The following is a 57,607-nucleotide window of genomic DNA, read 5'->3' on the forward strand; positions in this document are numbered from 1 at the left end:
TTTTTTTTTTTTTTTGAGTCGTAATCCAATGTCTTTCAGGCTACAAATGTTTTGACATCCACATTTGTTTAGGAATGAGCAGATAGTTCCAATAATCAATCATGATATCAAGAACAAGTAATTGCCATAATCCCTTATCTGCACTACCTATCAGGCTAGGGTAGTGAGAGTTATAGTTCAGCACACATTTAGGAATTCCCAATCAAACTTCTACCCATCTCAAATACATCTGTTCCTTAGATCAGGCTGAGATGACAGAGACAACTATCACTAGAAGTAACATATAGATTGTATTCACAATGTTTGCCTTTAGCAGGGATGAAAATTTAAGGGCAAAATAAAGTTTTAGAAAACCTTGACCTTACTGTACTTTCCTGAAAATAGCACCTTTCTGAGCAAATAGGGTACGTGGTATATCTTTTAGAAAGTAAACAAGCAAAAAATACCTTCAAAATAAAAGTGGAAAGATGTTTCTTTAACTTAATTAACCAATATGTAATTTGATTCTTAATTGTCATATTGAAAAGGTAAGTTGCTCCAGCCCAGAATTCATTTTTATTAAAATTCCAATTGATACTAATTTAGATAAATGCAAACTACTTTTGATATGATGCAGAGATTGGAGACATCAGATTTTTTATCAATTCAATAAGAAGAAGAAATCATACATACAAACTGTCCAATCAGAATGAAAAAGTCTGACAGTGCTATTTTGAGACTTATTTCTATGGTAAATCACTAAAATGCATTGGTTGATTAAAAAATGGGAGCACTGCAATTGTGGTTTCATTTCAATCATTTCAAGTCCATAACAAAGAATCTGTATTCTAAATCTATTTATTTATTTATTCTATCCATCTATCTATCATCTATCTATCTATCCATCCATCCATCCATCCATCCATCCATCCATCCACCCACCCACCCACCTGCCCATCGAGTTTTTTCCAAATCCTATTTAGAAATAGAAAAACACACAATGGAAAAGTTGAAGAAATGTGTAAAAATGTAACAACTTGAAAAATTTATTAATAAACTATCAAAGAAAAATACAAACTTTCCAAAAACATTTTAAATAAGTATTATTTCATAATGTACAAAAAAAGACATGTAAGCATACATAGTGTAGCCTATTACAAAGTAGCATGTATTTAAAATAATATTCAAGATGTTTGTTCTGCTGAAAATGGAAGGTTAAAAGTGTATGTCTTTGGCAGAAAGCCCTATCAAACTCATGTTTTCACAAAAATTAGTTCTTAATCCTAGCAACTAGGCAATCACGTGTAGTATGGAAAGGAAGGCTCCCAGGAAGATATTCCATACTTATATAATTGCTGTTATATAATCGACCAGTTCAGAATGTGGTATTTTTCAGAAGCCATACGTTGTGCCCTTCACACAGGAAAAAAATCATCCCAACACAAAAGATTTATTGGGACAAAGAAGTTTTCTCTTTGCTGGAAGTTTCTGATATGGCAGAGGATCAAATATTTGATTTCCCTCATCCACATCTGAAATAATATAATCCCAAACCAACTGAACTGAATGACTTTACATCTGTCCTGGGTGCACCAATTTTCATGGAATTTGTTTCCATGAAAATATATGTAGTAGTAATAACTTCACCGTAAAAGAAGTGATTCACACTGATCTCTTGTATAAAAGTGCGTAGTAATTTTGTCATTAATTACTAAACTATGTCAGTATTACAGTTTTTAATCTAAGACCTGTGATTTACCAGACTGAATTTAAACAATGTTTATAAGCAACTGGGATTCAATAAATTTCATCATTTAAATTTGATGGCTGGCTGAAGACTGGTGAACCGGACTTTAGTAGATTGTCAAACAACTGGCAATACAGTATACTGTAGCATTTACTACAAGCTTCATATCAGTTATCATTGTCAAAAACATTCAGGTTGTTTTTTTTTTACACTGATAAAGGGACTTCATAAAATCACCTTTTCTGTTTCTTTTACACCATAGTGCCATAAACAATGGCTCAAAAACTAAAGAAATGTGACCAGCAAGTAATGTACTATTTTAATATATTTAGTTTCAATCCCTGAAATTTTTCTAACTCACTCCTTCCAGAGAGCCTCAATAATCAAAATTATGTTGCATCCTTACAATAGGCAGAAACAGCAGAAAACTGTACAATGTTTTTCAAACAGCAGGTTTCCAAAACCTTTTCTGCTTCTGGGGCTTCCAGACGTTTGATGCAAACTTTTGTTTTAAAATTAGAAAAATGAAGAAGCTCTCTGGTCTGTCTTGCTAGGTCAGGGCAATCAGCCTCATACTTCAGTGCCTTCCCGGGCATAAATGAGGCTGTTTACTGTGAAGTTGTATAAATGATTGTACTGTCCTGACTGGCCTCCACTGCTAGGATGGAAATGGCTATAGTAGGTGCCAGCCGGACCCGAGACTCGTTGCAGCTGCTCTGTCGAAGGAGGATCCTGGTTGAAACTGCTGCCCCTAATTGGGCCGGCAGGGTGGCTTCGATGCTGCAGTTCAGGAAGACGAGGCCCACTGCTGAGGGAGTTCATGCCACTAAAAAAGGTGCTGAGGCAGCTTGGGGTTGGTGGAGCAACCACAGGTGGAGAGCTGCTCTTTGTGGTGTCCCTCAGAGAAGCTGTTGGCTCCAGAACTGAGGACTGAGGGCTGTCACTGCAGGGCTTTGCAGGGTCTAAAGCGATGGGGATCCCTTCCTGAGTCTTCAGGGTCCCCAAGGTCGAAACACTAGGTGCCACTCCAGAGGCACTGGGATCAGAACGTCTCTTGCGCTTGCGGCGGAAATTCCCATTGTCAAACATTTTCTCACAGTTTGGGTCTAAGGTCCAGTAATTTCCCTTTCCTGAAGAATAAGAGAAAAAGTTTGAAAAGAAGAATCCATTCCCAACCCAAGCACAATCCCATACTCCCCAGCTTTAAACATCAATGCTCCTTTTGTATGGCTGGATCAAAATACTGTACCCAAAAGGAGAGAAACCATAAAAAAGGAAAGAAATCCCAAATTCTAGAAAAAGAGGAGACCAATGAAGAGTAGGGCTTCTTCATTCAGTCTATGTACTAAGCAGAATCTCTAAAATATATTAAATCTTAAAAACAGATTCTTTGCGTAACAAAGGGAAAGTGGGGAAAATATAGAAAACGATAATTACAACTCAAACCATATTACATTGGCTGCAATTTTTAAAAGTGAAAAAGTAAATATATATCTTTTACAATTGGTTCCAAACTGTATACCTACAATGCACAAAGCTACAGTCTCCCCTATGTGAACCATCGGTTAAAACCAGAAGGAATAATTTTTTAAACAAATTTCCATTGTGGCTACTCTAAAGATTGACAAAGGATAGCGGGTGCTTTCTTTAATGAACAATAGCTGGCTCATTTGCTGCTCTGCATACTGGTTCCCAAGAAATTAAAGACTATAGAAATCATTACACAGCCTGTATGGCCACACCCTGAATGATTTGATTATGTTACCTCCAGATATGGATTTGTGACCTCTTTATATGGGAAGATTCATGAGTTGGTGGCAATGAATAATTGCCAACTGTGCATTGCAAATTTCAGAGTTGTGGATATTCTTGGTGAATGCCAGGGAGTTCAACCTAGAACATTGGTGAAGCTCCCAAGGCATGCACACAGCCATGCAGGAGTGGATCAGATAACTGTGGAAAAGTTTAGGGTGGGAAGTGCAGCTGGCTGGTGTATTAGGATTTGTAGCCCAGCACAGGTGGAACATTACCACACTAAGGAAAGAAGTATATTGTATGTGTTGAAAAACATGAATTGTGAAGAATAGGTTGCTAAAGTTTTGCAAGAGAAAAGTGTCATATAACTTTGCATGTGAAATAATCCTTTGGAAATTTCCATGTATAATCAAACTGTACAATTATTATCATTACTTACATGTACTAACTTAATCCATAGATTTATTGCGGGTTACACTCCTTGTTGATTGTCTCTGAGTTTCAAATGCTAAACTTGGGATAAACAGGGATATAGGTCTGACCAGGAAATAGTATGGAATGGAGGCTGATGTGAAGATATCTCTCTCTGTGTGTGTTTTATTTCCTATATTATACATTCTAGATCTAGTTACAAAAGAGAGTTTCAGGAAGAACAGATGACAGGGAGGCTAGCATTTAATTTCAGGACATAATGTTACTGAGGATATCTGAAATCCTGTCAGTTAGGGCACACCATTTATTGAAAGTGATCTGAATATTTTCTCCCTTCACCATCAAATGTATATTTCTCCTAAAATCATATCCAATTCAATAAGAACTTTGTTTATATTAAATAAGATCAAAATGTTACCATATAACAAATACTATGATGTGAATCACAGCAGTTGTTTTCTTAATGCTATATTCAATTTTAGAGGAAAAAGCTAAATAATTTTATGCTTATAATACTAATCAATTATAATTACCTTCCTTCTGTTTTCAATACTATGGGCTATAAATAATAAAATGCCAATCTTTAGTTATATTATATAAACATCCCTTTATTGAAATAATACAATTATTAACTTTTATAATAATACAATAAAAAGGATGGAATGGGGAGAAAATGCTTCATAATCTAGGCCTGTGATGGCGAACCTATGGCACGGGTGCCACAGGTGGCACGCGGAGCCATATCTGAGGCACACGAGCATTACCCTAGCGCAGCTTCAGTACACATGTGCCCGCTGGCCAGCTGATTTTCGGGCCTTCCAGGCGCACCGGAAGTCGGGAAATGGGCTGTTTCCGGCCTCCAGAGGGCCTCCAGGGTGGTTGAGGAAGGCCGTTTTTGCCCTCCTCAGGCTCCTAGAAAGCCTCTGGAGCCTGGGGAGAGTGAAAAACAGGCCCACTGTGTCATCATGTGCCAAAAGCGGGGGGGAAGCGGGGGGAGCATGCACACGTGCATGGGAGGGCGGGGCACGGGTGGCCATTGAATTATGGGTGTGGGCACGCACATGCACGATCCCCCCACTTTCCCCCCGCTTTTGGCACACAACAGCAAAAAGGTTAGCCATCACTGATCTAGGCACACCTCAACATTTAGCTATAAATTAATCCAAGTTATAGCCAGAATAATTCATCGCATCTGTATTCATATTATTCAAAAACCCTTCGTATGAATATGCATGTACACACCCACATATCCTCATGCTAATTTTTAATTGCCATTTTAACACCATGAATGCAACACTAGTTTTCAGAATGTTTTCAGAAGTGTTTTCTTTTTCCTGGCCAAAATTTTGCTCCATATGCACAACTTAAGTAGAAACCAAATTAAGTAGTGCATTTGCCTTGGAATTCTGGAATTCATGTATTGCAGCATATAATTTCTGAACTCAAATGCTGCCCCTGAAGTTGCACAAGATCAAGAACAAGCAAAGCTACAGATGACACCAGTCTTGTTGCTTTCAAATATCCATGGGTTCATACCACAGGTCAGTGTTTCTGGTTTCAAAAAAACCTTACATGACTTGCCCACTGCTACTAATGCCCATAAAAACTGGGGGCGGGGAGACAACATTAAAAAAAATTCTGCTGTGATGTGATTACATCTTCCTCTCACCCTCCAATCCATCTAAAATAAGAGGGAGAAGTATAGTCCCTGGCTATTAAAAAATCTGCCTGCCCCTTGGCAACAGCAACTTTGCCCTCAATATGCGAAGTGTTGAAGAAGTAGTAATCAATTGCTTAACTCTTTCCTCGTTTCCCACTTTTTTTCTGGTTAAACCTGAGGTAATTCCTGTGGGGAATTATTTAGAGAAGACAAAAATTCAATGCCACCATTAAACAACAGCATCTTTAACATTCTCACATGTGGAAGTTTATATGTTTTTTGTTTTCATTAGTTTGTGGCCTGGCAGGAAAAACTACATTGCAGAACTCCTTTGCATTACAAATGCTTCTGCTCAGCTTTCTCTCCTGTTTTAACAATGGCTTGACATTTACAGAAGGATCCAAGTAATCTGAGCCTGACATATAAAAGGTTTCATTTTCTCTACCAGTAACCACTGGATTTTGTTGAACCGATTGTTTGTTAATTATGAGTTATTCATCTTTATGTGTGGCATTTTATGAGAAGATTAAACAGCATCATTAATGTGTTTCTGACTCCTTTCTTTTCTTGCAGATACAAAATTCAAAAAGCAAAAAAGAAGAGTCATATCACTTACAACAGACAACACCCCTAAACATCTATATACTAAATGAAGCTGGGAGCAAGATGCTTTAATTTTGAAAACAAACCCCAATGATAAATTCAGTATTAATTCAGATGATAGCTTTGATTATGCAAGAATTCAAATATCCCCATAATTCAGTGTAATGCTGTGGAATTAGCAAATTTTCCTTTGTTTGTAACTACTCTTTCTAATAATCACCTAATCAAAAGATCCACTTTGGGGCTGGAAACTAAATTCATAAGTAAATTTCAAAGCATCTGCTACTTAGGGAGAGAAACATAACTTTCAACATACTTTATCCCTCAAAGAAACATATGGTAAATATGCTTTGTTTTTCAAAAATAAATGAAATATTTTAACAATTACTGCAGCCCTCTGGGAATGCAAGTCTATTTTCCCACAAAACTGCCTCATTCACACACACACACACACACACACACACACACACACACACACACACCAGAAAGAAAGGGTTATAGAATTTCTTTGTATAATATTTCAATGTATAATGCTTGTTAAGCTATCTGGATGAGTTGTAACAAACACATACTTTGTTTCAGAAACAGGGAGAAAGCTTTTTTTTAATCATAGAAGACAATATTAAAATTGGGATTCAAGTCCTAGGTTTTGGAGATGTCACCTATGGATGGTACAGGGTCTTTCAGTTCTTTGGCTTTCCTCTTCTTATGAGCTATGGGATGTGTAGAGGTTGAATTTTGACTTAGTATATGGCAGGAATCTTTCCCCATTGTAATAGCCATATCTATTCCAAATACTCTTTTGAATTCTGTCAATCTGTGCTGCCTCTATTTTACACCCCTTTACCAAATGGGATACAGGAACTTTAATGATCTAACAATTTCTGAAAGAAGCTTCCAGTTTTACTGCAGACAAATGTGAACATAATTTCAAGCAAAATAACGGGATTAGTTTTCAAATTAGTTTTATGTAAGACATATAGGCAGAAGTCATAATTTTTCCTTTCCATCATTCAGATCAGTTCTCGGCTGAATATGCCAGAGTCACATCTTTCAGCACAAGTCCCCACATATTATAGGTTCTTAAAAGTTTTATAGGCATATATGTCCTTGCTTTATAGGCATTTGATTCTTTTTGCTCTGTCAGCAGCACTAGATGAATTGTAGAATATAGGTTTCTATCCCGACTTCATGGCCAGAAACCCCTGAAAAATATATGCTGGTGTTTTCTGCCTAGGATCCAAAATTCACACCTAGTGTACCAGACTGATCTGTTAGGCCTCAATATAACTCAAGATTATGATGGTTTATTATTTTACTATTAACAAAATAATTAAAAGAATATAACAGAGGGTCAAACCTAAGCACAGAGGAGAAGCTAACTATCTTTCTGATCCATAACAAAAAGAATATTTCTGTTTTATTTTTGATGAAAAGGAGCACATAGATAACTCTCTCCCCCATTTTCTAAGGTTCCAATTATCTGTCAGCCTGGTACATTTCTCCTAGTTTTGTTCCAACAAACACACACAGAGATAATTTCTGTACTTGATGCAGAAAACACTCAGAAGTGCAGTTGTTCTGATTACATATACCGGTAATTTGGCTGTGAGACTATGAAGTGGAATGGACATAGCAACTCTTTCCACTTTACTTTATTTTACTTTATAGCTCTTTCCAGACATGTATCACAAGGGAATATTGGTCATGGAAAGCAACATCTTCCAAAGAAACTTACATACCACTGCTGAATTTCTGAAGAAGCTCCAATAAGCTTCTGGAGATCCTCAGAAAAATCCAAGGATTCAGGGCTAAATAAGAAAGCAATTGCACAGGTATCTTTTGTAAATAAGAATAGTGGAATGTATGGACAAGAGCAAAAGATGAAAACATTCTCCCTACTCTCTACCGTTTGTAATTGACTCTACAAACCCATCTAAATGCAAGAATAGTGTCATATCTAATTTGGTTCAAACTGATTCTCACTAATAATTTAGAAGCAACAGGTTAATGTGTAGAAACCTGGGGTTGAGGAAATGCAATGAGAGAGTGACTGTACAACATAAAATAGCTGTACATACAGCTTACAGCTGTAATAGAACAAAGTGGCTCTTTGAGACTCATCTTCTGTGGATGTAGCCTCAGTGAAGGAAACTGAATAACAACTTTTCAGAGTCAACAGGCAAAAGTAGGCACCTGCATATCAGAACTAAAGAAGCTTCTTGGATGAGAAGAAAAACATTTTCAAACAAAAACATTTTCAGACAAAAACATTTTCAAAGAAAAAAAAAACCAAGAAAGTCCAGTTGTCTTTTGGAAAAGCACCTTTGGGACAACCTGTGGGGTTTTTTTTAGGGGACATCGATGGAAAAACCTGGGGGAGGAATCCACTTTTATGCTTTTGCATAAATGGTTGGGAGTGTTAAGAAGGTTCCTAATTTATATCTAATTGCAAGCTTCTTATTTTATAGTAAAAGAACAATCAGAGAATGAATGATTATCTAGGACACAATCTTTATCCCAGTATCTTCCCTAGAAGCTTGTGACATGGGTACAGTAAAACTCATGTTTTTTTAATCAATGCCAATTAACAATTAATTCCTGCATGTCCATGTGCCAATTATATTTTAAAATAGGCATTTTCTTCTGCTGTGAATCTAAAAATTTAAAACTGAAAACAGGCAAAAAGTATAAATAGCCTCTTACATTCCCATAGGGCTCGAGATGCAAAGATAGTTCATAGCAGACATTTCAGTACTTAGAAAGAAAATGTTCAAGTTTGCATTTGATTCTACATTCTTATATCTGAGTCTACATATCTAGTGTTATTTTGCAAAGATTGCACATACACCTGCACTGGATCCAAATACATCCAGTGCAGGTGTATGTGAATGGCAGAAATAATTCATGTTTTTCAGTAACATGCAGAAGAATGAGAGTGATTTTAACAACAACGATTTATTATTACAGTCTTAGACCAGAGTGATGTTAAATATCTGGAACCAGTTCATTTGAACTGAAAAAAAGTCCCTTCCAAGACTGAAGTGACCTCAATTTCAGTAAATTAGAACTAGCTCTAAGACATGTACAGTGGGAGTGCTGAATACATACCACACACAAATCTTGATTTCCTATGTTTTTAATTAATCCAAAATAATGATGGATCACTGCAACAGGTTGGAAGTCTTACTAAACGGCTCTATATTTCAATTTGGCAATCTCATACAAAGTATGCTAGGGCAATTAGGAATGTTTTAAAGGTGGTGATGCTGGCACTATTTAGCATGGATCATCTGAGAAAAAAATCCAAGTAGCTCAGTCCTAGGCACATCTATTCAGAAACGATGGCCGCTGAGTTCAATTGATTTTATAGCAGAACTTACCTCCGAAGAAAAGTGATTTGATGATCGTGAGCTAATTTAATTGGGAGAAACACCTGCTTGATCTAAGGGGGCTGGACTGGTAAAAAAACAGATAGCAGCGTAGCCTGAGCTGGAAGCTGATAAGCTTGAACGATATTTAATTATCGCTACCTGCATCCAAGTTCATCTGTCTAGCATTGGGAGCGGCTGCAACGGGTCAGATACTGCTGGGGAGTGTGGAGGACCAGCCCAGATGGCATCGCGGCGGCTAAAAAGAAAGCGGAATAATTCCGCATCCCCTCTGGGGGATCAGGAATCTGCTTTACGCCCGCCGTCTGCACGCACACATACTACCCCGGCCCAAGAGAGAGGAGACACGCACCGGGATCGTCCTCGTCTCGCGGCACTTTGCGGAAGCAGTCGTTGAGGCTGAGATTGTGGCGGATGGAGTTCTGCCAGCCGGCCTTGCTGCGCTTGTAGAAGGGGAAGTTCTCGGCCACGTACTGGTAGATGTGGCTGAGCGTCAGTTTGCGCTCCGGAGCGCTCTGGATGGCCATGGCGATGAGTGCCGAGTAAGAGTACGGCGGTCGCACCAGGCGTAGCAGTTCCTCTTGGCTAGCCAGGCTAAGCCAGCCCAGCTCGGTTGTTGAGCCTGAGCCAGACGCAGACCCTGGCGAAGCCAAGATCTGCGGCCCCCCGACGGCCCTCGGAGGGCAGCCGTAGGGCAAAAAGGACGCGCCCGAGCTCCCGCTACTGCCGCCGCCGCCGCCGGTACTTTGCACGTACGGCCCAGCGCTACTCACGCCCCATAGGTACCCTGCTGCTCCCGGCGGTGCCCCATAGTCGCCAAGCGCATAGGTCGCGGCGGAAGGCCTCTGCCCCGAGGGGCCCGCAGTGGCGGTGGCTGTCTGCGGGTAGACGCTAAAGGCTTCGCTGCAGTAGACGGCCATTGCAGGCTCCTCGCGGCCGCTGCGAGACCACGGAGCCAAAGGGCTACCGGCAGCCGTCTGGGACGAACGGGAAACTGACTGCGCTGGTGGCGGAGAATCGCTGGCGCTCATCGCCCAGTCGACGAGGAATCTGAGGAATAGAAAGGTGCGCTCAGGTGTCCAATCCCCGCCCAGAATTTTGCTTTCCCGGGGAGCCCCTCTCCCGCCCTCTTCCCCCTTCTTGCGCCGAGTAGCACTGCCCGGCTTCCCTGCCTTGGCTCTCGGCTGGCTCAACCTAGAAGGGGGAAGAGGAGTGGCTCTTCAAATAGCCGATCGGGGGTCGACCGCAAGGTTTGGCAACGTCCGACCGAAGTAACCCCCCCCCCCCGCCCACCACCCGAAGAGCCGTCGTCCGCCCCTCCTTTTTGTCTCATTGCCTGGAAGTTGAGGGGACCAAGTCCAAAAAAGCGCACGCAAGATACAACCCCGCCCTTTCTTTCTGTGAGTTTACCTTCTGAAGTGGGGATTGGGAGAATCCCATCTCAGGGACACCTTTGAAATGTTAGGCTGTGCTTTTCATCGAGAATGAGTCTTGACTGATTTAAAGAGGACTTCCAAGAAACACCCAGGATTACACCTATAGTTTAGGCATCTGCTGATAAATTGCAAAACTTCTGGAGGAGGAGAAAAAAAATTACTCTTTATTTATTTTTATTTATTTAGGAGAAAAAATCCTGGTCTCTCTTGCTTAAATCAACAAAAGAGTGAATAAAGGGGCACTGGTGAGCCATTCAGTTTGGTCAACATTGTTTATGGAATGTATATATTCAGTCTTGTGATGAAAGACTGTAGTGATTGAAAACTGTATATTTTAGAAGAACAGGCTCAGAATATAATGTGAAATGAGAATTATTTTGGCAAAAGATAAAGCAAACTCATCTTTCCCTCCCTCTGTTATTCTTCATCTTATTTCAAAAGAGCATTCCTATTTCCCCCTTTTAAAAAAATGAGAAAGTTCAAAATCAACTACAAGTTTTTGAGAGGGATTTTACAGTTTGAAGTTCATACTGTGATTGAAAACAATTCCTTTAACAAGCAGAACTGCTACTATTATGTCACTGTACTTATTTGTTGCCCTTGATTGCCAGGATTCACCCTCCAGTAATGAACTTCCTTCAAGGTCCTGCCGTTAACATATGAAATAAATTACATATAATGGTGATATCTAGACAAATATATACAAAAGGAAACAACTCTACTGACTGCAGTAACATTTCTTCTAAAGTAATAAAATATTTCACTTTTCACTAAGTAGAAAATTATACAATGAAATCTTATAATGGATCAAACACAAAAAATACTTTTATATCATAATAATATTCCCTTGGCTGAATCATGAGGATACACATATGCATCTATATTCAATTAGTTCTCCTTATTTTCAGTTATTCTGGGTGATAGATTGTAGTCAAAAGATGTGCTGAAAATAAAAAAAACCTATTGATTGTATTGTGCTGAATCAATAAACAAAAATGCTTAGATTAATTTAGAATATAGGCAATCAGTTTAGTGTTCCTTACTTGCTAAATGTTTAAGGAACATTAAGGACATAGTTCATTCTGGAATTTCTGCTAAAGTATTTACTGAATAAAAATATCTTAGTTTCAGCATTTCAATATCATTTTGTTATTTTTGCTGTACAGATTAGCATTGCTACTGGGCATTATTAGAAGCCTTTTCATACCTCATTACTTGTCAATAAATTATAGCGGAACTTATTTGCAAGAAATGATAATGACCAGTTTATGCATTGATTTGGAAACACATTTTATGGCTAGAGTGAAATTTCTACTTCTATCATTTTTGGCATTGATATAAACATATAATCCAGACAAAAATTATACCATTATATTGGTTAAAAATGGAAAGTCTTGAAAGTCTTTCAAATAAAGAAATTTTAGCTATGCCACTGTTTCCCCTGAGGGTTGAAGAACCAGTCACTTTGGGGGAAAGTTAGATTGTCAAATGGCTTTTCTTTCAGATCCACCCTCTATTTCTGTGAGAATGTTCCAGTGCTGAAATGTTAAAAAAATTGACAGAATACTTTTTTTTCCCCAAAGCCACCTGAAAATTTTTAAGAATATCTAATTGAAAGGTATTTCTTTACAGATCCGAAAAGAGAGAGACCATATCTTAAGGGAACAGTATGCATACTTCATTGCGGTATTAGGAAACATATAATATTGCTCCGACCTAAAATTACCTTCCTTTGAACAGCTGACTTTAAAGTCTACAATCTAGTTCTGTGAACAATGTCTTTACTGTATAAATATGGATAGCTACAAGAAAAAATAATTTCTATTTAAACAATCGACTGATTTCCAGTTAAAGACGGGAAATCTGTGCGTGTTAAAAATGATAAATGGAATTGTGAATATTTCCCGAGCAGAAGGAAAGCGCGGACGCGGGCCAGGATAAACACAACACGTGCGGGAGGGATCCACGTGCCGTACTCCCTCGCCGCTTTTATTGACAAGGTTTACAACTTCCAAATCGCCACTATCCTTGTTTGAATATTTTCCTTTGATCTCCTCTTTGGGTCGGTAAATTAAAAAAAAAATTGTCACATATACAAAATACCTGCCCTGAAAAGGATAGGACGGGGGATCCGAAGTAAACAAAGGACGTTTTAGAGCGCTGCTCTAAAGTAAGGAGCCGCTTTCTCTGCAGTGGCAGCCTCCGAGAACGTCGCTGGCGGGCATTGCCCGAGGCCGCCGGTGCTCTGATACAGGACTTTTGCTAGGTGAGCAAAACGGGGACAGAAAGCCCCTGGCCGCGCTCATTTCCGTCGCTCTGTTCCGGCAAACGGGCTCAGCGCCGGTTCCCGTTTCGTCATTCACCCTGAGCCGCCTGGAGGTATTTTTCGGGCGTTGCAAGAAGGGCAAGGAGGAGACTGGAGTAGAAATTAGCGGCGCCTTTCAAAGTTCGAAATCAGAGCATCTGCAGAGTAAACGAGGATATTATATGTGGTGTGTTAAACCATAGTCTGCTCACATATGACATACTTGCCACCCAAAACTGCTCAGGGAATAATAGCTTCCAGGTGCACTCTAGCCTTATGCTGCCTTCTATAAATCTATCTGATCGCTCAACCTTGAATTTATTGGTCGTGATGGACTTCTAATGGCCTATTCCTAAACATTTTCAGTAACAAAATTGGATAAGAACTGGAATGTTCTTATTCCTGGAATAAATAGGAATAAATAGACTCTTATTGATATTGATAACATTTGTAAATCCAAGTTTTCCTTGCAGTGGTTTATGTTTTATACTTAGTATATTTTAAAAACATCTTAATTGTATGTATTATAAAATAAAACAGATGTTTATCCTACACAACATATGTGCAGGCTGATCCAAATTTATTGAAATTGGTTGCTTTTGTTTATTGATAAGAACTACTAAGGACTAGACAGACAATTTTATTTCTAACTTAATTTTAATCCAGTATTGTTAATATCAGTTTAATAATAGATATCAAATGAGTTAAATATATACAATCTTCACATTATAGTGGAGTCAACTGGATTCTCCTTACTATATTTGCCAATCCCTTGGCAATAACAATATAAGTGATACATAAGTTTCAGTTTTTAAAAAAAAGTTAAGGGTCCAACATTGACAATTGTAATATTTACTATTTATATAGTATATTGTTTAATAAATGGTCACAATTGTATTATCTTAGTAATTTTAGAGTACCTGATCAATCTCATTCACATTTGAATGGAGTGGCCATAGTTTCCAAGAAACCATGTTCCTAAGTGGCCATGGCTTCAAGAAATCTTGTTCCTATCTGGCCATAGTTTCCAACAAGCCTCTAGTCACTAATGGAGATAACACAGAGCAGAGGAGTTATATTTCAAATGCTAAAGGTTGGAAGTGATTCTTTTAATATTGAAGGCTGAAAGCAAATGAAAAGTCTCATTGATGGTTGAAAAAAGAACATGAGATAAAACAATATATTTAAAAACACCCTCCATATGAATTTCCCAGAAGTGAAATCCTTGTTAAGAATTTTTTGGGGGGGAAGGTTCAATACTATCTCTTTCTCTCTGTGTATATATGCACACACATACATAGTCCTCAACTTATAATCATTCATTTAGCAGCAGTTACAACTTAACAATGATACTGAAAAAATTGACTCACAACCAGGCCTTTCAATTGTCCCAACATCCCCTTGGTCACATGACCCAAATTCATGTACTTGGCAACCATCGTGTATTTATGATGATTGCAGTATCTTGGAGTCATGAGACCCCGATTTGCAACCTTCCCATTTGGCTACTGATAAGCAAAGTCAACGGGAGAAGCCAGATTCGTTTAATGCCTGCACAATTTACTTAACAACTGCAGTGATTAGTTTTAACAACCATAGCAAAAATATTGTTAAATCAGGTGCTACTCCCTTATAAACCACTTATCTTAGCCATGGAAATTATGTTCCTTGTAAGATGTTATTTGATGGCTGTGAGGGTTATTCATAAAAAGGCACCCACAGATCCTTATCTTTCTGCTATCATTTCAACCATATCAATCTGTCAGCCAGTGTGTCCAGTTCTTCTCCTAAATGTTTCAGCAACTGTCCCACCAAAACTAAAGAAACCAATGAGATTAGGTTTCCTTTTTTACCTAAACCTTTCAGCTGTAATAACTTTGTATCTATTACCTGATGCATAACTCCATATTTGGCCTGTTCTTTTCCTCACCTGTTGACAGTTTTTTTGGGGTTTTTTTTTTTTTGCAAGTTACCTTTGATTTAGCTGTAACAACATCGCAGTACTTAGAAAGGTTCTTGACTTATAATCCTTTCAGAAACCCGTATCACTGTGTAGGGTAACTAGAGAAGGGTTTCTTACTTCCCCCATGATATCTTTTCTTGCTCACACAACAAATAAAACTCAGCAATCACAACATTTCTCTCTGAAAACATGATAATTTCTTTGAACATTTTTTTTGCAAGAATAGCACAGCATACCACTTCTTTATCTGACCTTATTTGAAAAGGTGATGCAAAATTTGCTATTCTGAAATTAATTTATAGTTGCTTTACACACTATTAACTAGTTTAAAAAGTGACAGATTTCTAGAAATTAAACTCTAAAATTGACATAATGTAAGAAATGCCAGCACTTGAAATGCCATTTGTGTAAGAAATCCTAGCAAATTTGTTCAAACATTTGAAGCTAACTTGTGTTGTTTTTACCTTAATATCAAGGCTACTAGTCTTGCCACTCAATCAATTTAATCAAAAGACCTTCTGGTCTTATTTGAGAAGATGAAGCTCATTTACTGAAGTCCAAAGAATCAAAGAATATTGCAAAGTTGATCACATGACTCCTGGACAGTGCAACTGTCATAAATATGAGTCAGTTGCCAAATGTCTGAATTTTGATCACATGACTACGGAGTGTTAAAAATGGTCATAAGTCATTTTTCTCAGTGCCATTGTAGCTTCAAATGGTCACTAAATGAACATTTGTAGGTCAAGGACTATCTGTATTTTTGTGTCTAATGTACCATATGTGATGACAACATGGGAGGGAAAAATGATATAGATCACTTGGAGCTGTTAAAGAAAACATAGGATATAAATGAAATAAATAAAATTGGCCTTGGTTCAGAAAGACAACTCTGTGATTTGGTGCTTTTGATGCTATCTGGAAACTGGCATTGAAGGAGTTCTGTTTAAGAGCTGTCATTTATGCTACAGTATATACAGTGCATTCAGAAAATATTCAGAGCTCCTTCACTTTTGACAATTTTGTTATGCTGCAGCTTGATTCTATAGTTGTTGAAATTAATGACGAAGTAAAAACAGAATTTTAGGAATGTCTTTAAATTTATTAAAAAGAAAAAACAGAAATATCACATTGGCATAAATATTCAGACCTTTTGCAACAACACTTGAAATTTAGCTCATTTGCCTACCAGTTCTCTTGATCATTGCTGACATGTTTTTACACCTTGATTAGAAGCTGTGGTAAATTAAATTGATTGGACAAAATTTGGAAAGGATTTGGATATCTCTCTATAGAAGGCCTCACAGCTGACCATGCATACTGTAGTAGAGCAAAAGCAGTGAGGTCAGAGGAACTGCCTGCAGAGCTCAGAGACAGGATTATTGCAAGGCACAGATCTGGGGAAGGTTACAATAACATTTCTGCTGCACTGAAGATTCCTAAAAGCACAGTGGCCTCCATAATTATCTAATTAATTAATTAATTAATTAATTAATTAATTTGTTCGATTTATATGCCGCCCTTCTCCGGAGACTCACTGCCTGCAGAGCTCAGAGACAGGATTATTGCAAGGCACAGATCTGGGGAAGGTTACAATAACATTTCTGCTGCACTGAAGATTCCTAAAAGCACAGTGGCCTCCATAATTATCTAATTAATTAATTAATTAATTTGTTCGATTTATATGCCGCCCTTCTCCGGAGACTCAGGGCGGTTTACAATGCGTTAAGCAATAGCCTTCATACTTTGTATATACCTGCTTAGTAGGGCTTTCGGCCCCCCCTAACCAGTGTTCTTTTTTATACAAAATCAGCTTATTGCCCCCACAATCTGGGTCCTCATTTTACCTACTTCGAAAGGATGGAAGGCTGAGTCAACCTTGAGCCTGGTGAGATTTGAACTTGCTGTAATTGCAGGCAGCTGGTGCTACTTAAACAGCACTTTAGTCTGCTGCACCACCAAGGCTCTTAGTGGCATAACCAGGATTCTTCCAAGAACTGGTCACCTGGTCAAACTGAGCAATTGGAAGAAAGGCCTTACTAAGAGAGGTAATCAAAACTCTAATTGAGCTCCAGAGATCCTGTATGCAGGTGGGACAGAGTTCCAGAAGGACAACCATCACTGCAGCCCTCCACCAGTCTGAACTTTATGGCAGAGTGGCTAGATGGAAAACTCTCCTTACTGCAAAACACATGAAAACCCGCTTGGAGTATGCAAAAAAAAACCTGATGGACTCTCAGATTCCACCTAACTTATGTGGCAGTATCGGAAAGTAGAGACCCCTTGGTAGGTACACTTTAACTTTAGCAAATCCAAAGTACTGTTTTATATCCCCAAAGTTTTGGTATATTATTTCCGGATGTCCTTGTTCTTGTTCACAAAGGGAACAAAAAAATAGCTTGTAAAATCATAATATAAAATTTGTTTCCCCTGCTTTGGTTTATAGTACAGACATGTAGCATTTGTTCGACCCCCCAAAAATGCATCTCTGGAACTCAAAGGGATTGGAAGATTACTATCTGCTAGAAAATGTTTCAAACCATCATTGTTATTCAACATATCATTCCACTCATGTTCCCAGATGAAGCATACTACATACCCTACACTCTTCAGGTATTTTCTTGTCCTAGTGCATGAGTACAACAGGCCATAGATTGAATCAAGCAGACTGTTGAAGTCTTGGGCCTTGTGGCATATAGGGCATCCATGAAAAAATCAACCATAAAATTCAAAAGTGGTGGGGACACTGTTTATGATAGCAAACCCATCCAAAAAGTAAGTACCTACTTGCTTTTCACCGCCTTGCAGAGCATGTTGGATGTTGATCTTCTCAGTATGTGCTATATACAGCATTGTACAGAGCAAGCAGAATAGCTCCCTAAATCTATTACAGGCCTCCCTCAGTACCTTGCAGTAGCAAGCAAGGTCCTTTTTGAGGTTAAATGCTGTACCTTCATTAGCAGCATGCCATTTCTCAAATTCCTCTCTCTCACCGGGCATCATGGTTTCAGGACTATAATACTTGGCATCCGGCAACGGGCCCACATAATCTTGATACTCTGCAGTATTGAACAAATGTGGAAAATACCCCTTGCATCCTTGAAAGCCCATCTCTTTAGGCATTTTACTCAGTTTCCTGGGTAAAAAAGAAAGTCTGTCAATTAAACGTATATGAAAGATTGGTAGGGTTATGCATAACAGTTTACCCCCCTGAGTTAACAATTCCACCTTCACCTTTTGATGAATCAGCTGCTTGAGGATTAGGTATCCATCATAACTCTTGGAGTTGTGACCGATGAATGTAGATCCTTTAAACTTAGGCTGTTCAAACGTTTTCACAAATTCCTCCAGACACTTATCACCATACCATTCCCATTTCCTAACATCGTCATCATCCAACATGCCCGGGGCAGTTGGCTATTATTAAAGAAGATCTAGGTCCGAGGGAGACCACTGTGCCACAGATTGCCGGGTGTGAGTCTCTCTTTGTGAGATGGGGTCATGGGGTTCAGATGGGCTTGTTGCTAGCGTACCTGGCTCCCTGCCGCATGGCAATGGCCCTGCCTGAGCTACTCGATGTGATAGCCACGGTGGCAGTTGATACACCCAGGCTTATGGTCATGGGTGATTTCAACTTGCCGTCCATTGGTGAAACGTCGGAGGTGGCTCGGGAGTTCATGGCTTCCATGACGGCCATGGACCTGACCCAGTTAGTTCATGGCCCCACTCATAGAGGGGGGACACACACTGGACTTGATTTTTGTCTCTGGCCAGTGGTTGAGTGGTCTTGTTATAGGGGATATAGACATGAAACCCTTGTCATGGTCAGATCACTCACTCCTTCATCTGGACCTTCGAACCGCGACACCCCGCCGCAGGGAGGCGGAGCCAATTAGGTGGGTCTGCCCCAGGCGCCTGATGGATTCTGATAGGTTCCAGATGGAGCTTGGGCCATTTCCTGAGGATCTAGCACTTGACTCGGCCGAGGACCTGGTAGCCGCCTGGGATCAGGCGGCTAGTGGGGTCTTGGACCGAGTCGTGCCTTTGCAGCCTCTGACCCGGTGCCAATCCCGGGTGGCTTCTTGGTTTACTGAGGAGCTGAGGGAAATGAAGCGCCGGAAAAGACGCCTGGAGAGCGGTTGGAGGGCCAGTCTCGCTGAATCTGATCGAACACTGGTAAGGTCGCATATTAAGGCCTACCTAGTGGCGATAAAGACGGCAAAGTTTAATTACTTTTCTGCCTCTATTGCATCATCAGAGAATCGTCCGGCCGCCCTGTTTAGGGTGACCTGCTCCCTGCTCCATCCGGGAGTGCGGGAGGATCCCTTGGAAGGCAGGGCGGAGGATTTCGGACAATACCTGTATGACAAAATTGCTCAGATCCGGGGGGATTTGGACTCTGACTGGGTAGATCAGGGCAGGGTGACGAGGAATAGTCTTGAGAATGTCACCTGGGAGGAGTTTGATGCTGTGACTCCCGATGATGTGGACAGGATTTTGGAGAGACTTAGTGCGGCCACATGTTTACTGGACCCGTGTCCCTCCTGGTTGGTACTGGCTTCCTGGGAGGTTACACGAGACTGCTCCAGGGTGTTATCAACGCTTCGTTGAGTGAGGGTCACTTCCCCGCTGCCTTGAAAGAGGCGGTGGTGAGGCCTCTCCTCAAGAAACCGTCCCTGGATCCGGCAATATTGGCCAACTACCGTCCTGTCTCCAACCTTCACTTCATGGTGAAGGTTGTTGAGAGTGTGGTCGTGCGACAGTTTCCACAATTCCTGGAGGAAACATCTTATCTAGATCCGTTCCAGTCGGGTTTCAAGTCTGGGCACAGCACGGAAACGGCATTGGTCGCATTGGTTGATGATCTCTGGAGGGCTCGGGACAGGGGTTGTTCCTCTGTTCTGGTCCTGTTAGATCTCTCAGCAGCTTTTGATACCATTGACCATGGTATCATGCTGCACCGGCTGGAAGAGTTGGGGGTGGGAGGCACCGTGTTGCGGTGGTTCTCCTCCTTTCTCTCCGACCGGTCGCAGTTTGTGTTGGCAGGGGGGCAGAGGTCGACCTCGAGGCCTCTCATCTGTGGAGTGCCACAGGGATCGGTCCTCTCGCCCCTTCTGTTCAACATTTATGTGAAGCCGCTGGGCGAGATCATACGTGGCTTCGGGGTGAGATACCATCAGTACGCTGATGACACCCAGCTGTACATCTCCACCCCAGGCCACCCCAACGATGCCCTTGAAGTGACGTCCCAGTGCCTGGAGGCTGTGCGGATCTGGATGGGGAGGAACAGGCTCAAGCTCAACCCTTCCAAGACTGAGTGACTGTGGCTCCCGGCATCCCGATATAGTCAGTTGACTCCATCATTGACTATTGGGGGCGAGTCTTTGGCCCCCACAGAAAGGGCTCGCAATCTGGGAGTCCTCCTGGATATGCAGCTGTCCTTGGAGGAACATCTGACGGCTGTAACCAGGGGGACCTTTTGTCAGGTTCGCCTGATTCGCCAGTTGCGGCCCTTTCTTGATTGGGATTCCCTGTGCACAGTCACTCATGCCCTCGTCACCTCTCGCCTTGACTACTGCAACGCTCTCTACATGGGGCTCCCCTTGAAGAGCACCCGGAGGCTCCAACTGGTCCAGAACGCAGCAGCGCGGGTAGTGAGGGGAGCAGCATGGTGCTTCCATGTAATACCACTCCTGTGCGAGCTGCACTGGCTCCCGGTGGTCTTCCGGGTGCGCTTCAAGGTGTTGGTTATCACCTTTAAAGCGCTCCATGGCATAGGGCCTAGCTATCTTCGAGACCGCCTGCTGCTACCGACGACCTCCCATCGACCCGTGCGCTCCCACAGAGAGGGCCTCCTCAGGGTGCCATCAGCCAAACAATGTAGGCTGGTGACCCCCAGGGGGAGGGCCTTCTCTGTGGGGGCACCTACCCTCTGGAATCAGTTGCCTCCAGAGATAAGGAGAATCCAAGGCCTCAGTGCCTTCCGCCGTGCCCTTAAAACCCACTTTTTCCAGCAAGCCGGGCTGGCTTAAGAAGAAATTTTTAAATGTTTTAATTGGTTTGTGATTTTTAATTTTTGGGCCAAATTTATATATATTTTAACTGTTTTTTAAATATTTGTATTTCATGTTCTTAATTCTGGCTGTACACTGCCCTGAGTCCTCAGGGAGAAGGGCGGTATATAAATTGGAAATAAAATAAAATAAATAAAAATAAATGTGTGTCCCTGTTTCTTGACAGCATTCAAAATCATACACAATGTACCGGTAGCTGACATTTGGCTTAAAAATCTTTTTCAGAAAATATAAATGGCCTGTCAGGCTATCTACTTTGGTATCACACTGTCCACACGTTGGCTTCTTACATTCAACATGTGGTGCAGATACATCGATACCACACCTGGAACAAAATACATAATTTTTCCTTCTGCTGCCAACCGTTCATGTCTTTCAAGACAAGCCTTAGAGCGACAAAACAACTAGCACTTAGGGCATCTTATCCTCCCCCCAATGTTCTGCCCCAGCTACAGACCCCAAAGAACGCAGCACACAGAAAGCCTGTACAAACCTTAGTTTGTACAGTTTTTTTTTTTTCAAACAAAGGCTGTTAATTAATTAATCCCAAGAGTGTTATGGAGGTTTGTGGTTCTGGTAATAATTTCTTGTTCAGTAGACAAGCCGTTATTTAACGACGACAGCAGGCTGCATGCAAAACACAGAAATAGGGCCTCCACATTGAAATCAACCAGGTGTTGCCTTTTCTTCTCCAAAATCTTACTGAATAGAACTGTTCCTAACTTCCTAAGGCCTCCCCGCTCCTGGATTTTAACAATAGTGACTGTTAATTCCAAAGAGTTCCTCCATAAGATTTCTGCCTTGCTTTGTAATTAACTCTCTACATAACTATGGTACTCATTATCATCTAACTACTCGAGTGGCCTTCTAATACTAAAGAGTGGCCTCCCTAATTCCTCAGCATCCAGCCGCAATTGTACAAAGTCGTTCGGCCGTATATCCCTGGAAATATAGTTCAAAAGATTCTATATCTCATTATAAATAACATCTATAGCCTGCGTGAATGATCAAACATGTTCCATATTTACAAATCTATAGTGTTCATAGTACTCTATTGCTCTGTAATGCTGCAGGGCCCCTGCCATACTTGAACTTTCTCCAGGTACACAGCCAGTGCTCCTGGTGTATTTAGTGAGTCGGAATCTTCCAAGGGATCCCATTCCTCTGCTGATTGTGTTTCTGACATATCACACTCTTCACTGGTGCTGTCACTGTACGTGGGTGTAGGATGCTGTTCCTCAGCCCCCCTTTTTAACTTTTTACAAGCAAGTTCTAAATAAATAAAAATAAAAATAAAAAACATATCTAAGAGCTGCCACTGTTTAATGAATACAAACAATCATATTTAGAAATTATTGTACATTTTAATTAACCTTGTATGTCATGGGATGTGGACAGCTGGTTGCACGACTTCCTGTCCTTGTATATCCCATGCACGGCATGATGGGATCTGCTGCGATTCAATACTCATCCGAACGCTTTGTGATCCAGTAGGACTTGGTACTTCTGCAGCCCCCTGTTCGCTGCTTCTATCTGTAGGCACACGAATAATTAGCGATTAGTATTCTTACTTATTATAGTACAAATAACATATTGACCGCCGCCTGGAAATTCATACTAACCCGGTTTTCTAAAAACTTGTATGTAATATCAGTTCATACCTTGCATTTCCATTTCTTCAGATCCATGAGTTATGGCTATCTGCTGCTCCGTTTCTGACATCTGTTCCTCCACAGGCGCATGTGATGTGCTTGCTTGTGGGTTCCCCCCACCTTGAACAACTTGTGAAGCATTGTTCCTTGGGAATTTGTCATGCATCTGTCCATTCTACCATTCTGAAAGGCATGTACTGCTATGAGACACAGGGGTTCTCAGGTTTATTACAATAACTACTACTGTCTATAATATGAAATGGAGGGCCTCCTTACAAATTGTTTGGTGATGACACTTCATTACAGACCCTAACCCCTTGCATCTTTTATACAATAGATATGTCTGCAAAATAAATACCACGCCTTTTAATTCGCTTTCTTGTGTCTCTCGTACTGTGGCATCCCCATGACTTCTGTTATATGCGGCCCATTAAGAGTCCGTGGGCATTGTACATGCAGCAAACATTTCATCATCATCATCATCCCCATCTGAAAGAAACACCAAATCACATAGGTATCCTTCTTGCTACAGAAAAGATAGAGAATCCCTTAACATACTAAATACCTATAGTTTGAATCCTGACATACCTTCTAAAATCCTAGAACAAATACAGGATGTTGCTCAAACTCCTTGCATTGCAAAAGGGCCCTGGCTCAGGAATTGAGCCATAGCATCCTTACATTTACATTGATAAATCCTTTCCACCATGCTGTGTGTGTAAACAGGCTTTTTAAATTAATTTTTTGGACCGCCTGTTGTTCAAACTGGCAGCCATCCTGATCAGAAAAGCCTCTATTTGTTTAGTATTATGCCTCCACATGCTCTAAATGGACTTTTTGGTTCGACCAATGGGAAGTCCTTCTGAGGCAAAACTGCAACGTCATAGGCAGTTGCAACCAATCGCTGCCTCTATAAACAAGGGCCAATGAGAAAACTCTCTGTCGAATAATTACTACAGTACAGTAGGTGCTAGAATCACTACTCCGTGTAAAAGGGACTGAGGGTTTATGATATCACAGTCCTCTGAGGGAGTGATGGGGCCCCCAGAAGTGATGTTGTGCTACTTCCTGTAAAAGGGGTTGAGGGACAGACAGGGGAAGGCGAGGGGTTATGATGTCACAGTCCTTCAAGGGTGAAGGGCCCCAGAAATGATGTCACAAAATGGGGTGGATCTAACTAGTCCTAAAAACAACAGTCCTCTAAAGGGGGGGAAGTAACGTCACAAAAGGGGCGGGGCTACCAGCTCCTCAAAATGGCAGTTCTCCAAGGGAGGGGGGCTGAAGTGATGTCATAAAAGGGTGGGGCAAACCCTCACTAAAAACAGTATGTACTCTTACTACTCCTCTGTTTAATGCAGCCTAGAACTGTGTTGGCTTTTTTGGCAGCTACTACACACTGCTGGCTCATATTTAAATGGTTGTCCACTAGGACTCCAAGATCCCGCTCACAGTTACTACAGTGTACAGGGATATCCTCAATGAAAACCTTTTCCACAATGCTCAGGACCTCAGACTGGGCTGAAGGTTCACCTTCCAATATGACAACGATCCTAAGCACACAGCCAAGACAACACAGCAGTGGCTTAGGGACAACTTTGTAAATGGCCCAGACGGAGTCCTGACTTGAACCCTATCGAACATCTCTGGAGGGGCCTGAAAATAGTTGTCCACCAAAGGTTGCCATCCAACCTGACTGAGCTTGAGAGGATTTGCAAGGAAGAATGGCAGAAAATCCCACAATCCAGGTGTGCAAAGCTTGTCGTGTCATACCCCAAAAGACTTGAGGCTATAATTGCTGCCAAAGGTGCTTCAACAAAGTACTGAGTAAAGGGGCTGAATACTTTTCCCAATGTGATATTTCAGGTTTTTTTCTTTTACATAAATTTAGAGACATTTCTAAAATTCTGTTTTTACTTTATCATTATGAGGTACTGAGTGTAGATTAATGAGGAAAAAAAATGAATTTCACCAACTGCAGGATCAGGCTGCAGCAGAACAAAATTGACAAAAGTGAAGGAGGTCTGAATACTTTCTGAATGCACTATAGTTCCACTATCCCATTGATGTAAATTTTTACATGAACTACTTAGTAAGGTAATCCAGGGGTTTCACATCTGTTTGCATGTTTATAATTTAGAAAGATTCCGAAATTGCTGGCATGGCTGGTTGAGAAATTCTGGGAGCTGAAATCCACACATTTTAAATGTGCCAAGGCTGGGAAACACTGGTCCAGATCAAGCTATCACAGATTATTTTTTCAGTTTCTAGTGGAAGGTTTTTGTTTCTATTCAGTCAAAGCTAGTACAGTCAAACCAGATGAGGGGTGAAGTAGCCACCTTTTGGCTCTCAATGTGGTAATTCTTAAAAAGTATATTACTACTGTATGTCATTCTTACATGGTGCAGAACTGCAGAATTGGGATCTAAGAAACTATTTCTCTTAAGTAAAGTCTTGGCTCTTCAGAATCAAGATCTTGCAGGTATATATCTAGTTCTTGCTTCTCCTCTACTACTTAGATGAAGACCTGTTTAGGGAGCCATGAAACCACTAGACCCTTTACCAAGGCCTTTTAGCCCAGGGGTGAAATGTTCCCAGTTCGGACCGGATCACCTGATCCAGTATCGATGGCGGCAGGTGGTTCGGAGAACTGGTAGCAAAAATCCCTGCACCCCCCCCCATGCCCAGATGAGCCGTGCAATCATCAGAGGCTGTTTTTTTTTAATTTTAAAAGCATTTTTTTTCTACAACCTCTTCTGCCAAAAAAATGCTTTTAAAAGTAAAAAAAAAAAAGCCTCTGATGATCACGCAGCTCAGCTGGCTTTTAAAAGCAGAAGAGGTTGTAGGAAAAAAAATGCCTTTAAAAGCCTCTGATGATCCCAGCTGAATTGCCTGATCATCAGAGGCTTTTAAAAGCATTTTTTTCTGCAACCCCTTTGGCTGAAGAGGTTGTAGAAAAAATGCTTTTAAAAGTAAAAAAAAAAAAAAGTTGGCCACGCCCACCCAGTCACATTACCCCCCCACACACACGAAGCCATGCCCACAGAACCGGTAGTAGCAAATTTTAGATTTCACCCCTATTTTAGCCTAATATTGTGATGTAATATTTTCTAATGCACATAACATTAGCAGATTCCAGAAGTACCATGAAGAATTAATTCAAGGACTCATGTTTGTTAGACTCACTGTTGAATTTATTCTTGAGCGTACGTATACAAATGGGCATGTACAAAATTGTCTTGCGGTTATATTTGATCGCAAATTAATTTTGAGTCATCAGTGTAATATGACTATTAATAGGCAAATGCAATTTTGGGCTGCATCAATACAGCTGCTATATCCAAATCATAGTAAGTCATACTTTGATTTATATTAGTAATATTCTGTACCATACCTTAAGAACGTATTAGAGAAACTGGAATATGATCAGTGAATGGCTATGATAATAAACAATATGCTAGAAATTAGCCTTCTGAGAACAGATTAGAATAAATTCAGTCTTGAAAAACAAAAGATGAACAAAGGGATATTTGATAATGCTCTTTAACTAACTGAAGAGATGTCACACAAAAGAAGATGGTAACTTGTTTTGCTTCATCTCAGAGCACAGGACAGGGAATAATGACCTTCCATTATAGGAAGAGAAGAGTTCAGCTGAGTGTTAGTAAAAAGGTTTCTAAGCACAGTTTCTGAGGAGATTCTGGATTCCTATCCTCATTCATCACTTGTTCATTGATGGTGTACAAGCAGGGGCTGGGAAGCCATCAGTTGGAAATGCTTCACAAGTCTCAAAAATTGGAGTTAGTCAAGTTAGGACATTACTTTTTGAAAACTTGAGCCAATGTCTTTTTCCTGGTCAACTTGGGAAAGCAAAATTATATGGCTAGATTAGCTGAGCAACAGAGGAACAAAACACAGAAACTCAGAGTAATTGATTACAAAAAACTGTATGTGTTTTTTTTCACTTGGAACTGAATTGAGGATATATAAAAGCAGAAAATAGAGAGTCTACCAAAATATGTGGAGAGTTTTAAAATAAAACACGAAGAGTCTCTGCTCCTTCCTTCCTTCCTTCCTTCCTTCCTTCCTTCCTTCCTTCCTTCCTTCCTTCCTTCCTTCCTTCCTTCTTCCTTCCTTCCGTGTATAGCGTATCATACATGGATTAGCAATATATATTAACATTTCAACTAGATTAGCAGAATCCAATAACATATAAATGTTAAAAAGACCTATGTTCAAATACCAATGTCTAGGCCAGTGTTGGTGAACCTTTTCAGCACTGAATGCCAAAACGGGAGTGAACGTGTGTGTGCGGAGGAGCACCACAAACTGGAAGAGCAGCTCCCCGGCGTGCATGCGCGGGAGCACCAGAAACCAGAGGAGCAGCTGAGCTTTCAGTGTGCATGCGTGCAGGTCACCTGGTCTTCTGGTTTCCAGCACTCTGACACGTGTGAAGACCAGCTGGCCAGTGCGCATGTGCACGCCGGAACCTGGAAAAGCAACGGGCGACGCCTGGCATGCCCAGAGAGATGGCTTTGCATGCCACTTCTGGTAAACATGCCATAGGATTGCCATCATGGGTCTAGGCCATCTAACCATTGAAGCGCAGCATCATTTATATTTAAAAAAATCAGATACTGGATTGGTATATGCCCTCAGTTTATAGCTCGTCATGATGTGTTCTACAGTTTGATGTGGGACCCCCACAGACACACTGAAGGAAGGATACTATTCCCCATTTATACAGAGAGTCCTGGCAAATGCTGTGTGACATGTCAATCCTATTCAGGATTGTCCATTGCTGACATGGTCATTCAAAGCCTGGCACCTTTTTTGTGGGATCATTTATATGTCTTCCTATGTCTTGGCGTTCACCAACCCATTTGGCTTTCCATTGGGAATCAATGTTAAAGTTATTGGGCAGATGTTGTCCAAGTGCCAGTGGGGGCTTCCTGGATTTGAGTCTATAAAGTCTCTACTGTCTCATTCTTTTGGTATTTCATTTGAGACGTTGCAAATGCCTCTGTTTTGTTTTCTTTGTACTGGTTGATGAAAGCACTTAAGCCTCCAGCCACATAACACTAACATCCATTTCTCCTCTCCATCTATCCTTTTGGTCCCCCTTTGTGTTTTTTTATATTAAGCTTTTCTAGAAATGACGGCCCAATATACAGGGGATGTTTTTTGCCTTAGAATTTTGGAATTTTCAGAATTTTTAAAAACTGATCTCTCTTAATGTTTTTGCTCACATTTGTTAGCCAAAGTAGCTAACAAAATTAAAAACAAACATTTCAAGGTGCTCGGGGGATAAAAAAAGGGGAGAAAAACAAAGGGAATTAAAGACCATAATTTAAAAGACAGTCTGACTTTTGTGTTTTATTTGAAAAACTTTTTAGGGTTGTCAGGAGATCACATCTCTAAACTTTTCTCGATCCAAAAGTTAACCATGCTAGAATAGGTGTGTCAAGTCTTCCGAAAATTCAAGCCATGGACACTTGATACAAAGAAGCATTACTTCACAGAGCTATGTTTACTTTAGGCTGAGTGACAGGAAACCTTTTAAAATGACTATCTTCCTCCTGTGACAGAATGATGAGAAAAGAGATTCTAATAATGGCAGTTCTGCACATTATACTTCATAAGGCATTTATGTTTGATTTAAGCATAAAGTTATATTAGATCTGCAAGCACTCATAAGTAGTACATTTAATGAAAGCCACAAATGAAAGCATGATATACATGGTTATGCCTCTGATTAATATATTGGGCCACCTAATGAAGTGATTTGACATTTATTGACATTTGATGAAAGAATCTGTTCTGTTTTGTATGCATGTTTGTTATTCAGCATGAATCCTCATGATGAAATGGAGATAAATAAATGTATAATTTCCACATATTAGTATGAAATGAAAAGCTGCAAACATAATTCACTTTAATTCATTAAAAAAGCAGTATGTTTTCCTACATTGTTCTTTCCATGACATCATTGTTTGCATGCCTTGTTGATCAACAATTCCTTTCCATTCCCAATTTGTACATGGGGAATGTGATTTTGCTTGGGCCAGTGGCCATTGGCCATTAGTATCTCATTACAAAGTACAGCTTAGCAATTGATACCATCAATAAAATACTAAGTTACAGAATGGCTTGGAGCCAAATGTGGTATCTTATAGCTTGGAATACTATATCTATATGATCCAGGAGTGAGGAAAGGAGGGGGATGGATGGATGGATGGATGGATGGATGGATGGATGGATGGATGGACAGACTGACAATTCTTCCAGAGTTTCATTAGGATCAGAGTATAGGAGGAAGGAATAAATAAACCTAATTAAGGAACCTAATTTACATCCTATTGGCCTCAAATCAGTATAAGGGGCATTCTATCTCTGAAATCCTGTTTCCTGTCATAAGCAATCTAAGAGTAGAGACATTAACTTGAATATCCTTACCAGATGCCAAATCTGTCCTCCGTTCAAACATTTTTACAGCACACTACAGTAAGTGCTCAGAGTCGCTTATACAGTAAAATAAATGATATAAAAATTTGATCAATAAATCAATATAATTTCTTTCCTATTATGACAATTAGCATTAGGAAAACACAATAATTCCTCATGTTATGTTGATTTTTATCAAGAATGTGACTAAGAAAAGGTACACTTCCTATGGATAGAAATTAGAATAATAACTCAGGAACTGCACACAGACTTTCTAAAAACTGAGATATGACTGCTAATGTCAGGCTCAAGCCCAGAGACAAGACATGTATCTTTCCAATGCTGCAATATCAGTTTTTTTCCCCCCCATAATAAAGGCATGGAAAATCCATTGATATTGTTCAGATCAAATTTTACTAGATATGTAGTTCAAAAGAACATTGTTATCTGAAAACTTTAGCTTTAACTTTAGAATATGGTAAACACTCTCATCATATATCACTTGATCTAAGGTAAATATCCCTGCTTCCATCCAGTATGTCCATATCATCATCTTTTTCCCAATTTTAAAAGTTGGGCTTCCCTATAAAGTAAATTTAGCCTGGGAAAAGGATCACATCTTTTGTTATTAGACATTATATCCCTTGATTTTCTAACTGATATAATTATTTCCAGAGATTTGACAATATGCAAACATGGTGTTACAGCTCCAGATTTGGTAAAGCAAATCCTTCCTCGTTAATTGGTAATTGCATTTTCTATAAAGATATTCTCAGTATAGAAGGACCCCATAGGAATTTTCTAAACAAACAATTCATTTTCTGAAACTATTTTTTAGATATATAAACTGGAATTCCTCTCAGAATATAAGTTTTTGAATAATATTCATTTTGAGATCATTCCTCTTTTCCCAAAGGGTAAAGTTTATAGTGAGAAATCTCACTATATATTGAATTTATATTATATTTTGTTAATTATGAGTTGAGTTATGCCCTGTGGTATAAAGATACCTAGATATTTAATGGAGTCAGTACAAACATGGAATTGATATTTTTTAAATGGATGGGTAACCACATTTTCCTATTTGGATCAGTTAATAACTAACCAGCTATTTTGCTAAACGCATCTATCATTTGCATCAATGCTAGGATAGGTCCTCTCCATGATATTGATAAAATAAAAAGGAAAGGGTACTTCAAGACAAAGATAAATAATAAAAACACTCCATAGAACAAAAGGCCAAGATTTAAATGAGAATATGTGAATATTTTGAAACAAATCCATAGGATTTTTTAAATGTTGTATTTTCTTTGGGGGACGTAAAAAAAAAATAGAACAGTATTTCTCAGCCTTAGCAACTTTGAAATCTGTACTCTTCAGTTTCCAGCATGAAGTGAAGCCCACAGATCTGGATGTTGATATATGTACACCTTAAAGTTGTTAAGGTTGAGATTCCACTATAGAGTAACAGGATGATACATGTCTATCACAGCAGCTTGATTATAATATGGACAATCAATTATAATCCACATTTATCATGCAAGTTATTCATATTATCAACATATTTGATATATGAATTCTATAGAGAATATATTCAGGATAAGTTTCCACTTGGTCTAAACCAGGGGTGTCACGTCGTCATGGCGATGGTCACATGATGTAGTGGGACTTTTCCTCCCTTCTTTAAACTGGGCATGGGCATGGCCAGGGTGTGACACATCCAGCCCATGGGCCGGGAGTTTGACAGCCCTGGTCTAAACCATAACATAATTACTTGGCTTGGGGTTTTATTTAGTATAGTAGTTAAATGAGGACATGGTGGCACATAGACTTAATGATGCTGGAAATGGTGGCCAGAAATGATCTGCACTCTGGCAGTTTGACCCCAGCTCTGTGAGACAGAGTGAGCTCCCATCACTCAGTCCCTAGCTCCTGCCTACCCAGCAGTTTGAAAGCATTCAATATTGCAGGTAGATAAATGGGTACCAGTGGTGGGATTCAAATTTTGTACTACCGGTTCTGTGGGCGTGGCTTGGTGGGCCTGGCTTGGTGGATGTGGCAGGGGAAGGTTACTGAAAAATCACCATTTCCTCCTGATCAGCTGGGATTCGGGAGGCAGAGGAGAGATGAGGACGGGGCCAGTCAGAGGTGGTATTTACCGGTTCTCCGAACTACTCAACATTTCCGCTAACGGTTCTCCAGGACTGGTCAGAACCTGCTGAATACCACCTCTGATGGATACCACTTTGGTGGTGGTGGGGAAATCTAGCTGCCTTCATATGTGTAAAGAGTGGAAGCTGTCATAGATTTTCTCTTTGCAGATGATTCTGCTTATGTGTTGTCAGGAAACAAATAGAGATATTTTATAGATTACATACATTGTATGGTCTTGTTGCTCAGAATAAGGGTGTTGCTTACTTTTTTTCCCTTGTTTTGATATATAAAAATATCTATTCAATAACTGTCATATGGCAAAACACCTGTCAAAAACATGACAGTAAGATTTTTAAACCACTTTTAATAAATGTATTATAATAAATTGTATTCAATAAATGAAACTAAACTTTTATTTTTTTTAACAATCACAGAAAAATCAATTAATTGTTTTCATTTTCTCCTGTGAAATGTAAACAGAAGGGTTATAACAAAAAAGAGCAGAAATCTAGATCTGTATCTCTGCAAAGACATAATCAGAATACATTTAAATGTAAAGGCTGAAATTAGTAACTTAACAAAATAAGAGAATAACGAAGTGTGAAGGAAGTCTTCTAGTCTAACTCCCTGGTCAAGCAGGAGTCTTTTCTTAAAGACCTTCCTACTAACTGAGGAAAATGAGAGAGAGACAGAGAATAGGAAAATTGATCTTAAACAAATGTTTGTGCCTGAACAGAACACATTTTGCTCAGTGTCACCACACACCTACTTCTGACAGCTTCTCTTTTGAAGACTGCTATTTCAATACCCAGATCCAATCATGGTCTTAATTTTAACATGAGTTCAATTCATGGTTGTTTTTGTCTTCAGAATGATCTGGTGCTAAGCAAGGGATTAAAAAAAGAAAGAAATCTGTTTTGTTAGCATAGGAATTTAGGCAGTACTCTCAGGAAGAGAAGAAAAAGGAAAAAGGAAATCAGCTTCCTTATTGGGTGTTTTTGGTTCAAGACTGGGGTTTGTTCTTAATTAATTGCATGAACACTTAAATCCGAAGCCTGAGGGTTTCCCCCATGAGTATTAGCTGGATTAAGGAGGAAGTAGATTGTAATCGCTTTAGTGTCAGTAGAGTTTTATATTTAGGGAAGAAAAAAAAAGCAACTGTTGATTTGGCTTTCCTATATTATATGCTAGAAAGGATTTCACATTTAATTTATATTAGCCTGTGTGTGAGAGCTTGACTTTTGTATTTTGGTGATATATTAAATTTAATATACCTATATCTATATGTATACCTATATAATCAATATGTATCAGTATGTCTATATCTATATTTAATTTGTAGATATATTGAAGGGAGGATTGTGTTGGGATTTGTATCCTTTAATAGCATGTAAGTACAGTAAATTGTGAAGTCGCTGGAATTCTAGGAGGAGGAATTAATAAATAAATAAATTTATTTTGAAATAAAATTTAGAGTGAGAATAATCATACATTATTCCTTAATGTAATGTTATTTTTCACTCAGAACCTTGGACTGCATTTTATAAGAAATGTTAAAAGTGATTATTTGAATAGTATAATGATTTATCTCAAATTCTGCATTGATCCAGGAGCAGCTCAATTTCAACATTTTAAAACATACTGATCATCATTGGATCATCATTTTCAGATATATTTCCATTCAGCTTCTTCATTGAATTTCCTTGTGGGAAGTTGGCAGGGAGTACCTTTTCCCCACCCACCTATTGCCTCCCTGGCACCTCTGCTGCTCACTGTCCCAAAGAACAGTTATCTCCTGAAGACGGAGTTCATAAATAAATGTCCACATCATTGCTTATGCTGGGTGAAATTCATGCTTGCCCAAGAAGAAGCTCTTATTACTAGCATGCTGATCAAAGGATCTGTCCTACAATTTTAAGAAAATAACAGGCACTGTGCAGTTTTTCCCTCGAGGAGTGGAATACAGACTTCAGAATGTGCAGAAGTTCCAATGTGTCATAAAGGTGAAAAGTTCTGCTTCCCTGGAGACAGTTCTGCTTCACTCTTGGGGCCTAATAGAACCCATTCAAACAGCATTGTAACGATGCCTGAACAGCCAGTGTCACAACCTCTGCTCAAAGGTATCCTAGTAGCTCTTTATTTATTTAGGGTGGCATAAGTAAGTAGCTATGCAATCAGTGGTGGGTTTCAAAAATTTTTACTGCCAATTCTGTGGGTGTGGCATAGTGGGCGTGGCATGGCTTGGTGGGCATGGCAGGGGAAGGATACTGTAAAATCTCCATTCCATCCCCAATCCAGGGGAAGATTACTGCAAAATCCCCATTTCCTCCTAATCAACTGGGACTTGGGAGGCAGAGAATAGATGGGAGCTGGGCCAGTCAGAATTTTTACTACCGGTTCTCTGAACTACTCAAAATTTCCGCTACCGGTTCTCCAGAACTGATCAGAACCTACTGAAACCCACCTCTGATGCAATAAATTATAATTCTGCTGATTTCAGTTCCACATGATGTTGTGGGAGATCCACTTGCATGAGGAATTCACAAATTGCTTTCTCTAACAATTTTACATTCCATTTTCGCTATTTTAAGGGGTTATAGCTTGCCTGGTCAGGGAAGTAAATCCATTATATCATCCTTGCAAATTGTTCAGAAAGTTAGTAAGAAAACAGGGGCTGAACTCTAATTTATAATGCAAAAAGAGAAAGGATGCCCTGAAAAGAATGAGAGAAAAATTGCTTTACTTACTGTTATCAGAAGGCACAGAAACTAAGATGCAATAATTGGCCTTCCCCACTTTAGTAATCTCCAAATATGTTTGGCTCCTTTCCCCACATTCATTGACATCAGTGATGATCCAGCTTCAGATCCACACCTATCACAATGTTAGAGAAATCACATTTAAGTGAGATATTCACTGTCTGATCTTGTACTGAGAATGGTATTTCACACATTGATGGCACCGGTGCTGTCCTACCTCTGGAGGTAAAAGTTTCAGGATTCTTAATAGGTAAAATGTATTTAGAAATCTATTCAGAAGCACCTTTTTTGCTTCTTTAAATCTTTCAAATTTAATAAGTGACAGTTTGGGGTTCTGCCAATTCATGGGATGACAAGAACAGTGCTGTGGGACGCACACCTGGCATCCTTTGTTTAAAGTGTGTTAAGCACTTCTACCCTCACAAATGAGACAAAAATTGCACAGTTCTTTATGTAATTCTTTTGCTATATGTAGGGTTGGATACATTTCGATCTGAAAAATACTAAACTTACAGAAGTAGATTTGGAGATGATCTAACAAGAGCAAATTTATAAGAAAGTCAAGTAATGGATGCTGGCTTTATTGAAAGAATTACTCATTTTTAATTAAGAACATAAATGTAACATGAACCAATGAAACTATTAAAGAGGAAATTAAGCAAATTGAATTGGATGTTTTAGGAATAACTGGATGTGGGTGGTTCTGAATTGGCTATATTAAAAGATAATTATGAGATGTGATTATTCAGTATATGAAACCATACAAAGGATTAGGGTGGCTAAAATTACACAGCAAGATATATATTCAAAACCCAATAAATGAAATGCATACATACATACATACATACATACTACATACATATACACACATACATGTTATATATATATATATATGTATGTATGTATGTATGTATGTATGTATGTATATATATATATATATATATATATACATACAATCAAACAACTTAAACATATATTCTATAGCTGTATATTACCCAATGACAACATCAGACATTTAAATCATAGTGTACATGCTTTTCATTTTCATGGACCGTATCTGCTTTGAATTAAATTAATGTTCTGCTTTTATTTCTCGATTTTGTTTTTAAGTGATTCAAAATAATGTTTTCATTGCTGACTTGTTTCTTTTTATAGAGGTTTACCTATCTGTCTGTATGTCTATCTGCAATTTCAGATAGTACTTTACATGACAGTCGGAAAGCTTTTGCCTTAATACCTCTATCAATATTTAAGGTGTTATTTTTATAACCATGCCACTGATGTTTAAAAATGTATAAAAATCAGAATAACTTCCTCCAAGGAGGATTCTATCTATAGTATGAAGAGAAGTATCTCCCTGTATTATACAGTTGAAAACATGCCCCAAACTTTTTGTAATGATAAAAAAACCCGTATGTTCAAATATATCTATTGTGTGAAGTTTGTAAGATACTCTGGAACTATTTTGGAGACAATCTGTTAATTTAGTTGACCTTTTTTTTTGCCAGACAATCGATGCAACATGACAGATATCCCACAGCGAATTTCCCTTTCCAGGGTGAGGCATGAATTTGTGTGATGTTTTTCCTTTCCTTTCCTTCTTTCCTTTCCTTTCCTTTCCTTTCCTTTCCTTTCCTTTCCTTTCCTTTCCTTTCCTCTCCTCTCCCCCTCCTCTCCCCTTTTCTTTTCCATTAATAATCTACCCTGCTCAAAGAATATTAAAGGTAAACTCTATTTAAGATGAAGTAGCTGCTCAGGAGGATTGAATGACTAGATTTTCTATTCAGCAGAAAGCTAGGAAGTTAGTTTAATTTTAAAAAAAAATCCCATCTCAAATTCAGTTCTACTAGATTTCATCATGACAACACACTTATTTGCACTGTATCCCATTGCTAGTTTGACAATGTCTCAGTTTTAAATGTTATCCAATGGGACTTACTAAAAACCTAATATTTGATTTCGGTAATTTCATAGCTAAAAAAGGACCTTTTTAAATTTATTTTATACATCTCTCTCTCCCTCCCTCCCTCCCTCCCTTTTTCCTCCCTCCCTCCCTCCCTCCCTCTCTCTTTAAAACTGTGTTTACTATGGATTATGATGATTTAAATCCAATATCTGTAGGGCACTGTACCAAGGGGAGGGGGGAAATGTAGTTGACAAAAGGCTGATCAAAATAAAAGTAATTAATAGAATGTATTAGAAGAAGAATAACTTGTTTCTAAAGAGTATTTGGGCAGAAGCAATTATAGCTTCCTTTGTTTTAATATTTAATAAAACTAGATTTTTTTGGAATATTTTCTTATACTGACCTTCATTCCATTAATCTGGATTTTACATTGATCTTGCACTTAAATATTGTAACACAGGTGGCTTGTTTAGGTTTAGATTGGTTTTTTTATATACAGCATATCACATCCTTTGTTGTTGTTGCTGTTAGTTGCACAGTCATGTCTGACCCATCATGACCCCATGGACAACATTCTTCCAGGCCTTTCTGTCCTCTACCATCCTCTGGAGTCCATTTAAGGTCACACATACTGCTTCAGTGACTCCATCCAGCCACCTCTTTCTCTGTTGTCCCCTTCTTCTTTGCTGTCAATCTTTCCCAACATTAGGTTCTTCTCCAGTGAGTCCTTCCTTCTCATTAGGTGGCCAAAGTATTTGAGTTTCATCTTCAGGACCTGGCCTTCTAAAGAGCAGTCAGGGTTGATCTCCTCTACGACTGACCGGTTTGATCGCCTTGCAGTTCAAGGGACTTGCAGGAGTTTTTCCATCACCATAGTTCAAAGGCCTCAATTCTTTGGCATGCAGCCTTTCTTATGGTCCAACTTTCACAGCCATACATTGCAACTGGGAAAACCTTCTAGCTATTCTCTGGAATTCTGCATTCAATTGGGTATATCTTTTTCCCTTGACTTTTGCTTCCCTTCTTTCCTCAGGTATTTGCAAAGCTTCCTCGGACAGCCATTTTGCTTTCTTGCTTTTTTTTCCCTTTGGGATGGTTTTAGTTGCTATCTCTTGCACAATGTTGCGAACCACCATCCATAATTCTTCAGGCACTCTGTCTATCAGATCTAATTCCTTAAATCTATTTGTCACCTCTACTGTATATTCATCAGGGATATGATTTAATTCATACCTGAGTGGTCTAGTGCTTTCCCCTAATTTCTTCAATTTAAGCCTAAATTTTGCAACGAGGAGCTCATGATCTGAGCCGCAGTCAGCTCCTGGTCTTGTTTTTACTGACTGTATAGAGTTTCTCCATTCTTTGGCTGCAGAGCACATAGTCAATCTAATTTTTGTGTTGACCGTCTGATGATGTCCTTGTGTAGAGTCTCTTCGATTGTTGGAAAAGAGTGTTTGCTATGACCATCGTATTCTCTTGACAAAATTCTATCAGCCTGTGCCCTGCTTCATTTTGTACTCCAAGGCCAAACTTGCCTGTTATTCCAGTTATCTTTTGGCTTCCCACTTTAGCATTCCAATCCCCCATGATGATAAGGACCATTTTTGGTGTTAATTCTATAAGGTGCTGTAGGGTTTCATAGAACCAATCAATTTCATCCTCTTCAGCACCAGTGGTTGGGGCATAGACTTGGATTATTGTGATATTGAATGGTTGAATTGGGGATTGTATTTCAGTATTGCTTTTCCTACTCCTTTATTGATTATGAAGGCTACTCCATTTCTTCTGAGGGATTCTTGCCCGCAGTAGTATACCTGATGGTCATCTGAATTAAATTCACCCATTCCTGTCCATTTTAATTCACTGATTCCTAAGATGTTGATGTTCAGTCTTGTCATCTCTTGTTTGACCATGTCCAGCTTGCCTTGATTCATGGATCTTACATTTCAGATTCCTATGGAGAAAAAATCTTTTACAGTATCGGACTTTATTTTCATCACCAGATCCATCCACAGCTGATTATCCTTTTGGCTTTGGCCCAGTCGCTTCACTCTTTCTGGTGCTACTAGTACTAGCCCTCTGCTAGTAGCTCTTCCCCAGTAGCATATTGGACACCTTCCGACCTGAGGGGCTCATCTTCTGGTGTTATATTTTTTTTTCTTTTGGTACTGTCCATGGGGTTTTCATGGCAAAGATACTGGAGTGGGTTGCCATTTCCTTCTCAAATGGATCACGTTTTGTCAGAATTCTCTGCTATGACCTGTCCATCTTGGGTGTCCCTGCACGGCATAGCTCATAGCTTCATTATTGCCACGACAAGGCAATAATCCATGAAGGGAATATCATGTCCTACTACTTGCTAAGTCTTTAGAAAACTATTGTGTGTTAACAAAATTTCTCCATTCTATTGTTTTATTAGGCAATCTAATTACATAAGCCTTAATACATTAAATATATTTTTCCAACTCTTTCCCGCTTTAGCCACCAGTGAAAAAGAGCATGTACAAGACTTTGTATATGATGGATTATAAACCATGTGATGAGTTCCAGAACCAGCTGCCTATGATGGATCTCTCAAAAGTATGCAATATGTTTGTTAATTAATTATTCCTTAACGTTCTTTGTCCTTAACTGATTTTTTGGAACGAACATTAATTATATAATTACTAGGTTACATTACATGGTTAGTGATGCTTGATTCTGGCTTTCAAACATCAAAAATTATATCAATATAAATTTCTTATTTCAAAGTTGTCCAATTTTCTTTATTTCTCCTGTTTACCCTCAAAGATTTTGTCAATTTTAGGAAACTTTCATACATTTGGAAAAAGATAAATACATCTCTCAAAGTACCTGAATTTCTGCTTGCAAATCTTCGGCTGATTGGGGTGAGCTTGCAAATCAGTTGATGAGGTTGAGGGGCAAAAGGAGAACATATGAAAGATGCATTGTGACATTGTGGTGCAAACTCTCCTCCTCTCTGTATTTGTGTCATAATGTCATGTGAACCATTTCAGGGTGGGAACTTAGATTATAGTATAACACATTTTCCAATTTTGACAAAGCTCCATTTGCTCCAGGTATGCCTGGCTATTATTAGTATCCAAATCCCTTATTTGAAGACATCTTTCTTTCATTCTTTGTTAATATCCAGATTTTACAGATATGCATTTTCTTTGGAAAAACCATTGTGTTAATGCTAATAAAAAACTTTTTTTCAGTGTGTTTGCCCATACTCCAGCTGACTATTGCTCTGCAAATTTTAATTACCACTACATAAAATTTAGCTTAATCGTATGTGTAGAAGAGCAGATGGAGCTGGAAGATGAAATTAAATGCATCATCAATTTAGAGCCCATGCATTGCCACAAGAGGTCCAAGTCCAGATCTTCTTGAATTCCATTGGCCCTTCAAGAACCAATTTAGTGCTGATTGTTAGCAATAAATCTTTCTGAACTGTAACTCATCCTATGATCCTGATCTTTTGCAATTGGCAATATGTGATGAATGATTTCATGTTGGATATGAGAAAATTCACAAACAAGCTTTCATTTTGATTATAGGATGTGGAAGCAGGGAGGAAATGTGCTGATAATAGTGATAAAAGAGCAGCATGTCTGTGCTAGTCTCAATGGTTCCTGTATATCAGGGGCAAGTTCTTTGATACATGAGGATTTTAGAAATCTCCCATTAAGGGGAGAACATCAAGCCTAGTTATGAAAATGGTTCTTTGTTGGGCAGGAGAATTAGGGTTGGATTCTGTTAGATATCTGCCTGATTTCCGTGTATATGTGATTTCTGAGGTGCACTGAAATGTGGCTGAGCTCTTCTGGTGTTCAGTATCTATACTCCATTAAAGAATAATGGTTCTTTTAGCTTGATCCATAATGGGCATGATCCATAGGCATGATCTATAATTCTATGTGTTCACACTCTGAACAAAAATACCATGTACTAATCTGTTTTAATAGTCCAATCCGGCCCTTCCAAGCTTACTTATTTTTGATACATAAAACTCAATATTCTTAAATTTCCTCGTTGACCTTTTCTGTTTCCTAAACTGGTCCAGACTTCTTTCCTATTTCACATGTCCTTATAAAATTAGGAATTCCTGTTTCAGTATAGCACCACCAGAGACCAGCTTTACTTGCAGGCAATATTTATTTAGGAAAGTTTGGTGTCTTTAGTATAACTAGAGCATATTATCTCATTGGAAAGTTCTCATCATTTTACCATTGCCTTCTTCTAAGTTTGATGTTAGAATTCCTCCTGCTAACTAGGTTTGTTATCCTCCTGCATATAGCACCTCACCAGGTCTTATTTGCTGTGGATATCCTTAGGTTCACCTAGCAAGAGCGACCAGCCTATTAGGAGCTCACATTCTGGCCAGCATTACTCCCAGAGTTATTGGATCTCCTGAGCCTTCCCGCCATTTCAAGATCAAGATGTGGCAGGGAAGGGAAATGTGGTAGAGAAATGAAAAATACAAAGATATTATTATGTAATTAATGCTTTTAAGTTTCCAGAAAGCAAATGTTTGAGCTGTTTTGTGCCATTTTTTGAGATTTTTACTATGCTGTGAATATTGGATTTTTTTCTCGATCTACATAATTATAATTTTCTCAATCATTAATTGTGATATACTTTTTAGATGCCCTATAAAACAAACATTTTAAAGTAATATAGAACTATATATCACGTAATCTATAATCTTAGAGGTATTAGATCACCTATTTGAAATATAGCCAATGACTTTTAAATTATTTAATGAAAGAATTATATATTTAAAATAATCACCTAGGCTTTCTTTTCTGTTGCAATCTTTTTAGTACAAATCTTTTTAATACAATTCTGATGAATTTAATTGATTTTGTCTCCATCTCTATAGCTGTGGAATATTGATATTCTGTAAGTGTTTTCTCCAACTCAGTATCCTTCACATATTAACAATAGCAATAGCACTTAGACTTATACTACTGTTTCATGGTGCTTTACAAGCCTCTCTAAGTGGTTTACAGAGTCAACATATTGCCCCCAACAATCTGGCTCCTCATTTTATCATCCTCAGAAGAATGGAAGACTGAGTCAACCTTGAGCCAGTATATTATATGTTGGATTGTTTATTGCTTTCATTAAATTTGAAATGACCATCCACTTTGTTAGAATCTGGGCAGATTACAAAATCTAATCCATGGATAATCAGTTAAAAATATAAAGAAAACAAGAAAGCCCAGAATAAAAATAACTATAATAATAAAAACACAACAGCCCCTTAGGACAATACACATTAACTTCAAGCCTGGGGACAAAGGAAGATTTTAAGGGTCTTCCAGAACTCCAGGAAAAGGGATACTATCCATATTTCTGAGGGGATGCTTTTCTAATCAATTCTAATTCTGCAATAGAGAAGGCACATTTCCTTGGTCCTCCAAAATTGCAACGTTTAATAGAAAGGATTTGGAACACACTCCGCCCTAATGTATCAGGTAGGCAGAAATCATTGGAGAGAGTAACTTTCATGTTAGCATAAAACTGATAGTTCACTTAAGTTCAAAGTTTATTTCCATCAAAGACCAAAAAAACCCCAAATAATTAACAAGCTGTTTAAAAGTAAAAGAGGACAATCAAGTATAAAATATGTTAAAAAGACAAAACAATATTATTATCATCATATTGTTACCAGTATAAACTTTGTCTCTGTGTTTTTACCTTAAATGCTTTACACCAGTGACATAAAAGTCAGATTCAAAGACAAAACTAGGCAAAAATAAAATAAAATATAAAACATAGGTTATAACTCAATCTTTTTTTAAAAATTTGATTTATATGCCGCCCTTCTCCGGAGACTCAGGGTGGCTTACAATGGGTTAAGCAATAGCCTTCATATTTTTGTATATTTATACAAAGTCAGTTTATTGCCCCCACAAACTGGGTCCTCAATTTACCTACCTTAGAAAGGATGGAAGGCTGAATCAACCTTGAGCCTGGTGAGATTCGAACTTACAGTAATTGCAGACAGCTGGTGTTAATCACAATACTCCGTCTGCTGAGCCACCAGGCCCTTATTCAAGGTTTAGTTACGGTTTTATTATGTTGAGGAAAATGGGGTAAGTCAATTTGGATTTTATTTTGCTGGCAGCACAATAGAATTTCAATGTCCAGAAAGGTAGAATCCATTTGATCTGGGAGAAGAATTTGTATGTAAAAAGTTTCAGGATTACCTACAGAAATTGAGCAGATATAGAGGGAAAAAATGGATCCTAGCATATCTATAAAAAGTTCAGTTCAACATTATATCTGATAATATCATTTGAAAGGTGGCAAATTAGGGAATGCTGCCCTATCAGATTGTTACAAAAACTACACTTCAATTTTTTAAGTGTTCCTTATTCCGCAGGTTAAAAACAAAAAATAAAATCTTCATCTGCGTCCATTGCTTTTGTAATTTGATTTTGCAGAAACAGCAACTGGAAACTCAGCTAAAAAAGAAGGAGTTTGAAAGGCTCACTGAGAAGGAACCTATGAAATATGCTGAGGAACCTGACTGTCAAGAGGTAGAACCACCTTATCCTGCAAAAATAGATGAGAGTTTGTCAAGCAGCCAAGAAGCTCCTCTAGCTTTCCAGCAAGTAGAGAGAGATCAAGAAAAGTATTTTCCTTCAGAGCCAACTGCATTCCAGAAAAAGGAGGCAGAGTACATAGCTCCTCAGAGAGAAGCATCTGCAATGCCAGGTAAAAAGGGCCCATCCTTCACCACAAGAGTGAAACTACTGAACTTTCATTTAAAAAGTGGGGAGGGGATTCATATGTGGTTAGAGTCAATACTACGTGGTACTATAAATACCAAATTAGATGGTGTGGTTTTGATCTACTTAAATTCAAGTAAAGTTGAGAAGTTAAGTACTTCATTGATTGCTCTAGTTTAGCCTGCAGGCAATACAGGTAATCCTTGATTTACCAACCATGCATTTAGTGAGCTTTCAAAGTTATTACAACATTGAAAAAGTGACTTATGGCTGTTTTTCACACTTATGACCATTGCAATATCCTGACAGGCATGTGATCAAAATTCAGACGCTTGGCAACTGGCATGTATTTATGACTGTTGCAGTGTCCTGGAGTCATGCGATCACTTTTTGTGATTTTCTGACAAGCAAAGCCAGGGGAAGGGAAGCCAGATTCACTTAACAATCCTGTTACTTAAAAACGGTGATAAGAAAAATAATGAAATGGGGCAAAACTCACTAAACAACTGTCTTGCTTAGTAACAGAAATCTTGGGTTCAGTTGTGGTTGTAAGATGAGGACTACCTGTGTGCAAGTAAATATGTTAAACATTTATCCAGAGTTTTTGTATAAAATGTTAGAATGATAATCTTCCATATAATTGTTCATTTGGAATACTATTTTTCAGTGAACTGAAAAGCATGTTGTGAGACCATCATTACTTCTGGTGGCTGAGGCAACCTCTATTCCCCACAATGTGGGAATTAGGATTTTGCTAAATGTTACTGATTCCATTAAATATCTTTGGGCCTCTCGACTTGCAGTTCCTTCATCTTTTCAGCTGGGTAACTCTCCTGAATTCTGCCTTCAAGAAAAGGGTTTTTGGGATATTCTCTATTTTTCTCAAATTTTATTTTTCTTCAGAATGTTTCTCTGACTGCTTTATCCATTAAATGATCTATCTTTGGGAATGCTGCCAGAGTCTAATATATTGGCTTGATTGATTAGCTTCAGGATATTAATGTTTCTTATTAGTTTTCAGCCAGAGAATTTCAAAAAAGGTAGCCCTGCTATGCAATCTCTTAAATTCCATTAAACCTGAGCAATGTTTTTCCTAAGCTTATTGTTCAAGTTACTGATTTAACTTAGCAACTAGTGTTCTAGCTTCAGAAAATTGTCAAGTTATTCCTTCTATGAAATATGTTAAAATACAAATCAATGCTGTATTGTAGAAAAAGCAAAACACTGTGTAAATAAAACTAAAATAATTATCACTAAGGATTTTCATGGGAAGAAATTCAAAAATTGAAGTCTTCACAAATACATAAGGCTGCAATAATGTATTTCTCCAAGTTATATTCATATCTTTTTTGTACGGTTAGCTTTTTCATAGAAATATAATTACTGCTTCTATTTTCACTAAAATTTATTTTATTGAATTTGTTATTTTTCTTAGTTAACTCTGATACCTGAATTTTTCTCCACATATGAATGTCATTCAGTGTAATGAATGGCCTGGATCAAAGGTATTTCCAAGAATTAAGTACTTCCCTGCTGAAGGCAGCTGGGAACTAAAGAAGTTCATGGACTCCAGGACTGGCTAAATTGGTCTGGTTTTTTGTTCCTTATTCTCAAATGGCAGTATGTAGGTTGTTCCATCATCCTACTCCAAAAAGCACAGAAAAAGTGATGAATTAAATGCAAGATATTAACAAGCAAGCAAAGGAGAGAACTCTCTAAAGTTATGGGGGAAAGGGGGAAATGGAAAAGGCCATCTACACTATTTCTGTGGGCTGCACACATTGTATCGTCTTAAGATGGAAACCAATGGGAAAAGAAGACATCCTGCACATCAAAATCCACACCCACTCCTGTTTGTGAATAAATCTGCACACCACTTAAATCAATATCCAGGGATCCAATCTCAAATAGAAATTCACTTTTTGAAGACCATCACCTCAGTTCAGAATTAGCTATTCTGAAATGTACCCTATCCCTATAGCTTTCTTACAATAATTTATAAGTAATATATTTTAATAAACTATTATACACATTGTTCAAATATTATTATTAAAAATAATCAGTAAGCCATTCTCTGAATGTAGTTGGTTCCACAGTGATTTTTTGGATACGACTGGAAAAAAATTACAATGTGGGATTTTCCTTTTCCTGGAAGCATAGGTACCCCTTGTATCAAGCAAGAACTGGGGCAGAACTGGAACAACTATCAACATTTTATGTTAGAAATGAATCGAGCTAATCAAGCACAACTTAAAGAAATTAAGAAATTACATTTGGGATCTTCTGTTTTTCAGGCAGGTTAGTTACATTTCATCTAATACATATAGTTGCTAAAATATCAATAATTATGAAAATATTCCAATAATTATGGAAATATCCACCTTTCCCAAAGAAACGCAAAAACACAATGACTGAAAATGTTGGTTTCATATCTGCTCTTTTAACAGATTTTGTCACCAGTACTGATGCAAGTACTTACCAAAGAGATTATAAACATTGGTCCCGTGTCCGTAGTGGCTTTTATCAAGCAAATCGGAATTTCTCCAACTTTGTTTTCCATGATGGCTATTACAATGAGTGAGCATTTTTGTCTGGATTTTGATGGTAGGAAGAGGCTAAAGGTAAAAGGGCAGTTAGTAACATTTACATTCCTGGCCACAGCATCTGTCTGATTCAAGGAATTCTCAACCCACATTTTTGATGTGAACCTGCTAAATAGTAGCCAAAATTATCACTACATACAGAGGTCATGCCCAGTGGTGGGTTGCTCCCGGTTCTGTCCGGTTCTTTAGAACCGGTAGTAAAAGCGGCGGGAGGCTCCGCCCACCTACCTGGACATCATAATTGGCAATCTGCACATGCGCAGAAGCTTCTGCACAGAATCATGCACATGCTCCCATTGCGAACCGGTAGTAAAGGTAAGTAGAATCCACTCCTGGTCACACCGCACCTATGTTCCTTCTGAATGTATGACACCAAAAATCCTGTTTCTTTTTATTTATTGGATTTCTTTCTTTTTTGTAATGGCATCCGAGAAATAGAAGAGCAATAATATCTTAAAATAGATGAAATAAATTACCTATAAAGTTATAAAAGTGACATTACATATTTATGTATAATAAGTAAATAAATAATACAGTCCTTGAACTATTATTAAAACTGTTCCTATCCACCAAAAGGCAGCACAAATTAGGCACATCAGTTCTAGCAGTAAATTGGATCTTTGTCAGGTCCTCAGAGAAGGGAATTCCACCCAAAACTACCAGCTGCAAAGAAGTATTAACAGTTCTTTGAGGTGCTTATATAGCTAGAAATATAAGACTATATCCAAAAATTTGTTTTTTAATAATTCCAATTTGTCAACACCCATCCATACTCTTCCTTTCAGGGACCCCTGGACATCAGAATATATGGATAACTACAACATCTTCTTAAAGAAGTTAAACCGGAAAACTCAAAATCCGGTGTCAACTTTCTGCTCTACAGTCAGGCCCATATCTTCTCTTTCTCCTGAAATATCCACACAGACTCCAATAGCAGTGAATACAGCACCTTAAAAAGGTGCAGAGTTCTACTTGGCAGCTGCAGTCATTATGGTACGAATTAAATTTAAACATATCATGTAAAATATTCCTTGTTCAAAATAGTTATGTCATACTCTTCATGAAAGAAGTTGGCTGGTTTTTCAGCCAACCGTTATACCCTGGACTATGAGATCCATAAGTAAGTTACAAAAGGAGTGAAAAACTTTTGTTTCCTATATAGAACAGAACTTTTATTCTTTTCAAACAATTATTTCAGAATCTGAACATGCTAAAATATCTCTTATATATTTTTGATTGCAGCTCCACAAGCAATGTAGAACACCTGCTACCAAAATTTTGGCATGGTTCAGGACAACCTGAAGAATGTTTGTAAACCAAAGACAACTGTTTATATTTCAATTATTTATATATTTATGTTGTTGTTATAACTTGTTTTTGATAATATATTTATTTACAAAAAAAAAAAAATCCCCAAGGACACTGATTTGAACTGTATATGGAAATTGACAGTGCTACTGTGCTATAACTTCCCTTAGGATCAGTAATCCACAGATAATTTTTCATAATTTTAAATAAACAGTAGACAAAACATAAATAAGTCATAATGTGTTTATTTAGCATAAGAGAGCTGATCCCTTGTGGCTAGTTTTATTTTAAATTGTGGTAATCAAGGTGTCTGTCATAAATATAAGCATAAGCAGCTACATCTTTGTACTTTCCTAACATTACACCTAAGCTGCAGGATGAGAGTGCCAGTTTATGTTGTCCCAAAGGTGCTTTTCAAAAGGCAACTGGACTTTCTCTGAAGATGTTTCATTTCTCATCCAAGCTTCTTCAGTTCTGACTGAGTGATGGGGAGTGGAAGGGTTTATATACATAAATATATATAATATATATAAATTCTTCCACTCCCACCATTCAGTCAGAACTGATAAAGCTTCTTGGATGAGAAGTGAAATGTCTTCAAAGAAAGTCCAGTTGTCTTTTGAAAAGCACTTTTGGGTTTGAAAAGCACCCTGACCTGTATGAGTGAGAGTCTTCATAGATAGTTGGTTCAGGAATTTAAGCTGCCACTTCCTATCTTTCAATAGGGAGATTCATTTCAAAATCTGAATAGTGAAGAATAGAAGCTTTTCCCTTTCTTTGGATTAAACAGTCAAACAGCTCAGTTTTCTCTTTTATCCATAATTACCAGACTCAAATAGCTTTTGACTGGGTGGTGTCAGAAATCCTATGCTAGAATAACAAAGGATACTTTTAATTTTAATACATGCAGAAAAGAAAGGACTTTGATAATAAAGCAGCTGCAGCAAGACATTGGAGTCTTAGATCTATGTGCCAAAGTTAGCATTCATTAACCAGCAGTTACTAAGCAAAGCAATCCTGCAAATAACACAGACAATGCATCTGCCTTAATTTTCCTTGTCAATCTTATTTTACCCATAGCATATTTTACCCATCTTTAACTGGGATTAACATACATACATGTCTGTCTGTCTAAAATATGTAATAAAATATTTTTTCTTAGCATGTTGCTATTATCAATGCTAATTTATTACTATCAATATAATAAATATATAAAAATATATATACTATTTTTTTCTTAGCATGTTGCTATGATCAACAAAACCTGTTGAATTGAGAGTGTAAATACCCCTGAGGCCTCATGGGTTATGTTGGGAAAAATAGAAAAGTTGTATGTTCAGTGTTTGTAATCAAAAAGTTTTCAAACATTCCTGAGGTCTACAAGAATAGAAGATCAGGCGCACACAATATTTCATAAAACCCTTTTTCTTTTAGAAAATAGCAATGGAACGACACAGTCACTTGGAGTGAATTAAATACAAGTTGTACTATAAGTGTTTTATTCATATCTTCTGACCATGAAAATGATTTTGCAGAATTGAGTAAAATAATATAGCAGACACTTTGTTTAGATTTGTAAAAATGGTAGCATTTACACCATGTTGGTTTCCAACTGTCTGGAAATATGTTGCTGCAAATGTTGAAGATGATTAGGCAGTTTTTTCTGGGATAGATGGCAATAATATTCTACTTTCAGAAACAAAATCTCATTTTGAGATAGCCAAAAACTGAAAAAGACCTCCTTGTAGCATGCCATGTAGTAGAGTTGATAATGCAATCTAAAGCAAGATTGTTCAATTTCACATTAATTCAATGTAAAAAGAAAACAAAAAACCCACACTCAGCAGTTGGGATAACTGTACAAAAGAGACATTTGTGTCCTGGGATTTTTGGACCTCCAGCAGCATCTAGTGGTCATAGATGCTGTGGAACTTCAACTGGCATTCTCGAGCAACTTTAACGGAAAGCATAGTGCAATAATTTACAGGTAAATACACAAATACAATCTAATTTTTTAAATATTTTCCTTAGAAAGTATTTGGAGCTGAGATCCCCGTGCCCATTTTCTTGTGAAAAAGAACAATAACATATTCGCTTATTAGTTCCAGAAATAAAAATATGCAGATAGCTATGCATTTTACTACTGCTACTACTACTACTACTACTACTACTACTATTATTTATTTATTTATTTATTTATTTTCAGCATATCTCAGTGTGGAGCTACTCTAGGCAGCTTACAAAAATAAAAAGAAAAATGAAAAAAGTATAATTAGAACAGAAATAAAATAATAAAAAAATGATGAAAAAAATGAAAAAAGTATAATTAGAACAGAAATAAAATAATAAAGAAATGATGACAGACATAATGAGAATAATACATCAATATGATAAGCAATGGAGAGCAGATGGAGAGAGATGGGGTTTGCCATTAATCTAACAGTCCCCATGATGTGGCCCCCAAGTTAATTGGTAGAGGCTCCAATCTTTAGGCTCCAATGGAAGTATAGGAGGTTGGGGGCAGATATTAGCTTAGAAGCAGAGGTGGGTTTCAGCAGGTTCTGACCAGTTCTGGACAACTGGTAGTGGAAATTTTGAGTAGTTGGAAGAACCAGTAGTAAAAATGCTGACTGGCCCCGCCCCCATCTATTCTCTGCCTCCCAAGTCCCAGCTGATTGGGAGGAAATGGGGATTTTGCAGTAACCTTCCCCTGCCACGCCCACCAAGCCATGCCCACCAAGTAATGCCACGCCCACCAAGCCACGCCCACAGAAGAAATAGTAAAAAAAAATTGAAACCCACCACTTCTTAGAAGGTATGAGGTTCAAAGGTCAGGTACTGCCGCAGAAAAAGTTCTTCTTCTGGATCCTGAGAGTCAGAGTTCTTTCACTGAGAGGATCTGAAGTAGCCCCTCTCTGCTGGCACAAATAAGATGGGACATCTTAGCAGAAAGAGATGCTTCATCAGATATTAAGGACTTAAAAAGGTCATAACCAAAATCTGGGACTGCACTTGGAGGCAAACCAGTAGCCAGTGAAGTTTGCAGAGCAGAGATGTAATAGGTGGCACCTTAATCCAAAAGTGCTTTTTCAGGAGGCAACTGGATTGTTTTTCTTTGAAGACATTTTGCTTCTCATCCAAGAAGTAAAATGTCTTCAAAGAAAGTTCAGTTACCTCCTGATAAAGCAGCTTTGGGACAACCATGATCTGGATAACTGACAATCTCCATATACAGGTACCACCGTGGGGGTCCGAAAGACTGCTTTTTCTGCCACACTTTGCACCAGCTGAAGTTTCCAAATTGATTTTAAGGATAGCCCCATGTAGAGCACATTGCAGTAATCCAGGTGAGAAATGAGCAGGGCTTGATTATGTGCAGGGAATCATGACCCAGGAAAAGTCACAAACTGAATTTGTTCCAAAGCTCTCCTGATCATGCCTGCCACTTGATATATGGTTCAATAGTAGTAACTGGGGGAGGGATCTTGGAGTCCTAGTGGACAATTACTGGAATAAGAGCCAGCAGTGTGTGGCAGCAGCCAAAGAAGCCAATACAGTCCTAGGTTGCATTAATACAGGGATAGAATCAAGATTACATTAATACCATTTTAAAAAGCCTTGATATGACCATACTTGGAATATTACATCCAGTATTGGTTGCCATGATATAAAAAAGATGTTGAGACTGCAGAAAGAATGCAGAGAAGATGATTAGGGGTCTGGAGAATAAAACATATACAAAGAACGGTTGTAGGAATTGGGTATGTCTACTTTAATGAAAAGATTAGGGGTGATATAATAATAGTGTTCCAATATCTAAGGGGCTGTCACAAAGAACCTATTCTCCAAAGCATCTGAAGGCAGGACAAGCAGCAATGGATGGAAACTAATCAAGGAGAGGCAATCTATATTTGGAGACCCATTGGCATTGTGGCAGGAATGGGTGGAAAATAGTTCCCCCAAACTCTGTGAAAACCAGCGGCTATCTGCTTGCCAGGAGATCCTATGGGGTCAAAGCTGCCCTGGAGGGGTAATGAAGGAAGGAGAGGTGCTTTGTCGATCACAAGGAAACCACAATTTCCTTGTTGATCCGAAGAAAGCTCTCCCGAATGGCAGCAGGGATGATGGCCATTTTGGCAAGTCACAAGCTGTGACAACTGTGACAATAAGATTTATGCTGCAGTGGTTCATGGACAGAGCATTGAAACTGGGTGAGATAACTTCCAACTTTTATTCTAGAGATCTAATCCAAGTAAAAGAATTCCAAAAAAATAATCTCCAAATGTTAAGAAAGTGGCAATTGGATACATGGAGAAAGATTAAAGACTCAGATGCAAAAGAAATATCTAATGGAAGTTTTAAAACATAGAAAGCCTGGAAAAGATTTAACATCTTGAAAAGTGATTATTGGGAGAAACTGCTTTTCTTATTATTATTAACCCCGCCTGATCTGTTGACAATCAGCTGTTTGATTTTTGCACTGTTTAATGTTGGAATTTGGAGCAGAGGAGCCATCTACTGAGGAAGAAGATTACTGCAGAGTGGGAAACTTAAGTGAAAGTGATAATTGTTTATTATAAATAAAGGAAAGGAGAGAAAGTAAATAACACCTGGAAGACCACTTGACCTGGATTCTATTTCAGTAGGCAATTTGGAAGTTTGGAAATATCTAGTGAGCTTTTTGAGGGTCTTTAAGAAAAACTGAATTGCAAATAACTAAAACTCTTATTGAAACTGTTCACTGGAAGTTGGATTTGAAAGATTTGAGGAAATTTGGATTTGGATTACTAATGCTACTTGATAGAATATCCTACGAGGCAAAAGAAGAAAGGTGGTAAAGAAAAGAAAAAAGAAAAGATAAATAAAACTTTAAAATTTGGACAATTGGGAAAGTATAAACTGGGAAATTATAAAGACTGTAAATTATCAATTTATAGCTTTTAAGGACTATAAATTTAGGGGACTTGGAGGTATAATTCTGGGACTGATTAAATTTTATTAATAATTGGCTTCTTTGGAGTTTTTAGATATTGGGACACTGGAATTTTAGTGGTATATTGAGTAATTTTTAATATATTAAACTATCACAAAATGATTCAACAGGAGACAATAAAGGTGTATGAAGATATGTTAGTGATGCTTAAAAGTATTTATGAAAATGTGACAAAGAATCATAAGGAGATAATGGGATTGTTCAAAGATAAAGACGTGAGTGTAAAAGATCCTCAACAAATGGGGGGAAAAGATGAACATAATATTCAGAAGACAGATGAGAAATTAGAAGGAGTGGTGGAGGAAAAGAATCAAAAAAAGTTACAAGAAGACAAAGACACTAAAGAGACAGTAACAATAAGTATTAATGATCAAATAGATAATCCTTTAAGAGTTTACAATAGAACAGAGAAAAAAAATCTCCCAAAAATAATGAAAGGGTTATGGATGGGTATTCAAATGATGCAGCAGGAGACAAGGGGAAAGGCAAAGGGAACATTAGTTTGTATAAAAATGTTAGAAAGTGATATAAGATTCCAAGACACAAATATAAAAGTTATCAAAGTCAATAAATTATGAAATTTTAAAAAGAGAGATGATGGATAGAGATAAAATATCCTGCAATACAGTGACTGTATTAAAAATTAATAGAAAGAAGTAGAAAGTACAAATTGACAAATTATATTGATATATAATAGAATTTATTATAACCACAAACATATTAAGGTTAGAAGGTGAAAGACTATATTATGTATATTATTATTATTATTATTATTATTATTATTATTATTATTATTAATAATAATAATAATAACAGTGTAAAAATATATTGAAACTTATAGATTTCAAGGACTATAAATTCAAGGGGTTTAGAGATATAATCCCAGGACTGATTAAATCTTATTAATAATTGGCCTTATTGGAGTTTCTAGAAAATTGAGATATTGGAATTATGGTGGAATATTGAGTAATTTTTAAAATATTAAAATATTAGTGATTCAGCAGGGAACAACAAATACATTGTATGAAGAAATGGTAATGATTTTTAAATGTATTTATGGAGAAAGTGATAAAGATTCATAGAGAGAATGGTATTGGTTAAAGACAAAGATGTGAATGTTGAACCCCAACAAATGGGGGAAAAAAGGTTGACTCAGCCTTCCATCCTTCCGAGGTAGGTAAATTGAGGACCTGGATTGTAGGTAAATTGAGGACCCGGATTGTGGGGCAATAAACTGTAGAAACACTGCTTATGGGGGGCCAAAAGCCCTAATAAGCAGGTATATACAAAAGAATGAAGGCTATTGCTATAAGTGCATTGTAAGCTGCCCTGAGTCTTCGGAGGAGGGCGGCATATAAATTGAACTAATAAATAAATAAATAATAATAATAAATAAAAGATTAGTACAAATTGGAAAAATAGTATTAAACACACTGATATATAAAGTGATCCACTGGAGAAGGAAATGGCAACCCACTCCAGTATCTTTGCCATGAAAACCCCATGGACAGTACCAAAAGAAAAAAAGATATGACACCAGATGAGCCCCTCAGTTCAGAAGGTGTCCAATATCCTACTGGGGAAGACCAGAGGGCTAGTACTAGTAGCGCCAGAAAGAGTGAAGCGACTGGGCCAAAGCCGAAAGGACGCTCAGCTGTGGATGCATCTGGTGGTGAAAGGAAAGTCCGATGCTGTAAAGATCTATTTTCCATAGGAATTTGGAATGTAAGATCCATAAATCAAAGCAAGCTGGACGTGGTCAAACAAGAGATGACAAGACTGAACATCAACATCTTAGGAATCAGCGAACTAAAATGCACAGCAATGGGTGAATTTAATTCAGATGACCATCAGGTATTCTACTGCGGGCAAGAATCCCTCAGAAGAAATGGGGTAGCCTTCATAATAAAAGAGTAGGGAAAGCAATACTGGGATACAATCCCCAAAATGACAGAATGATCTCAGTTCGAATCCAAGGCAAACCATTCAATATCACAATAATCCAAGTCTATGCCCCAACCACTGGTGCTGAAGAGGATGAAATTGACCGGTTCTACGAAGCCCTACAGCACCTTATAGAATTAACACCAAAAAATGATGTCCTTATCATGGGGGATTGGAATGCTAAAGTAGGAAGCCAAAAGATAACGGAATAACAGGCAAGTTGGGCCTTGGAGTACAAAGTAGGGCAGAAGCTGATAGAATTCTGTCAAGATAATGGTTTTAGCAAACTCTCTTTTCCAAGATTTTTAAGAAGAGTTTGGACAACCATTCACCTGAAATTGTATAGTTTCCTGCTTCAGCAGGGGGTTGGAAGGAATTCCAAGGTTCCTATTATTCTATTAGACCAAAAGAACCTATAGTTGTGAACTAGATCTGAACAAAGTAGTGCAACCCTGTCCAGAACTAAGGATGATGAACACTTGGTTCCTGAGGCTCCATGCACCCAAAGTCACTCTGTTTTGCCAGGGTATAATTGAAGTCTGTAGTTTTGTGTTCCCTTTAGTTGTTTAAGCAGTGTATAAACTACTGTATGTAACGAACAAAGTATTTAATAAGGCTATTTCATTCATTCAGATCTCGGATATCTTCTGCTTGTGTTCCCTTTATTTTTTTTAGCAGTATGTATCACTTCACATGCTTTACAGCCCTCTCTAAGCAGTTTAGAGTGTCAGCGTATTTCCCTCAACAATCTGGACCTTCAGTTTACTGATCTTGGAAGGATTGAAGGATGAATCAACCTTGAGCTGGTGAGAATCAAACTGCCAAATTGCTGGCAATAGGCAGTCAGCAGAATTAGTCTGAAATACCGCATTCTATCCATTCTATCCACAAGAGCGCCACTATGGCTCTTTTCATCAGCATATTGATGATATCTCATCCCATGGTGACAGAAGAGTTCACCCAGTGGCTTCATGTAGAGTATTGTGTACCAAGTCCTGTGGAATACTGCAAACAAGTGGTGTTATATAACAGGACGGAATTAAATTAAGGAAGTTATCCCAAAGAAGAGCCTCCAAAACAATTCCTGGAAGCAGTCTGGAAGAATGTGGTTCAGTATAAACAAAAGATAAAATGATGCCTCTTGGGACAGGAAAAAAAAATCACATGTATATAAATGAAGTCTTGGCTAACAGAAACTAACCTGGAACTTTCTTGGATTGGGTAAAAGGCTCAAGGAAAACAACCATTGAAGAATTACTCTGAAAAGAATAACCAGAAAACTGAGAATCTTATGAAATCAATAATAACAAAATTGTAATTTTTATTCAAATCTTTGTTTCAAATACATTTACAAAATTGATGGCATACAGTTCTGATATTTGTACCTCAAACAAGAATATTATAAAGTTGGGAAGATGGCAAATGTCAAAAAGTTGGAACTTCTTGCTTGGGAAAAAAATAAAAGGCATACACAAAATTATGTAAAGTGTGGGGAAAGAAGATTTGTCCTGATATTCAGACCCCAGGTCATCCAATAAAACAGAATAAAAACTGGTTTAAAAGATTAAAGGAAAAGCTTCTCAACCCAGCACAAAGCTACACTTATACAAATATACAGCAGTTGCTAGAAGTTTTGCCCTGTCATTTGACTGAATTTCAGAATATTAATGTTATCGATGGCTTTAAGTCATAATGGGTGTATTTTATTGAAGTCAGGAATAATATGCTTTCAAATATCAAATATTTGGAAACAATGTATGTGTACAGATGAATGACGATGATAGATACTAGTGTATCTTATATTGGTATATTGGTAGGCCAATGATAATTTGAATGAATCTCTACAATCAGCACCAGATCACATTGACTTGTGCTCTTAAATTAATGCTCCCATACCATACTGAATTACTTGGCAGTAGACTGCACAAACTCTCAGTCAGTGAGAGACCACAATCTTGTCATTTTGATTTTTCAAAGCACAAGGAAGCATCCCTCAAAACAGAGATCAAAAACAAGTTTGGTTTTTGGAAAAGAGCCACTAATGGTCTAAAGCATTGTTTCTCAACCGTGGCAACTTTAAAACATGTGGACTTCAAATTCCAGAAATTCTGGAAGTTAGTCCACATGTCCCAAAAGTGGCGAATACCAGTATAAAGGCTGCAATAGCTGTCTCAAGATTCTGAGGTTGGATATGTATTCTAGTTGGCTCATTTTATGGGAGGGGCCTAACTTCCACCCGGCATCCACATAAACGGTTAACAACTCTTCCTTCTTATATCGAGATAAGTTTAACTGGAATTTATTATTAATGGAATAGCTAGTTTGTTCTCTCTAGATATATCATTTCCCCCCAAAGTTATGACTTTCAGTACATCCACAACTGAGCTTTAGTTTAATGCCTTAATTTTACACTATTATTAGGTTGAGAATATAGGAATTTATAAGGTGAAGATAAAGCTGTTTAAGGGCAGGTATAATTTTCCATGTTCACTTAGATACTTAAAAGGAATCTCTGGCTTGACCTCTTTATCTTAAGTTGCCCATCAGAAATACTTCCTGGTGTAAATTAATAACCATTAAGAACTGAAATCTTGAAATTTAAAATTTCTTCTATTCCAGTCCTCTTGTCATCTTCTATCTTGTGTTTTATTTACAATGCTGCCAGCTTTTCCTTCATTTCTGATTGCATCTCTATGGGAAAATTCCCCTCAAATATTCAAGTATATTGTTCTACAGACAAGACATACTGTGGTTCTGACAAAAAAAATAAATAAATAAAAATAAATCAGCAGCAAAAACCTACAGAAAATTCTTTGCTACCATTTTGTCATTCTCTGAATTTTTGCAGGCCAGATAGAGTATCCCTATTTTAGACATCCTAGCTCTTTTACACCCTTGTTCAGAATGTTACTTTCTTAAGTTTGAACTCAGTAAGGTGTTGGCATTTTGGGGTAAAATAGGAAGGATTTAAGTGTTACATCCAAGGAGGGGTGGGTTGCTTCTGGGTGTGTCCGGTTCTTTAGAACTGGTAGTAAAAGTGGCGGGAGGCTCCACCCACCTGCCATAATTGACCATCTGTGCATGCGCAGAAGCACACACGCTCCTGTTGCGAACTGATAGTAAAGGTAAGTAGAATCCACCCAATCCCAAGCCTTTGAGTATCCCCATATTAATTTGCAGAGGATAATCTTGGAAAAAGAGAATGTAAATACAACTTTCTTTTTAACACAAAAATATGCAGATAGGTAACAAACATACAAAGGCAAGCTATATATATCAATATATACATATAAAGCTTTTTGATTTCCCCTTGATCTACTTTTTCAAATCATACTGATGATTTGGTGGGAGCCATCTGATTTTGAGAAGTCAGGAAGACACTCTGGCACTGAATATGCATACAGTATAACTTGTTTTTATATAAACTACCGATTTGCATTTTAAGCAAACTCATATAGAAAAAAAAATTGATAACTTTTCTTTCAACTTGGTAGAAATATTTTCTTTAAATTTAAAGATATGCAAAATATGATTGAATTTGAAGGAGAAACAAATACCCATCCATTTCTTACATGACTTGTTAAAAATTAACTAGCTCACTGGCTAGCTTCTGTACCAAATTTCAGACCCTTGGAAAATATTTATAATTTATAATGGTATAAATACAATTACTTATTTCCTGGGCATGAAGCCTGGAAAAGACAGTTACAATATTTTTCATGTATTATTTATTTATTGCATGTTTTTAAAATTTA

The 57,607-nt window shown here is 38.1% G+C and overlaps 2 protein-coding genes and 1 long non-coding RNA gene across 3 annotated transcripts; 1 reads left to right on the forward strand and 2 right to left on the reverse strand.

The window, feature by feature from the left end:
* Positions 1–997: 997 nt before the first annotated feature.
* On the reverse strand, positions 998–12,360 carry FOXI3 (forkhead box I3). Its single transcript, XM_087892252.1, has 2 exons — positions 9,921–12,360; positions 998–2,856 (listed from the first exon to the last, which is right to left on the reverse strand). Exons 1-2 carry the CDS (start codon positions 10,597–10,599, stop codon positions 2,297–2,299), a joined length of 1,239 nt encoding a protein of 412 aa, XP_087748378.1. The 5' UTR covers positions 10,600–12,360; the 3' UTR covers positions 998–2,296.
* A 10,330-nt stretch (positions 12,361–22,690) lies between these two features.
* Positions 22,691–24,061, reverse strand: LOC148114119 (uncharacterized). Its single transcript, XR_015733863.1, has 4 exons — positions 23,587–24,061; positions 23,357–23,487; positions 23,008–23,181; positions 22,691–22,879 (listed from the first exon to the last, which is right to left on the reverse strand). It is a non-coding gene; the product is annotated as an uncharacterized LOC148114119 (long non-coding RNA).
* Positions 24,062–31,124: 7,063 nt separating this feature from the next.
* On the forward strand, positions 31,125–47,147 carry LOC117664789 (uncharacterized). The gene is made up of 9 exons (XM_034416107.3): positions 31,125–31,409; positions 33,204–33,713; positions 35,861–35,910; positions 38,740–38,838; positions 42,717–42,990; positions 45,165–45,302; positions 45,452–45,581; positions 46,393–46,600; positions 46,850–47,147. Exons 2-8 carry the CDS (start codon positions 33,584–33,586, stop codon positions 46,559–46,561), a joined length of 990 nt encoding a protein of 329 aa, XP_034271998.1. The 5' UTR covers positions 31,125–31,409; positions 33,204–33,583; the 3' UTR covers positions 46,562–46,600; positions 46,850–47,147.
* Positions 47,148–57,607: the final 10,460 nt, after the last annotated feature.

This window comes from Pantherophis guttatus, chromosome 4 (assembly GCF_059756535.1).
Source record: "Pantherophis guttatus breed Tessera chromosome 4, ASM5975653v1, whole genome shotgun sequence".
Taxonomy (NCBI): Eukaryota; Metazoa; Chordata; class Lepidosauria; order Squamata; family Colubridae; genus Pantherophis; species Pantherophis guttatus.

What these genes read in the sequence shown, in the direction of transcription:
- LOC117664789 (XM_034416107.3), top strand. Translation starts at nt 33,584, where the DNA reads ATGTGTCATAAAGGTGAAAAGTTCTGCTTCCCTGGAGACAGTTCTGCT. An exon ending in GTCACAACCTCTGCTCAAAG is followed by an intron (nt 33,714 to 35,860) that starts GTATCCTAGTAG and finishes TTTTTTTGCCAG; the next exon opens with ACAATCGATGCAACATGACA. An exon ending in AGCGAATTTCCCTTTCCAGG is followed by an intron (nt 35,911 to 38,739) that starts GTGAGGCATGAA and finishes TTCCCGCTTTAG; the next exon opens with CCACCAGTGAAAAAGAGCAT.
- FOXI3 (XM_087892252.1), bottom strand. Translation starts at nt 10,599, where the DNA reads ATGAGCGCCAGCGATTCTCCGCCACCAGCGCAGTCAGTTTCCCGTTCG. An exon ending in GCGAGACGAGGACGATCCCG is followed by an intron (nt 2,857 to 9,920) that starts GTGCGTGTCTCC and finishes CTTATTCTTCAG; the next exon opens with GAAAGGGAAATTACTGGACC.